Source organism: Bos indicus, chromosome 6, assembly GCF_029378745.1.
Source record: "Bos indicus isolate NIAB-ARS_2022 breed Sahiwal x Tharparkar chromosome 6, NIAB-ARS_B.indTharparkar_mat_pri_1.0, whole genome shotgun sequence".
NCBI classification, from domain to species: domain Eukaryota; kingdom Metazoa; phylum Chordata; class Mammalia; order Artiodactyla; family Bovidae; genus Bos; species Bos indicus.
The window spans coordinates 59,983,485-60,049,915 of record NC_091765.1 but is presented as its reverse complement, the minus strand read 5'-3'; the positions used below and the strand labels follow the sequence as shown (position 1 = coordinate 60,049,915).

The 66,431-nt window shown below is 43.0% G+C and overlaps 1 protein-coding gene and 1 long non-coding RNA gene across 2 annotated transcripts; one reads left to right on the top strand and one right to left on the bottom strand.

Annotated features, from left to right (window-relative positions):
• Nucleotides 1-5,742: 5,742 nt before the first annotated feature.
• Nucleotides 5,743-19,773, bottom strand: CHRNA9 (cholinergic receptor nicotinic alpha 9 subunit). The gene is made up of 5 exons (XM_019962130.2): nt 19,596-19,773; nt 19,131-19,276; nt 18,068-18,222; nt 10,456-10,988; nt 5,743-6,836 (listed from the first exon to the last, which is right to left on the bottom strand). The coding sequence occupies exons 1-5, from the start codon at nt 19,657-19,659 to the stop codon at nt 6,295-6,297; spliced, it is 1,440 nt and encodes a 479-aa protein (XP_019817689.1). The 5' UTR covers nt 19,660-19,773; the 3' UTR covers nt 5,743-6,294.
• Nucleotides 19,774-31,205: 11,432 nt separating this feature from the next.
• LOC139183619 (uncharacterized) lies at nt 31,206-34,734 on the top strand. Its single transcript, XR_011567164.1, has 2 exons — nt 31,206-31,563; nt 33,300-34,734. It is a non-coding gene; the product is annotated as an uncharacterized lncRNA (long non-coding RNA).
• Nucleotides 34,735-66,431: the final 31,697 nt, after the last annotated feature.

Sequence of the window (66,431 nt, the reverse complement as noted above, 5' to 3'; positions counted from 1 at the left end):
CCCCAGATGTCTTCCCTTTGTTCAGGTCCACGCTCTACCCTTCACCACTCTGCCGTCTGTCCCAGATATATGCTAACATCAATAAGTTTCCATGACTGTGTTGAGTTTGGCCAATGGTGAGCCTTGGGAGGAGATTGAAGGGAAAGAGAGTGAGGAGGAGATAAGTCCACCTCCCTGGACTCCCTGCTGCTGCTGCTGCTGCTAAGTTGCTTCAGTCGTGTCCAACTCTGTGCGACCCCATAGACGGCAGCCCACCAGGCTCCCCTGTCCCTGGGATTCTCCAGGCAAGAACATTGGAGTGGGTTGCCCATGGGGTCTGCTGCATTCACTCAACCAAAGTTCACAATGTTCTCCAGCTGGGTTCAGGTAACCACTTCTCCCGCCTCCTCTTGGGCCCCAGAGTGGAAATAGCTCTGCTTTGCTAGTCTTAGTGTTTCCTACCACCCTTTGTGTTTCTTTACATCCTGCCCACACCTTTGTAAATAGTCCTTTATTAAACCTTCCTTGAATTATCCAAATTTGAGAACGTCATTTGTGTCCTGGTGGAACCTTGAAAGATGCAAGAGGGCGGGGGACCTTGGCTGGGAAGAGTAGAGAGATAGATGTACACAAAGACAAGTGAGGTTTTGTTGCAGAGTTTATTTTTTTAGGTTAGAGAACCTTGGGTATACTGACAAGCTCATGGAGTTTTAACAGCCAGGTCCAATTTCAAAGGTGTAATCTGATAGGACGGAAGAAGTAGGCAGAGAGCTCTTTGCTTGCCTCTGGAGTTGATGACAAGTGGCCCCACCAGTGTTGCTCAAAATATTCTGGAACCTGCGCTTCCAGTTTGACCAAGACAGTCCATTTGCCAGGTTTGCTCATGGTTGTGTTGGCAAGTATTGGTCAGAGCAATGAACTGATGGGAAAGTAGACACAAACGCTGAAAAAGGAGAAAGAACAAAGGTTGGGACCTCAACAAACCCAGGCACCCCTCATTGCACCAAGAGTGTCAGACAGTAGAGCCGTTGGTGTTTCTGAACTTTGCCAGGCCCTGTGTGACCCAGCCTCGCTCACTTTGCTCACCTTGCAGTCTCCTCTTTTGCAGATCGCTGATTCCATCTCTGCCCCGAGGGCTCCTTTCTCTTTCTCAGATAATAATAAGCTCTGTTCTGCCCTTGAGCTTGAATTCTGACCTTTCCACTGCCTGCAACCTGGTACTCTCCCCAAGTCTTATCCTGGTTAACTCCCTCTTAGGATCAGAGCTCATCTTCAAAGTCACTTCCTCAGCAGGATGACCACCAGTCCCTTTGGTCCCCACCCCTCACCCATTTCAGGGAATCCTCTAGACTCCTCTTTCAAAGCAGTAATCATGTCTTATATTTTATGGAGGTGGAGAATTGTATTCAAAAAGTCAAGTAGGTTTTCTTACATGCCTTTTGCTTTTGTTTATTTTTACATCTATGTCTTGAATCATCTGGAATTTATTTTTGTTCATTGCATAGGATGGGGGCTCGTTAACAGTCTAAGCATTTTGGCACTTTGGGGAACCTTTTAAGTCTTCCTTTTACTCTCTCATTCTTTCAATAAGCGTTTAATGGCTAGTGACCTCATACTACACCCTTTATTGCCACAAAAAATAAAAAGAGAATATCCTTATCACAAAGGATACAAAGAGAATAATGACAGAGTTTCTGGGCCCTAGACCTGGAGAGGACCTCAGTGTGCTTGGAGAAGTAGATTTGTGAATGGAGCAATGACAGCACAGCAGGGAATTGCTTTAGTGATGCAGGGCAGTTATAAGCTTCTGGAACCCTGGCGAATAATGCATTTCTGTTCTTTTGAGTCTCTTACTGTTTGTAACATGTGTCTTACCCACCGAAATCATTTAATGAATACTTTAACAACTAACCTGAGTGAAGTTTTCACTTTTCTCCGAAGTTCTAAATGCATCTTCAGGTACTTCCTGAATTTCTCCACCAGGATGCCCCAAAAGCATTTCCAACTCAAGACATCCTAAATAGAATTCTTTCCTCCAAAGCCTGGTCCTCCTTTACTCTTCACCTCAGTTGTTTGAGATGGAAAGCTCGGATCATTCTCAATGTCACCCTCTCCCCAAACCCACATCCAACAGGTCACCAAGTCCTGTCCAGTCTAGGTCATAAATGCTTCGTGATTCATTCTCTTATTCCCACCGTCTAGGGTTAAGCCTTCACTATCAATTCCCTGAACTGGTTTTTAAAAAATTTCAGTAGATCTCTCTTTTCTCTACAATCTTCTGACTTCCACCCCAATCTCATTTCTGAAACACAAGTCTGACTCGATCACTCCGTGATTGCAATTCTTGCATGTTCTCAGATGTTTTTAGGATAAATGCTACATTTTTGGACACATGGTTCAATAGGGCTGCTTCAATCTGGCTATAGACGTATCTATCTAAGACAAATGATATAAAATACAGGAAAAGTTATACACATAAAATTGCTCATTGGGTACTGTACTAGTCTTCTATTGCTGTTATAATAAATTACTGCAAACTTAGAATTTTGTGCCTTAAAACAACACAAAGGGAAGATGGTTAGATCCCTGGACTTTGTAACTTTGGATTTATTTTTGTGTAGATAAATAACCTCTATCTGCTTAAGTCACGGTCCATTGGGTTTTCTATTATTTATTGCCAAATGCAGTTGTAACTTATAAAAGTATTTTATAGTTAAATAAAAAAAAAATCTGATTCTAAACTATATTTCCCCAAATCTTCCTAACCCCAACTCACTCCTTTCTCTGTTTAGCAAAATGCCTATGCAATCTTCAAAACCCAGCTCAAATGGTACACCCCTACAAAGTCTTTCCCAAGTTTTCCCTCAAACAGATTAATCTTCGTTGTTCCATGGCATATTGTCCACGCTGCTATGACAGTACTTTTACACTGCGTTGTATTTGTCTGCCTTCTTAACTATCCCCTCTACTGAACTATAAGCACCGTATGAGAAACCAAAGGGTTGAAATCACATTTTGTATTTGTTCGCTTCAAAGCTGACATAGCACTCAGTATACAGTAGGTACACAACAAATATTTTACAAATAAGTAAACACAAGATTAAGAAACAATGTATATGTTTACAATGGATTAAAGACAATCTCTTTAACAAGTGGTGCTGGGAAAACTGGTCAACCACTTGTAAAAGAATGAAACTAGAACACTTTCTAACACCATACACAAAAATAAACTCAAAATGGATTAAAGATCTCAACGTAAGACCAGAAACTATAAAACTCCTAGAGGAGAACATAGGCAAAACACTCTCCGACATACATCACAGCAGGATCCTCTATGACCCACCTCCCAGAATATTGGAAATAAAAGCAAAAATAAACAAATGGGACCTAATTAAACTTAAAAGCTTCTGCACAACAAAGGAAATTATAAGCAAGGTGAAAAGATAGCCTTCAGAATGGGAGAAAATAATAGCAAATGAAGCAACTGACAAACAACTAATCTCAAAAATATACAAGCAACTCCTACAGCTCAATTCCAGAAAAATAAATGACCCAATCAAAAAATGGGCCAAAGAACTAAATAGACATTTCTCCAAAGAAGACATACAGATGGCTAACAAACACATGAAAAGATGCTCATCAACATCACTCATTATCAGAGAAATGCAAATCAAAACCACTATGAGGTACCATTTCACGCCAGTCAGAATGGCTGCGATCCAAAAATCTACAAGCAATAAATGCTGGAGAGGGTGTGGAGAAAAGGGAACCCTCTTACACTGTTGGTGGGAATGCAAACTAGTACAGCCACTATGGAGAACAGTGTGGAGATTCCTTAAAAACCTGGAAATAGAACTGCCTTATGATCCAGCAATCCCACTGCTGGGCACACACACTGAGGAAACCAGAAGGGAAAGAGACACGTGTACCCCAATGTTCATCGCAGCACTGTTTATAATAGCCAGGACATGGAAGCAACCTAGATGTCCATCAGCAGATGAATGGATAAGAAAGCTATGGTACTTATACACAATGGAGTATTACTCAGCCATTAAAAAAGAATACATTTGAATCAGTTCTAATGAGGTGAATGAAACTGGAGCCTATTATACAGAGTGAAGTAAGCCAGAAAGAAAAACACCAATACAGTATACTAACGCATATATATGGAATTTAGAAAGATGGTAACAATAACCCTGTATACGAGACAGCAAAAGAGATCCTGATGTATAGAACAGTCTTTTGGACTCTGCGGGAGAGGGAGAGGGTGGGAAGATTTGGGACAATGGCATTGAAACATGTATAATATCATATATGAAACGAGTCACCAGTCCAGGTTCGATGCATGATACTGGATGCTTGGGGCTGGTGCACTGGGACGACCCAGAAGGATGGTATGGGGAGGGAGGAGGGTTCAGGATGGGGAACACATGTATACCTGTGGCGGATTCATTTTGATATATGGCAAAACCAATACAATATTGTAAAGTTAAAAAATAAAATTAAAAAAATAAATATTGAAAATTAAAAAAAAAAAAACAGTATATGTTTAAACCAAACACCATCCTTCTTTTCTAGCTTAACCCTTGTCTTCTCTCCATGTTGACTCATTTGTCTTTTATTGGTAAAAGAATAATTGAGGGGTTGGAAGTTAGGTCATGTGTATTAGCACTTGGATCATTTTAATCAAGATGCAAGTGAGGAAATTTGAAGACATATTTGACTCAAAGTAGGAAAAAACTGGAGAAGCACAGACAGTAATTTAGAGCAGAAATTCAAAATTAAGAACGAGAATCCCTCAAGGACTTCTCTGGTGCTCAGTGATTAAGACTTCGCCTTTTAATCCTGGGGATGTAGCTTTGATCCCTGGTGAGGGAGTTAAGATCCCACGTGCCTCACGGCCAGAAAACCAAATCATAAAACAGAAACAGTATTCTAACAAATTCAATAAAGACTTTAAAAATGATCCACATCAAAAAAATCTTAAAAAAAAAAAATCTCTCAATCACTACCATCCTAAATCATGATCTGTCTCAGCCAAAAAGCAGTGTGGCTTTAGCAGACCTGGCCTAGACTCGCAGGGCCAAGGGTTTATCTCCCAGCTCTACTTACCACCTAGGTGGATGCGGAAGCAGGTCACTTACACCCACCTTCCTCAGAGACAGCTTCTTACTCTGAGAAAGGTGATTAGAAACACCTGTCCACCTAGCTCACAGAATTGTGGCAAAGATTAGCAAGGATCAGACCTGTGCATGAGATTTGGTACAACATCCACTTCAAATGTGAATCATTTAGCTTTATTAGAGGTAGGAGAAAATAAATGTTTGGTGAATAGCTGAATGAATGACAAAATCAGCCCAGTTTGCAGGTGATCTTACTTAAACCCAAGGCTAAATGTAGGAATGACTTCATCTTTAAGGTTCGTATAAAACATAACCAACATATATGACATCATCAATACAAAGAAAGCTCTTGTCCCCCACTGAGTTGCCAATCCTTAGACTTTCTTTATGTGGTGCAAAATGTTTTTATTCCATCATTTGAAATACAGCTTGAAATGCACCAGAGAAATAAGAAAGGTAACATGGAGACTTAAATTAACACTAAGGAATATATGACGATTTTCCTTTTTTTAAAAGCATGTTCTAGTAGGGGCTAGGAGAAGGCAATGGCATCCCACTCCAGTACTCTTGCCTGGAAAATCCCATGGACCGAGGAGCCTGGTAGGCTGCAGTCCATGGGGTCGCTAGAGTCAGACCCGACTGAGTGACTTTACTTTCACTTTTCACTTTCATGCATTGGAGAAGGAAATGGCAACCCACTCCAGTGTTCTTGCCTGGAGAATCCCAGGGACGGCGGAGCCTGGTGGGCTGCTGTCTGTGGGGTCACACAGAGTCGGACACGACTGAAGTGACTTAGCAGCAGCAGCAGTAGGGGGTAAGGGGGAACTCAATTTCTTTGGCTTTGCTTTAAATTTTAAACAGAATGCAGTATGCTTTGTTAACTGCACTGCTGAAGGAGAGAATAATTGTGTGATCTAGAAGCCACCTACCACTCTGGTAGGATATAGCAGTGTCCCTTCTCTATTTCCTCCATTGTCTTGCCCTTGAAATTTTGAACCTCCTGCTTAATTTAAACTGACTGCTATAATACTGATCTGAAGTTAAAAATAAAAAGTAAAGACAGCATAACCCCTAATTTATATATATTTGTGTATCTGTGTGTAAATATGGATATAGATATTTCTGATTTGGAAGAGCATTAGAGTAGATCACAGGGACTTATATTGATTTATTCCCACATATCAAATGCTCACTAATCTGCTCTTGCTATGATCAAAATAGTCATCACAAAGACCATAATGAAAAAAATCCACATGAAAAATCGGTCTATGACTTTTGCAACCTTTTTCCATTCACTCCCCTTGGAATTGGTGGCCTTGTGGTCTTTGAGGCACTTGGCGATGTATTCAATATTTCTCGTCAACACTCTGTACCGTGCACAGTAGCTGTCACCATCCTCCAGGTTCTCACCCGGGTACCTCAAGTCATTCTTTAAGAGTTTGTTCACTTCCTTCTTTCTGGAAGGGTCTTTATTTCTGGATGTTTTCAGATTGGGCTCTGGAAGTTTGTCATAAACCTTCGTAAGACGGTCTCGCTCCCTGTCTTGGTGGGGGCTCAGGCAGCTCTCACCCACGTCGTAGACAAACAAGATCCTGGACATGTATTTCAGGATGACCACCCGGGCCCAGGGTGGCACTGGCCGGGCCTCAGCCCCGCAGAAGTGGATATTCATCACCATAATGGTCAAGGCAGTGGAGGCTGTGATCAAGGCCATCGTGGCTATGTAGTATTTGCCTGGGAAAATAACAGCAACCAAGTTAGCTTAAAACTGTCTTCAAGGGACTTCGCTGGTGGTTCAGCAGTTAAGAATCCATCTAGCAATGCACAGGACGTGGTTTTTATCCCCGGTTGGGGAACTAAGATCCCACATTTAGCGAAAAAGCTAAGCTCATGAACTTCAATTAGAAAATCCATGTGCTGCAATGAAATATCTCACGTGCCACAGCTAAGACTCGAAGCAGCCAAATAAATATATATATATTTAGGGGGGAAAACTGTCCTCATATTTGACTCACGAAGAAACAACTGGAAGTTGTACACATTAATAGTGGTTAATATAGACTTTTGAATAAAACTGAGTTCAAATCTCAGCTCTGTCATTCAGTAGACTTGTGACCTACAGGGAGTTATATAATTCTGGTAAGCCTCAGCTTTCTTCTCTATAGAATGACTATAATATTCATATCTAACTCACAAGACTAAGGTGAAGCTTAATTGAAAAAAGACAGGAAAAGTTTTCAGCACTGTCCTCTTCCTTGAGTTAAAAGATTTGTAAGTTTTTGCTATCACTATGTGAAAAACTTCGACATTCAGCAAAAAAAATAAACAATGAATGATCTTGGTCAGTTCCCAGAATTGTCATTAAACCTTGTTAATATGGAATCTCACTCTTACTGGCGAAGAAAGGGGATATTGTGTCTTTATTAGTCTTTAATATGTGATTGCAAAAAGCAAATAGTCATGAAAAAGGAAAATTAAGGAAGGAAACAATAAAGATAAATTAACAAATTTTCGAAATACAGAACAAAGAACCTAGAAAATGAACAAAAACAAGTTATTTGAAAAGAGCTATACAACTGATAAACATTTGATAAGGCCATTCATGGAATAGTGGTAGGAGAGAGAAAAAGGATGCAATAGAAAAAATAAGAGGATAGAAATTTAGAAAACAATAAAATAACATTACAAGTAGCTATATGATAATACATTCAAAAACCTAGATGAAATTTCTATAAATATATGTGTTAGTTGCTCAGTCGTGACTGACTCTTCGTGACCCCAGGGACTGTAGCCCTCCAGGCTCTTTCGTTCATGGGATTTTCCAGGCAAGAATACTAGAGTGGGTTGCCATTTCCTTCTCTAGGAGATCTTCCCAAACCAGGGATCAAACCTGGGTCTCCCACATTGCAGGCAGACTCTTTATCATCTAGAAGATGTCAAATTTAGTCTAAGAAGAAAGAATGCTTGAATAGAAATAGGAATTAAATACCTCTACCCACCCATCTTCCAAAAAGCTCTAGAACCAAAAGGTTTTACAGGTGAGTTTCACTGAATTTTTAAGGAACAGATAACTCATATCTTAATGCAAGTTGTTTCAAAAATAGAAAAGAGGGAATACTGCCTAACTGGTTCATTTCATGAAATAAATTTAGCCTTGACTCTAAAAGAAACAAGAAAGGAAATTTTAAGGCCATTTCATTTATAGATACATTTGAGAAACTCCTATAAAAATTACTGGCTAACTAAATCTATGGTGTCTTTAATTGATAACTCATCATGATAAAGAAGGATTTAGTTCAACAACAGAAAACTGTAATTTACAACACTAATACAGGAAAAGAAAAAACACACATGATTGTCTTTACAGATGAAAACAATACATTTGATAATATTCATCATCTGTTTATTATTTGTTAAAAGCTCTGAGTAAACTAAAAATAAAATATTTCTTAACATTGCAAAGGCTATGGGTCAAAAGCCTGGATCAAATGCTATACTTAATGCAGGAAATGTAAATACATTTCTTAAAACTGGAACTCTATTTCATAGGTGCTACAAATAACAAGTTGTGACTATTAAATACTCTCAAGAAAGATCTATGTGTACCCTTCCTAAAAAGATACATTTCATATTATCACAGGGAAAGTAATGCTTATAAAATTTATGAGTCATGTTCTGAGACACCTTGCTTCAGAAACTGAGCCAGCTTGCTGTTGACTTTAGCTGGTAAAGCAGAGAGCAGGATCTGCCTACTGATCCTGCCTCAAACAGGGTTATGATTGGATGTCATCACTGTCAATCATTTCTGCCTTAGGAGAAGTAATGAAAGAACCAACACACCGTTTCCTCTTTATTAGTGGTGATGAGAAAGGAGAGAACTTTCTGTGACTATTTCTCAAAAAGATGTGCATGAGTGCGAGTGCAAGTGCAAGTCTGTGTGTGTGTGTGTGTGGCTTGTGTGTGTGTGTGTGTGTGTGTGTGTGTGTGTGTGACTTGCCTGGAGAAACATAACAAGGAAGAAATCTCCAAACAGAGAAACCAACGTAATAACATCTGAATGTTATTCAGATGGCTAATACTACATTCAGGAGAGAAAAGGCAGTATAATATCTCTTTTATATTGGTCACTAAGTCTCTTGGTGTTCTGAAATTTCCCCCTACTGATTGCTTTACAGAACTAAAAATGAGATCTAGCTTCTGATTCTTGAAAGCATCTGTTACAACATGAGTCACTGAGGCAGAGGTGGTGGATCTGGGTGTTATCCTTGGTGGCAGGAAGTAGGTATTAAAGATATTAGGAGGGATCTCACAACAAGAGAGGGAAGGAAAAGAAAGGCAGTGATGGCAGCCACAGTACCCTTGGAGGAACATTTCATTATTGCAGATGTTTGAGAATGTGATCTACTTTAGAATCACCTCAGATTCCCAAATCTTGTCCAAGACTGCTTTTTAAAAACCTCTTTTGCTGTGAGAACCTGTATTTTTTTCTTTTTCTTTCCTTTGGCTGAGCCTCATGGCAGGTGGAACTTTCCTGCCCTGGGATCAAACCCGCACCCCTGCAGTAGAAGCACAGAGTCTTAACTACTGGACCACCAGTTACCTGCATTTTTAAGTCTCTCACACCTATTATACCTAATAAAGGTTGAGAATTATTCTATCAAGGGTAGATGGCAGGCTTAAAAATCTAGCTCATCATTTCCATCGTGTTTACCATTTTTTCCAAGAAGAAACCCCTTGTGATGTGATAAGATACTAACAGTCACTGTTGGTTCAGTCCTCACCATATGCCAGGCTCTGTGCTAAGCAATGCACAGTGAGGTAGCAATTACACAAATTCTGAAGATGATGAAGTAGAGACTCAAAGAGCAAGTAAATTGCTTAAGGTTGATCAAGGAAGGAATGGTGAAGTCAGAGTTCAAATGCAGATTTCTTTAACTTCAAAATCAAGGCCTTAGCCTAAAAGCCAGTGGTTTTTTGACTTTAACAAAAAGCTCATCAGAATCACCCAGAAAGCTTGTGAAAAGTTTGCAGGCTTTACCCCCACCCTAGTCAGCAGGTCTAGGGTGGGCCCTGACAATCTGTATATCCAAATTGAGGCTGATGCTGTGGGTCCAGGGACCATACTTCAAGGACCACTGCTCTAAACCACACAGCTCTCATTCCTCTTTTGGGTAAACCTGGAGACCTCAAGCCCGGCTTTGTCTTGAACAGCCACATTCAGAGATGCCAACTGAAGACACTAAATGAGCCTGTGCTGAGTTTGTAGTTGACTTAATTGCTATGAGTTTAAAGGCACAGATACAGCCTCAGTCACCAGAAAGCTGACTCAAAAGTGTAAGAGACTTGAACTCACCGATCAGAGGGACATTTTCTGAGGCTGGCATGATCTCTGCCACCATGAGCTGAAATACAGTCATGGCCAACAGTATGGTCACTCCCAGGGAGACCTTTTCCCCAGAGGCTGCTGGGAGATAGAAACTCAAGGGAGCCAGGAAAGATATGAGGACGCATGGGATGAGGAGGTTGACAATGTAGAAGGAGGATCTCCTCTTCAGAAGGAGAGTGAACGTCACATCCGGGTAAGGCTCAGAGCAGCAGCCGTAGGAGATGACGTTCTTCACAGCAGGCATGCCGTGCACCTCCCACTCCACGTCTTCAATGAAGTCGGAGAGGTCTCCACTGTCCAGGGCATTGAAGATATCCACCTGATTGCCATTGTAGGTCCAGGAGCCAAAGGTCAGGTTGCACTGCTGATTATCAAAGGGGAAGTAGGTGACGTCCACCACACAGGAGCTTTTGGTGATGGCTGGTGCATCCCAAGTGATCAGGCCGTCATACCGCAGGACCACATTGGTGTTCACGGGCTCAGAAGACTCATCGTCAGCCCTGGAGGTCAGAGGAGGAAAATGAGAGCTGCTTACCAGGACAACTCACCAAGTTCTTTAACCCAGACAGCTCACTGCCCTTTTCCCATCACTTCAGTGTCTTTGGCAATGGACCACCATTCTCGGTACACTGGCTTGCAAGTCCAAAATCAACTCTAATTTGCCCTTCTTCTCCACCTCCTGTAACTAGTCAGGGCCAAGTTCTCTTGGATTTTTCCTTTAAAGCACCTCTGCCAGACTTTCTTAGGGGTCCAGTGGTTAAGAATCCACCTGCCAATGCAGGGGACACGTGTTCAATCCCTGGACTGGGAAGATCCCACATGCTGCGAGGCAACTAAGCCCATGCCCCACAACTACTGGGCCTGTGCACACAGAACTCGTGATCCACAGCAGAAGAAGCCACCGCAGTGAGAAGCCAGTGCACCCCAATGAAGAGTCGACCCCGCTCACCGCAAGAAGAGAGCCCACGTGCAGCCCAGGGCAACCAAAATTAAACAAATAAGCATCTCTGCCTATTATCCCTTCCTCTCCATTCCCAATGCCATTCTCTTGGTCCAGGTATAATGATTCAAATACCCAGACAGAGAGGCTCTGCTTAAATGGTTTTGTTAACTTTGGGCACAAGAATATTAAAGTAGCTCTTTGTTGCTGTTGGAAGAATTTTACATGTTTATTGTAGAACATCTGAAAAACACAGAGGAAAAAATTATTCATCTATAATCTAAAAGATAATTTATTCTAGATATATCTTGTTTTTGCTTTATCAACACTTATGGCTGGCATTTTGGGGGTACAAAATTTCTATTTCGCTTTGGGGAATGACTTTCTCCACCACCATTGTAAGGCAGATGAAATGATCAAGGTACCCTAGGCTCCCCTGGCCAGGAGCTGGCTTGTGACCTGAGCTAGGTCCAACTGATTCACACTTCCTGGAGTTTAAATATTAAGCAGAGTGACCCAAAGACCAAAAAGAGTCAATCTGATGATGGATTCCTAGAAAAATCAATTACTTAAAATTTTTTTAAAAATTCAATAGCCCCTTGTCTTGAACTATGGAGTAGTCCTAGTCTGTTCTTTCCAAGGCCCTATCAATGATTTTTCTCCTTTAATTCAGTGAGCTGAGCATATCCTTCCTACAAATTCCTTTTTTGACAAAGTCAGTTTTCAATGCTTTCAGCCTTAACTGATACGTTTCTGTTAATATTTAATGCATATTTTTCTGATTGTTCCTTACAATTTTTTTCCCTATAAACTATATTATGGATAAATGTAATGTGATATGCTGGATTAGATCCTGAAACAGAAAATAGGACATTAGTGGAAAAGCTGGTGAAGTCCAAATAAAACCTGTAGTTTAATTGTGTGCTCAGTCGTTCTGACCTGCCCAACTCTTTGTGGCCTCATGGATTGTAATCCACCAGGCTCCTCTGCCCATGGAATTCTCCAGTCAAGAATACTGGAGTGGGTTGCCATTTCTTACAACAGGGGATCTTCCTGACCCAGAGATCAAACCTGCATCTCTTGTGTCTCCTGCATCAACAGGCAGATTCTTTACCAATAGCACCACTAATAGTATTATATCAGTTTTGGCATATGTATTATGGTTATGTAAGACATGACGTTAAGGAAAACTGTGTGAAAAGTATACAGGAACTCTGTACCATCTTTCCAACTTTTCTGTAAAATTATCTTGAAATAAAAAAGTTAGTTTACCAAAAACAAGACTGAGACAATTTTAAAATGTAGGTGGTCATCTGTCCATAATCTTCTGCAACATTATTTTCATGGTTAAATGATATTCAATTATACTCCTTTTTAGAGATGTGCCATAGTAATTTAACCAGCTCACTGATGTTCCGCATTATGGTTGTTTCTATTTTTCACATTTACAAACAATGCAACAGTGAACATCCCCGTGGTCAAACTGTTGCATTTATCCACTGACTCTTTCCTTAGGTTAAATTGCTAGAAGATGATGTATTAGATCTAAGAACTGACATGTTTTACAAGTTTTTTCCTACTTATTAACCTTTAGGTACCACAATGCAATGGTCTGATTGTGTCCACTCTAATCAAAGCACTGCAGCTGAATTGTGGTGCTCAATTTTTAATGCAGGTCTAAAGAGGGGATCTTTAATGTGGGTCTTGTGAAGACAACAAAATGGCATTTTTGAAAATGCCAGAACCTACCCTTTGTAAAAATAAAAAGTATATATAATTAGCTATCCAAGAATTGAGAACTGGAGCATCACTCACCTATCCTACGTTGGTACAAGAGATCTGGGAGTCAGAGAGAATATATTTGGAGCTAGAACGATTCTATTAGTCATGGTCCTTGCAGGAAATGGATGGCACATTCAAATTAGATAGCTTGAGGAGGATTTAATAAAAGGACTCTACTAAGATAAGTATAGGGCAACCACTTTAGGACTAGTAACAGCAGAGTTATTACCATTACTGGGCCTGAAGAAATGAAGGGAAGGTGCAATTACCAATACCTGGAGGGAAGAGTGGCAGAAGAGGGTCACCACGATAGGAGACATGCTGCTGCTGCTGCTGCTGCTGCTAAATCACGTCAGTCGTGTCCGACTCTGTGCGACCCCATAGACAGCAGCCCACCAGGCTCCTCTGTCCCTGGGATTCTCCAGGCAAGAACACTGGAGTGGGATGCCATCTCCTTCTCCCATAGAAGATATGCCTTCTGTCAAAGGATACAGCCAGCCAAAGATAATAACTCTAGGAAGGGAGCAAGGGAATACATGCCCCAACCTTACTCTCTTTTCTTCCTCCAACTGCTCACAATGTTTCTCATTGGGCCAACCCAACCAAAAGCCAGAGGGTAAAGGAGCCCACTGTCTGAAAACATCACCCCAGCTACTCAGGAGGAGTTTGAAGACATTACTATTAATTGCTTCATGACCAGTACTTTGTTTTATTTCCCTGGTTTCTCTGATCACATCATTTTACAGCTCAGCACGTGCAATGGTTTCCTATGGCCCACCAGTGCTTCCAGATCTCCTTCAGCAGTTCTATAAGGGCTTAAAGGGGTTTTGATAGCTCTATCCCTGACCTTCTTTCCAGGCTTTAAACTGGCCTTTGCAATCTCTTTGTTGACCATCTCCGTGCGAATGTTCCTTTGGTCTTCCAAACTGAACAGGTCTCACAATAAATCCATACATTTTTCTCCAAAACTTTTCCTCTTCTCCCTCCTTTACTACTAATCTCATCTTTTTTTTTCTTTTTAAAGAGTTTTATTGATTGGCATACAATAAACTGCATATATTTAAAGTGTAAAATTTGAACAAATTTGACATATGTATATCCAACCTCATCTGAAAGTTTTCCTACACTTTCTTTCATCTAAGCTACGTAAGCAGAACTTAAAGCTAAATTATAGACAAATCTTCTGATTTCAGCAGGGTACCTAATTTCTCATTAGGTCTAAAATCCAAGTGTTAAACCTGTTCGTTAAAATCCAACCATTAAAACTGTCTCATAATAAACACACATCTGAAATTTCTGCAATCCACTCTTTACCTAGTTTAAAAATGTCAGGAATCCTTGCAGTCTCTTACACCAACCATTATATTGGCCACAGACCTATACTAAACAACCCCACCAGAACTTCAAGCCTCAATTTATTTATTCCTTTACTGAACTGCTAATAGCCAATATCTGCTTGAATCATTATATTGTTATAGAGCTCACTACCTCTTAGGAAAACTCATTATTCAAATTATTAGTTTTTCTTTTAATTGAATTAAAATGCAATTTTTAAAACCCTTTAACTTCTACTCGTTGTTTTGGGTTTTGTCCTCTGGAGGAATTTCCTCTTTTCCCTCCACCTTATTTTCTCTCTGATTGCCTATGATAGCCATCAAGTCTTCCTAAGGACCTCTCTCTTTCTAACTAAGCATCAATCAATTCGACTGCTCCTCACACGAAATAGCTTCCAGGCACACCACCATCCTGCTCACTCACTCCCCAGATAATCTACCCCATGGACTCAGGCACCAATGGTGAATCTAGATGTTCAGCATCTTCCTGCCCAAACTATGTTTATCACACACGACTGCATCACCTGTCCTACACCCCTCTTTATTCTCCCTACCACCACTCAGGAAGCCCATTCCGGGGTCTACAAGGTTTGGTACTGGTTTCTGAGAGACTGATATTATATCTGAGATCAGAAGATTCTACAGGTCCAGGGATTCAGCTAGAAGGACCAGGGTCAGGGCAACAGCTATCACTGGAGATCCTCCTTTGCCTGATACTCTAACTCTCTTCCATTCTCATTTCAGCTGCTCAAAGGGATGCAAATGACATCCAGTCACAGCTACATTTAGGGTTTCCTCTAAATATTGATAGTAAAACTCTGATGTTACTGAGAAGGAGAATACACAGGAGAAAAGAGGATTCAAAACAGAACTGTCTATAAGAGCAGAGCAAAGAAGACTAAAGAGTTAACCCAGACGAACAGAAAAGAATTGATGAACCAGTATAGTGGGAAAGGTCTGTGTGGGGACCAGAACTCACACATCTCAAGGAGGCCAGTGATCTGGGCAGGGAGAGGAAGGATGGAGAATGGGGACAAAATTTACCAAAGCCACCACAGGTTTGTGTGAGCTCATTAGTGATTAACTGGCTTCTCTGATAAAGGAGGTCTGGGGCAGGCTTAACTTAGGTCACCATGCCAGCTCACAAAGAAGACTTTCAATAAGAGCTGGTCACTGCTTCAGTCAATCAAAGCAAGAGGAAAAGGAGAACCAGCATTCTGTTTTTTTCAGGGAGAATTCTGAACTTACAGAATGCTTTAAGTGTTCTATGTAAAGTATATCCTCTGATTCTTCTCCAGGAGGAGGTGATGGACATCCTGGCCCATTCTCTTGCCTTCTACATGTGTGTATTTGTGTGTGTGCTGGGGAGGAGAGGCGGGGGCAGGGTGTGAACCATGGTAATAAAGCACCAGTACTTGGAGAAGGAAATGGCAACCCACTCCCATATTCTTGCCTGGAGAATCCCATGGACAGAGGAACCTGGTGGGCTACAGCCCATGGGGTCGCAAAGAGTCAGACATGACTGAAAGAGACTTAGCACTTGGATGTTACCTTGCTTAGGAAGGCATACAGAAGATACCTCTGGCCACTCAGAATGGGGAATAGTCAGCAGGATCAGAGGTATGATTCACAAGGTTGTGACCCTTGGACAAGCTGAGTAGGGACTGAAACTAAAATCCAGGCTGCAACCAAGCAGTGTGGCATCCTGAAGGGAAACTCACGCCCAACAGAAGGCTGAGTCCCCGGGAGAGTCCCCCTGTCCAAGTTGCTCCTCATTCATCTCGCTCTGCTCAAAGAGGAATTTTCCTAACTCTGAGAGACTTGAGTTCCAGAATAAAAAGAGAGAGAGCCCGTTTGACAACAGGTGGAGCAGCTGAGCCTGAGTTGTGACAGAGTGATCTGGTTCATTCTCAAAGTGTGGTCCATGGGCCAGCAGCACTACCGTCTGGAGCTCAGAGAAATGCAGAACGACCAACTCTACCCCAGACCTACTGAATGAGAATCTGTATTTTAGCAGGCTCCTCAGGTGATTCATGCCCACTTTACAATTTTAGAAACTGAAGCCTTACCTGCCCACTCACTAAGACCCTTTGCTCTCAGACCAGGAAAAGGCCAACTGGTGATCTTATGGTCCAGTTCATCTTCCACTCTATACAAAGTCCAAAATCCATGGGCCAGCTTTTAGCTGGTCCATTCTGATTAAATCTTAATGTACTCAGTAGCTCAGTTGTGCCTAACAGTTTGTGACCCCATGGACTGTAGCCCGCCAGGCTCTTCTGTCCGTGGAATTTTCCAGGCAAGAATACTGGAGGGGGTTGCCATTTTCTACTCTAGGGGAACTTCCCAAGCCAGGAATTGAACCCCTGTCTCTTGCATCTCCCGCATTGGCAGGCAGATTTACCACTGCACTGCCTGGAAAGCCCCTTAATCTTAACAGTAACATGTATTTTCCATACATGATCATTGACAAGGAAGCACCACTGTCATGGGCTGAATTGCATCTGCAAAAATTTCATGTGTTGAATCCTACACCTGGCACTTCAGAATGTGACCTTATTTGGAACAGTCATTGCAGCTGTAATTAGTAGTTAAATGTATTTAAAAGAAGAGGTCATATTCTGTGGGATTATGAGTAATTTTTACTTCTGTCTTAGTGCCTTAATTTAGACAACTTTATCTTTTTTAAACAGTAAGTCTGTAATTTTTGTGTGTTAAGAAAAGCACAATAAAATTATCTTTAATTTTTTAAAAAAGACGAGGTCATATTGGTGTAGGGTGAGCATCTAATTCAACATGACTGGTGTCTTCAATGCAAGGGGAAATATGGACACAGGGAACAGGATGCCATGTGAAGAAGAAGGCAGAGATTGGGGTGATGCTTGTACAAGTCAAGAGACCAAAGATTGCCAGCAACCACCCAAGAATCTAGGGCAGAGACAGGGAACAGATTTTCCTCATCGCCTCAGAAGGAACTAACTTTGCCAATACCTTTATCTTATACTTCTAGCCTCCAGAACTGCGAGACAACAGTTCCTGTGGTTTAAGCCACCCAGCTTGTAGTACTTTGCTACAGTAGCCCTAGAAAACTAACAGGACTTCCAATACAGTTTCTCACCTGAAAGGGAGAATGTAGCTCTAAGATTTTTATGACCATTATTATTTTATTATCTGAGGTTTTCTAACTATCACTTCAGGATCTAGGAACATGAATTGACTTAACTTCATGCATGTTTCAAACTTTCCTCTTCCATTATGTTTGGTGGTTGGTGGTGGTTTACTTGCTAAAATCATGTCGGACTCTTTGTGACCCCAGGGACTGTAGCCTGCCAGGCTCCTCGGTCCATGGGATCTTCCAGGCAAGAATACTGGAGTGGATTGCCATTTCCTTCTCCAGGGGATTTTCCCTACCCAGGGATTAAACCTGGGTCTCCTGCATTACCAACTGAGCCAGCAGGGAGGCCACATTATGTTTACGTTCTGCCTAATCAAGTTCATTCCTGAGAAGCTACTGACTTGCACTTACTTGTTATATAGGACAATATCCGGTCTCCACACCAGGTCGCTGGGGATCCTGATGGAGTCCAGTCCATCATATTGGTCTCGATCCCATGTGAGATACGCATCATGCCAGATTTGGCGGATCCACAAATAGGCAGTCAGAATTTGGTTTCTCTCATCCTGCACAATTAACCCAGATATAACTGTCCAGTAGACACCTCAACCAAACACATTTTGTCTGTAAAACAGCTGTCTTCAAAACAGGAATTCCAAGAGCACTAATCTATTTCCAATAAGTAAGCGAGAGTTTTTTCAGATCAATCCCCTTGATTGTCTGCCAAGGTTATATTTTTCCTGCTTGATTAGTGTTTGGAACACCAAGTGGACAAATATTTAAATCATCATGCATGGGTCAACTGCTCAAATTTCTCTGAAAATTGATCAACTGATGAATTATTTTTTTATGAAAAAGTCAGCAAACATCAACAATGTACAGAAGAAAAGATTTTGAAGTTTCATAACTTTGTGTAACTAAACACATATGAGCATCAATGTATGTCATCTTAAAACATCTTTTAAAAATTAGGATAAAATTCATATTGCATGAAACTCACCACTTTAACTATTTAAAGTGTGCAATTCAGCGGTTTCCAGTTTATTCACAATGTCATGCAACCATCCCCATTCTCTGCTTCCAGAACATTTTGTCATTCCCAAAGAGAAATCATATGACAATCAAGCAGTAAATCACTATTTCCTCATCATTCTCACAGCTCCTGGCAACCTAACTCCTCTTTCTGTCTTTATGGTCTTGCTGACTTTACACATTTCATAGAAATGGAACATGTAATGCGTAACCAACTTTCTTGAGATGTTCTAAGACTGTTAATGTTCATGGAAAGACTCAGGTAATGTAGTGCAATTAATTTTGTAGAAAGTGTTCCTCCTCTGGAATTCCCTTCTCCCTCCAGCTTGCACACAGAGCTGTCTGTTCTCATTTTCTGTCAAATTCAGGTAAGACATTCCCTTTAGAAAGCACTGTTAGTTTCATTCGAACCATTCAGAAGAGTCAACACTATGTTACTCACCATATCCTTAATCTGAGAAAGTGTAATCTGGAGTGTGACGTTCAGGACTTTATCTGTATCCTCTACTGGACGAAGAGCATTAGAGTAGTCTTCAAAAAGGTCATTGAACAACTTCTGAGCATATTTTCCATCTGCTGGTTCTACAGCTGCTCAAAAAGCGGGATCTGGATCAAGCTTCAGTGTTATGAGTGTTTCAAGGCAAAGAGCAACAGACCAAGGACTAGCATTGGTTCTATCATCCCTGCCTACCATCCTAGCTATCTACCTACCTACCATCAGCTGGGGACAAGCTCTGGGTCAAGTGGAGTTATTTCTCTGGCAGGCCCTACAGGATCAGCATGAGACTGTAAGAAGCTGAAATACTTCCTCACAGTTAGAGCGTCTGTTCTTTTCCTGGCCCACCCAACATTCCACCAAAGAAGTGATCCCTGGGCTAAGAGAGTTGCACACCCACCAGCCTCTTACCTCTCAGTCTGGAGGCAGCAAAGTAAATCCAGCAAAAGGAGATGCAGGAATGGGGCCAGTTCATCTTTTTCCCTAAGTGTCTATAAGTCCCCAGCTAGGCACTGCAGTCTTCCACTTCTCCAGCAGTGGGAAGGGTCTGGGCACACAGCTGCCGCTCTGTTTCTGTCTCTGCACAGCAGATGGGGAGCTCAGGCTTGCCAGACACAAAGCAAGCTTGCCAGGTCCCCTCCCCATCAGTAATCTGAGACTAGCAGCTCCAGCAGGTAAGATGCCAGGAGCCCCAGGTGGGTTAGGTCAGGCAGTGCTGCCCTGGGGGACCTGCCCCAGTTGAGAATCCCCAGCTACCTTCACTAGGAATATCCAGACCAATCTTTCAAAGGAAGAGAGGTGGGAGCCCAACACACCTGAGATTCCACCTATCCAGACCAGGCATTTTCTACACCTGCAGTGAGTAGATTCAGTCTGAGTTCCGGGTCTAAGAAAAGCTGAACTGACCCATCCATGGGGTAGCCCATCCAGAAAGGCCCTATGCGCTTTGAGTGCCTTTTGAAGAGGGAAAGAGAAGCAGTTTCATGATCTTTGGGTTTCTTCTCTGCCTCTGCTTCTCATCATTCCTTCAGTTGTCCCACTGACCATGGACCTTGTACACTGTTGTGTGAGTCTGCATGTGCGCATGCGTGCGCGTAGGTGGGTGGGGGCACCAGTGGATGGGAACAGAGCATTAGCTTCCTTCGGAAGCTGCAGCAGCCCTGTGATTTGGACTAACAGTAGACGACCTAGGTTTGACTGCTAGTCCAAACCCTCCCTCATTATACACAGCTTTCCTGAACTAGAGACAGGGAGAATAATCCCTCTCTCCCAGAGTTACTGGGGTATTGTATGTAGAAACCGTTTGTAAATTGTAAAGCGCTAAGAGTTGGACACATCTGAGCGACTTTCGGAGAAGGCAATGGCACCCCACTCCAGTACTTTTGCCTAGAAAATCCCATGGACGGAAGAGCCTGGTAGGCTGCAGTCCATGGGGTCGCTAGAGTCGGACACGACTGAGCGACTTCACTTTCACTTTTCACTTTCATGCATTGGAGAAGGAAATGGCAACCCACTCCAGTGTTCTTGCCTGGAGAATCCCAGGGACGGGGAAGCCTGGTGGGCTGCCGTCTATGGGGTCGCACAGAGTCAGACACGACTGAAGCAACTTAGCAGCAGCAGCAGAGCGACTTTCACTTTCATGTAAATATTAGTAATTTTCACCTCTGATCAGCTTTGCAGATACAGAATTTCTGCATTTACCAAGTCATCCACGGTTTACTAGCACTTAAAAAAAAAAGTTCAAATGCTAAGAATGTATAAGAATGATTCATAACTAATGGTGCTTTGCATTTGAATGCTACTTTATATACTTTATGCTACTATATATACTTTATAATTTTGTGTGATCTAATTCTGCTCACACAAAAGAATGTCAGTTTCCAATTGTCATAGTCTGTCCCTTCTCTTGCCTGGGGAAACTGCCTTGGAAAACTAAATTAAGATCATTCGGTTGCCTGGAATCAGAGCAAGGAAATTGGATAGCTCTACTTCATCAGGTTACAGCCATCTGATGAGTCAGCCTGTCCCTCTTCAGGAATATAACCTCCGAATGGAACAGACACTCAAACCATCAGCTAAGTGTGTTTCTTAATTGCCTGTGCCCTTGTGTTGATCGTGAAGATGTAACTTTTCTGACGCCCTTAGTCTGACTCATTCATCAGATGACACAGTTCCTGGTGCCCACGCACAGCCCTTCCTCCTAGAAAAAACCATCCACTCTGGAATCTTAGAGGCTGAAGGTCCTTTTGAAATGGAGTCAAGTACCTCATTTTCACAGGAGGAAGCTGATGTCTAGAGATTCGAGTGGCTTGCCTCCAGCAGCACTTGGCCAGACACAGAATCCAGGCCACCCACTCCGGCTCAATGTGCTCCCCATGCTAACGTGGCCTCTTCTTCTCATGGGGAGAGATGCTCTATCTTCTGTCTTTGATGCCCCATCACTGGGAACAGCCCCTGGGAATAAGTGATCAGTGAACACACACATGGCGTTAGCTACTGCTCCAGCTGCTTGAAAGCCGCCTCAAAAGCAATCATCTTTGGTAGTCTGATTGCTTTCCGTTAACTCAGTTCATTCAGTTGGTCACTTGGAATTCGTTTAAAAAATGGTAAGAGCCCTGAAATCAGTCCTGAATATTCATTGGAAGGACTATTGTTGAAGCTGAAACTCCAATACTTTGGGCACCTGATGCGAACAGCTGACTCATTTGAAAAGACCCTGATGCTGGGAATGATTGAAGGTGGGCGAAGGGGACGACAGAAGATGAGATGATTGGATGGCATCACCAACTCTATGGATATGAGTTTGAGTAAACTCCGGGAGTTGGTGATGGACAGGGAGGCCTGGAATGCTGCAGTCCATGGGGTTGCAAAGAGTTGGACACGACTGAGCTACTGAACTGACTGAGGCTCATCTGTCAATGTTAACACAAACCAAATTAACCCAATACTTTTGAGGGGGCAATTCTGCCTTTTAGGGCAAAGATGTTAATAACTAGAAAGCAAACTCCTCTTCAGTTCAGTTGCTCAGTCGTGTCCGACTCTTTGCGACCCCATGAATTGCAGCACGCCAGGCCTCCCTGTCCATCATCGTCTACTGGAGTTCACTCAAATTCATGTCCATCGAGTCGGTGATGCCATCCAGCCATCTCATCCTCTGTCATCCCCTTTTCCTCCTGCCCTCAATCCCTCCCAGCATCAGAGTCTTTTCCAATGAGTCAACTCTTCGCATGAGGTGGCCAAAGTACTGGAGTTTCAGCTTTAGCATCATTCCTTCCAAAGAAATCCCAGGGCTGATCTCCTTCAGAATGGACTGGTTGGATCTCCTTGCAGTCCAAGGGACTCTCAAGAGTCTTCTCCAACACCACAGTTCAAAAGAATCAATTCTTCGGTGCTCAGCCTTCTTCACAGTCCAACTGTCACATCCATACATGACCACAGGAAAAACCATAGCCTTGACTAGACGGACCTTTGTTGCCAGAGTAACGTCTCTAATTTTGAATATGCTATCTAGGTTGGTCATAACTTTTCTTCCAAGGAGTAAGCGTCTTTTAATTTCATGGCTGCAGTCACCATCTGCAGTGATTTTGGAGCCCAGAAAAATAAAGTCTGACATTGTTTCCACTGTTTTCCCATCTATTTGCCATGAAGTGATGGGACCAGATGCCATGATCTTCGTTTTCTGAATGTTGAGCTTTAAGCCAACTTTTTCACTCTCCTCTTTCACTCTCATCAAGAGGCTTTTGAGTTCCTCTTCACTTTCTGCCATAAGGGTGGTGTCATCTGCATATCTGAGGTTATTGCTATTTCTCCCGGCAATCTTGATTCCAGCTTGTGCTTCTTCCAGCCCAGCGTTTCTCGTGATGTACTCTTAAATTCATTCTAAAAATAACCACTACAACGAGAAGCCCGTGTACTACAAGGAAGAGTCGTCCTGCTCACCACAAGTACAAAAAGCCCACGCAAAGTAAAGAAGACCCAGTTCAGTCAAAAATAAAGAAAGAAAGAAAATTTTAAATGAAAGAAAACAACCACTAGGTGTTCTCCTGGGGACCCACACGCGTTTACCCAATCACTGAGCTCCCATTAGTTCCAAATTACAGAGAGAGACGAGACGTCTTTAACATAGTGGTCCTATAACTTGTAAGAAACTAGTGGAAGAAGTAATCCATTAAGTTCACCATTTAGAGTTCAATAAGGCTAAAAAGCAAGCAGACATAATTTAGACTGACTTTCTAAATCATACTCTCAGGCAATGAAGATTATCTAAATAAACCACAGCCATCCAGAAATCTGGAACCTCCAGGGTACATCCCATTTCCTTAGAGTCCATTAACTTTGGAATGGTCACATCTGTTAGCATATTAACTCAGGTTCACAGAGCACAAAACTATTTAAGTTGGGAAGTTCATGATACTCAGGCCAGCAGTTACCTTTCCTGGATCATGGGTAGAAATTCCAAACAGCATTTCACCATAGTTTGTGTGATATCACCATCTGAGGGAGTATATTCTGGCCCTGCCCAGGGACCTACAATTCAGAAAATTTCTACAGAGCACAAATCCTTTCAATATCTGTATCTTTTGAGAAGCAGCTTGTTGTTATTCATTAGTAAAGTCACGTCTGACTCTTTGTGATCCCATGAACTGCAGCACACCAGGCTTTCCTATCCTTCACTATCTCCCTGAGTTTGCTTAAACTTATATCCATTGAGTTAGTGATGCCATCCAACCATCTCATCCTCTGCTGCCCTCTTCTCTTACCCTCAGTCTTTCTCAGCATCAGGGTCTTTTCCAATGAGTTGGCTCTTTGCATCAGGTGGCCAAGGTATTGAGAAGCAGCATTCCTTGCCAAAATAAAGTATTTCAGCCATTTCAGAGTTTAGATCAGATCAGATCAGATCAGTCGCTCAGTCGTGTCCGACTCTTTGCAACCCCATGAATCGCAGCATGCCAGGCCTCCCTGTCCATCATCAACTCCCAGAGTTCACCCAGCCCCACGTCCATCGAGTCAGTGATGCCATCCAGCCATCTCATCCTCTGTCGTTCCCTTCTCCTCTTGCCCCCAATCCCTCCCAGCTTCAGAGTCTTTTCCAATGAGTCAACTCATGAGATGGCCAAAGTACTGGAGTTTCAGCTTTAGCATCATTCCTTCCAAAGAAATCCCAGGGCTGATCTCCTTCAGAATGGACTGGTTGGATCTCCTTGCAGTCCAAGGGACTCTCAAGAGTCTTCTCCAACACCACAGTTCAAAAGCATCAATTCTTCGGTGCTCAGCTTTCTTCACAGTCCAACTCTCACATCCATACATGACCACAGGAAAAACCATAGCCTTGACTAGACGAACCTTTGTTGGCAAAGTAATGTCTCTGCTTTTGAATATGCTATCTAGGTTGGTCATAACTTTCCTTCCAAGGAGTAAGCGTCTTTTAATTTCATGGCTGCAATCACCATCTGCAGTGATTTTGGAGCCCAGAAAAATAAAGTCTGATACTGTTTCCACTGTTTCCCCATCTATTTGCCATGAAGTGATGGGACCAGATGCCATGATCTTCGTTTTCTGAATGTTGAGCTTTAAGCCAACTTTTTCACTCTCCTCTTTCACTCTCATCAAGAGGCTTTTGAGTTCCTCTTCACTTTCTGCCATAAGGGTGGTGTCATCTGCATATCTGAAGTTATTGATATTTCTCCCGGCAATCTTGATTCCAGCTTGTGTTTCTTCCAGTCCAGCGTTTCTCATGATGTACTCTGTATATAAGTTAAATAAACAGGGTGACAATATACAGCCTTGATGTACTCCTTTTCCTATTTGGAACCAGTCTGTTGTTCCATGTCCAGTTCTAACTGTTGCTTCCTGACCCGCATACAAATTTCTCAAGAGGCAGATCAGGTGGTCTGGTATTCCCATCTCTTTCAGAATTTTCCACAGTTTCTTGTGATCCACACAGTCAAAGGCTTTGGCATAGTCAACAAAGCAGAAATAGATGTTTTTCTGGAACTCTCTTGCTTTTTCCATGATCCAGCGGATGTTGGCAATTTGATCTCTGGTTCCTCTGCCTTTTCTAAAACCAGCTTGAACATCAGGAAGTTCACGGTTCACATATTGCTGAAGTCTGGTTTGGAGAATTTTGAGCATGACTTTACTAGCGTGTGAGATGAGTGCAATTGTGTGGTAGTTTGAGCATTCTTTGGCATTGCCTTTCTTTGGGATTGGAATGAAAACTGACCTTTTCCAGTCCTGTGGCCACTGCTGAGTTTTCCAAATTTGCTGGCATATTGAGTGCAGCACTTTCACAGCATCATCTTTCAGGATTTGGAATAGCTCAACTGGAATTCCATCACCTCCACTAGCTTTGTTCGTAGTGATGCTTTCTAAGGCCCACTTGACTTCACATTCCAGGATGTCTAGCTCTGGGTCAGTGATCACACCATCCTGATTATCTGGGTCGTGAAGATCTTTTTTGTACAGTTCTTCTGTGTATTCTTGCCATCTCTTCTTAATATCTTCTGCTTCTGTTAGGTCCATACCATTTCTGTCCTTTATCGAGCCCATCTTTGCATGAAATGTTCCTTTGGTATCTCTCATTTTCTTGAAGAGATCTCTAGTCTTTCCCATTCTGTTGTTTTCCTCTATTTCTTTGCATTGATCGCTGAAGACGGCTTTCTTATCTCTTCTTGCTATTCTTTGGAACTCTGCATTCAGATGTTTATATCTTTCCTTTTCTCCTTTGCTTTTCGCTTCTCTTCTTTTCACAGCTATTTGTAAGGCCTCCCCAGACAGCCATTTTGCTTTTTTGCATTTCTTTTCCATGGGGATGGTCTTGATCCCTGTCTCCTGTACAATGTCATGAACCTCATTCCATAGTTCATCAGGCACTCTATCTATCAGATCTAGGCCCTTAAATCTATTTCTCACTTCCACTGTATAATCATAAGGGATTTGATTTAGGTCATACCTGAATGGTCTAGTGGTTTTCCCTACTTTCTTCAATTTAAGTCTGAATTTGGCAATAAGGAGCTCATGGTCTGAGCCACAGTCAGCTCCTGGTCTTGTTTTTGCTGACTGTATAGAGCTTCTCCATCTTTGGCTGCAAAGAATATAATCAATCTGATTTCGGTGTTTACCATCTGGTGATGTCCATGTATAGAGTCTTCTCTTGTGTTCTTGGAAGAGGGTGTTTGTTATGACCAGTGCATTTTCTTGGCAAAACTCTATTAGTCTTTGCCCTGCTTCATTCCGTATTCCAAGGCCAAATTTGCCTGTTACTCCAGGTGTTTCTTGACTTCCTACTTACTGGAGAAGGGAATGGCAAACCACTTTAGTATTCTTGCCTTGAGAACCCCATGAACAGTATGAAAAGGCAAAATGATAGGATACTGAAAGAGAAACTCCCCAGGTCAGTAGGTGCCCAATATGCTATTGGAGATCAGTGGAGAAATAACTCCAGAAAGAATGAAGGGATGGAGCCAAAGCAAAAAGAATACCCAGCTGTGGATGTGACTGGTGATAGAAGTAGGGTCCGATGCTATAAAGAGCAATATTGCATAGGAACCTGGAATGTCAGGTCCATGAATCAAGGGAAATTGGAAGTGGTCAACAAGAGATGGCAAGAATGAATGTCGACATTCTAGGAATCAGCAAACTGAAATGGACTGGAATGGGTGAATTTAACTCAGATGACCATTACATCTACTACTGCGGGCAGGAATCCCTCAGAAGAAATGGAGTAACCATCATGGTCAACAAAAGAGTCCGAAATGCAGTACTTGGATGCAATCTCAAAAACGACAGAATGATCTCTGTTCGTTTCCAAGGCAAACCATTCAATATCACAGTAATCCAAGTCTATGCCCCAACCAGTAACGCTGAAGAAGCTGAAGTTGAACGGTTCTATGAAGACCTACAAGACCTTTTAGAGCTAACACCCAAAAAAGATGTCCTTTTCATTTCAGAGTTACTATGAGCCAAATCCTCTTCTATGGACAAATTTCAGGGGACTTGTCTGTTCCCAAAATATAGTGTTAGGATATTAGCCCTAAATAAAAATCAAGGGTCTCCAGTTCTTCCTCAAGGGCTAAAGATAATATCCTGAGCCGTATCCTTGAGTTGTTTTGTAGGTACTAAGACCACCACCAGGTAGAAGACATTAACTGCATGCTGACCACCATCACAGAGATCCCAGATGTGAGACAGAAGGCTGATATTGTTGACTTCTGAACTACTGTTCTATTAGCTCACCATCAGCCAATCAGAAGAATGTGCTCAAGCACCCCAGAACTCTCACCTCTAATGATGTTTTTAAAAGTCCTTCCCTGAAAGCCACTGGGGAATTTAGGTCTTTGTGCATTATCCACCCATTCTCCTTGTTTGACACTTTGAAATGAATGCTGCCCTTTTCTTCAGCACAACCTGGTGTCAGAAGATTGGCTCTGCTTTGAGTCGGGTGAGAGGACCCAAATTTGACTTGGTAACACCCTGATAACAGTGCTTAACTATAAAAAGTACTAAACAAGTGACGATGAAAGGGGAAAAATGCAACCCCAGCATTTTTTAAAAACTGAACATATAAACTATAGCCACAATTTACCTATCATCTACTCATTTCTCTCCCCTCTCCCTGCCCCCTGCCCTTCTTCCTCTTTCTCTCTCTTCCAGGTTCTTGACAGCCCTGATTAGAGAATTATTATTTTATCTGCACTATGAGTGGGAGAATGTGAGTGCTCCCATTGTCTTCTTTCCTCCTTTTTCATTGCAGTATTAGTACTATTGTCAATCCACTGTGGATTTCATTATTTACATATTTTTGTAACACTCTTTTTAACTCTTTTTAAGGATTTATTTATTCATTCATTGTTATTTATTTTATTTTTGGTTGCACGGGGTCTTTGCTGCTGTGCACGAGCTCTCTCTAGTCTCAGTAAGCAGGGGCTGCTCTTCATTGAGGTTCTTGGGCTTCTCCTTGCAGGGGTTTCCTCTTGTTGTCGCTTCCAGGCTCTAGAGCGCTGGCTCAGTAGTTGTGGCACATCGGGTTCGTTGTCCCAAGGCGTGCGGTATCTTCCTGGACCAGGAATAGAATCTATGTCCCCTGCATTAGCAGGCAGATTCTTTACCACTGAGCCACCAGGGAAGCCCTTACTCTTCTTTTCTGCTCTGTGAGAGTTAGCAGATCTAAATCTATCACTGAGGTTGGCAGTCTCTTTAGATAAAGGGCCAGATAGTAAATATTTTCAGCTTTGCAGGCCATATGGTCTCTCTAGCAACGACTCCTCTCTGCTATTATGTTGTAAAAGCAGCCAAAGGCAATATGTGAATGAATGGGCATGGCTTTGTTCCAATAAAACTTTATTTACAAAAATAGGTGGCTGGTCAGAGTTTGCTGGCTCTTAATATATCTCATCAAACCCTTAAATCCACTTAACCAGGCTCAGACAAACTGCAGTAGGGATCAGCATTCCAGATGAAGATGGATCATAGCCTGAAGGGAAAAGAGAGTCACAAGGCACAAGCATGATTGTAGGCAGACACCTGGTGAGTCTGGAGCTGACACTGAGTTCAGCTCAGCCAGTTCCATTAGATCCCACCTGTCTTCCAGTGCAGGCTCCCAGGGGTCCTGTACCAGATTCCGAGAGAGAGGGAGCTCTCCACGTAAAAGGAGACTTTCCACTGAACAGAAACACATGGAAACTGGAGAGCCCACATCCGTCCTGTTTGATGTCTGGAGGCTTGACAGTTGTCCTCACTCCCACATAGTGACCACAGAAGTACTCTGGCAGGGAATCAGAGTCCCCAGATATGGGTGACATACACAGTGGTGACAGAACCTGTGGCAACAGCCAGGCTAGGAGCTGAGAGCAGTGAGCAGCAGAGGAAAGTTTCAGAAGTACACGTGAGACCCTCTCGGGTCCCCAGGAAGGAGACAGAGAGACCCTGGAGGCAGGACTCCAGCAGCATCACTGAGTAGCAACCCAGATCCCTACTCTATTTCTAGGATGGTGACCCCACCGCCCCTCAATTGTGCCCACATCCATTTGGCTTGGGGAAATGCAGGTGAAATCAGAACAAAAGGGATTCCAGAGGGAAGAAAAGAGGACCTCCAAGAACACAGGCAGAGGGGGCTGCTTATGTCCACATGGTGCTGACACCCCACGCCAGTGAGCATTGTAAAGTGTCCATCTGACCATGCCACCCCTCCACTCAGCTCTCCCCAGTAGATTCTCGTTTTGCTCAGAGTAAAAGCCCAAATCCTTACTAGCAACTACAAGGCCCTGACTTTCTACTTCTAACACTCTCCCTTCACTGACTGCACTCCAGCCAGGCTGGTCTTGGCCGTCCCACAAACAGGCTTTTTCCTCCTGTTCCTTCTGCCTGCAAGACCCTTGGTGATATCTTCTTGGCTCCCTCTCTCTCTTCCCTCTTGGTTCAGTTAGAATGCCACCTTATTAGAAGGCCCTTCCCAGATGACCTTACCTAAAGCGACACTCCACTCACGTCTGCCCATCTTCCCTGCTTCAGTTTCATCCCGCTTATGCCTAGCTGAAGTATGTGCCTGTCTCTGTGTGCTTGCTTGCTTATTGTCTGTCTTCCTACAGGAAATTAAGTTCCCTGAGAGTAGGGACTTGGCCTTGTTCTGTGCTGTACTCTTAGACCCAGAGAAGATATCTATTGATTGAATAAATGAGTAATATCTAGGCTGAGAAAAGAAATCCAAGGAATTAGAAAGCAGGGAAAAGGCCAGCTTTCAGACAAAGGACACTGGATATATTTCCTATGATTCATAAGCTTGCCAGAATCTCGTTAGCACTCAAGGTTGGAGTGTTATTTATGGCCTTATATTGCTAGTCTACAGCTGCATTATATTTTAACCTGTGTCAAAGCAAACTCCTTGATAACATGGATCATAATTTCCACTTCTTTATATGTAGACTGTGCCTTGTATATAGTCCCAGATCGAAGGGAACAACCACAAACATCATTAGCAGTGTCTGCCATGGATGCAGGAGGAGGGTGGGGAGCCGTCTCCCCATGTTTCTGCTGACCTAATGCAACAGAAAGAACATAAAGACAGAGTAGGAGTCCTGTGGCCCAGGTTCAAATCCTGGAACCATCATTTACTACTTACGTGAGCATGAGCATGTCATATAATTTCTTTGTGTCTCAGAGATCTGAGTTCGATCCCTGGGTTGGGAAGATCCCCTGGAGAAGGGAAAGGCTACCCACTCCAGTATTCTGGCCTAGAGAATTCCATGGATTGTATAGTCCATGGGGTCGCAAAGAGTCAGACACGACTGAGCGACTTTCACTTCACTCACTCTGTCATTTTGTAAAAATGATAATTATAAGATTTACTTAAAAGGCTTATTGTGATGATTAAAGAGAAAACAGATAAAGCGCCAAACATAGACTTAGTGTATAGCAGGCTGTGGATAAATGTCAGTACGTTCCCCTGCTGACCACATGGGCTCCAGCAGTCAGCAAAGCCTCTACTGGTAAAAAGAGACCCATTATATTGCCGAGAGAGGAGCCAGGTTCATGAAGAGCCACAAGCAGGTGATAAGGGATGTGCAGTTTTCTGGGTCAGGAGAACAGCTGATACGTGATCTAGGGTATCCGATGTGTCCCGGTGAGTGATCTGGGGACTGGGGCCGGCTCTGATGTCTGTGCTTTGTCAGAGGGCTCATGAGCTTCTTCCTGAAATCCCCAGGGGTATTATACTGGAAAGCCATAATGCCTTACACAGTTGTATAGCGTGAGTACCTCTTGGCTTCCTCTTATTTGTGGCGTTTGTCTTTACTATGTGTTGAGCAGCCCCATCCATGAGACTCTTTGGGCCTCCTTGTCAAGGTCACTTGCTTCTCAGGGCTTTTTTGAAATTCTTCTTTGTTCTTGAGTTTCTGATCCTTTTTCACCCCAGTAAGTTCTCAACCCACCGGCTTTACTTCCTCTTTTCACAGCGGCTTCTGTGGTTCCAATTGCACAATCTTTTCCTGCTATTTGCAGTCACCATCAGTCTGATTACCAGGCAGAGTTAGGTGAAAGGCAGATGAGGAGAATGCAGGAGGGGAACCCTCTCCTCTTGTGAACCCAGCAGGCTACTTCCGTATTGCCAGTTCTCGCGAAGAGGAATGAGGAAACGTGGGAACTGAACTCCCACCCTTCCAGGCCACTTGAGATAGACTAGCTTCCACGTCTCCCACAGACACGCACCCCAAAGAACCAGCACGGCCTGAGGTCCCAGACTCTCACCTCTCCCTCCCCCACGCCCTGCCCTGGTCCTGGCCACAGGAGAACAAAGCGAGCGTGTTAAAGCAGAAAAGAAGCAAGAAGGGACTTTCTCACTGGAACAATGCCCTCCTCTACCTCAGGCCCACTCAGCAGACAGCAGGTAGGTGTGAATGAGTGACTCAGGCCCTGTTCCTGAGAAGCAGGTTTGGGAAGAACATGGAGGAAGGAGGGTGCTGTAAAGGAAAGCAGGAGAAATGGAAGATTCCATTCCCTATTTTTCCCCCAGGGCCACCTTTAAGTTTTCTGTTCTCTATTTTTTCTTCTTCTCGTTCACTGCCCTTGACCTAGGCTCCTTACCCTTGACCAGAATGAGAGGACATGGGAAGAGACACAGGAGGGACAAGGAAACCATGGGTGGAGGTGGGGTGGTTGCCATGCATTCCCTGAACATGCGTGGACCCGGTGAGGGGCTAGGCCATCGAGTTTGTTGGGTTTTCAGTGCCTTTGGAGCCATATTGGAACCTGAGATAAAAAAGGGAAAATCAGTAATAATGATTCCTGTATTTAAAATTGTACTATTTTTATTTATAATGAATTTTTTGCATTAATTTTGACTTTTTAAATTAATTGCATTAGAATGTGATCTATATTCATTACTGATGTTTTTTGCACCTCCTTAAATTTGCATTTGCCTCGGCCTAGTCTTGGTTTTCCTAGCCTAGCTATGGTGCTAGCCAATCCACCTGATTGATGGTTTCTTTAGGAAAGAAAGGCTGAAGGATATAAAAATAATCTAAAAGAATAAAAGCCTATTTTTTAAACATGTAACTGCAATTCTTCAAAAAAGAACTGGAATGAAGAATTCTCTATCAAAAACCAAATTTTAGACACAATTCAAATCCTTTCTTTTCTAACAAAGCCGGGGTACTTTACCTTATCAGCCACCAGGTGTCGCTGTCAACTCCCTGCACGTCCCCACACAGAGTATTAAAGATAACGTCACAAGTGAAATCTGGTTTTCAGCCAACTTTAAAGAGATGGCGGGCGCGCGCGCGCACACACACACACACACACACACACACACACACACACACAGCTTGAAATGCAACAGTATCAGATACAAAAGCTACAGAGATCCATCGGTTTATCTAGGATTTCTGGCTAATAGCTAAATGCTTATGATAATACAATCTACCAACAGATTTAAGCTATGAAATAGATTATTACTAGAGTTAGTGTGTCCTAATCAACATACTTTCTAGAATGTTCCTGGGTTATTCTGTCCTCATTCCTTACCCAGATTAATTTCTAACAGAGCACTCTCAGGTCTCAGGGAAACTGACTCTTCATCGGATTTGTAGGACTAGATCTCTCATTTCTTTGGGGCAGGAAATTTTGAAAACAGTATTCAAGGTCAGGGTCCAGATTACAAAGTGGTGGGAAAGTTGTGCCATTCTGCACAAGTCAGTGTACTTAGATGTGTTATCATCTTCTTCCTTTACACCACTTATCCTGCCCTCAAAAAGAAATGTAAACACACCGGTGAACAGACTATTTCCTCTGACCTTAAATTTTTTCCTGAGTTTATTCTACAAATCAGCTCTTCTTCACTCAATACCCTGGAGGGATCATAAATCCTTTCTCAAAGGGTCCAGGAATATTACTCTTATGAGAAATCTCTGTACTGATGCTTCTGGGGTTTCCCTAGCTTGTTCAACACAGCATCTGTTCTTCATTTTTTAATTACTACTATTAATAATTACAGGAACAACGGCTGATGTTTCTGGAGGACTTACTATGTGCTCATCAGTGTGACAGGAGAACCTGACTAGAGAGCCTTGAACGGCCTCTGCTTTGGGTTTCCATGACTGTCACACTCTCCTGTTTTTTTCCTAGATTTCTGGACAACTCGACCTCATCTACTCCTTCCAGTACTGAATTCCTCGGATTCAGTCCCAGGCCTGCTTCTCTTGGCCAATGTAGCAGAAAATCTTGGCAGTTAAAATGAAAGCTCAAACTAAGAAAAGAGGGGGAGCGATAGTGGCTGCCAAGAGGATAAATGAATTGCATGACCAGAAGAGGAGTGCCAGCTGCAGATGACCCGTCATCTCCAAGCAGATGAGTTCTTTATATTAGTGCTTCTCAGTGTTAAAGTGCAATCAAATCATAGGGTAGATTGGTATCTTATTATAATGCAGGTTGTGAGTCTGCTGGTCTGAAGTGAGATTCTTTGTCCACATGATGCTGATGCTGCTGGTCCGTGGACCACACTTTGAGTAGTGAGGTTCTAGATGACACTACCATTATAATGAGGTATTAATAAAGCACATGCAAGTTGCCAATTAGTAACAGATCAGATCAATATATTATGATGGTTGAATTGTGGGACATTTTTTTAAATTTATTTTTAATTGGAGGATAATTGCTTTATGTTGGCTTCTGCCTTACAGGAATGTGAGTCAGCCATAAGTATACATATGCCCATCCCATCACCCACCCCATCCCACCCCTCTGAGTTGTCATAGCACACCAGGTTGCACTCCCTGTTATACAGGAACTTCCCATTAGCTATTTTACATATGGCAACATATATGTTTCAACGCTACTCTTTCAGTTCATCCCATCCTCTCCTTCCCCCACTGTGTACCAGACTGTGAACATTTTAAAGAACCCATGCTTCTTTTGGTTTTCAAAACCCAAAATCTATTAGAACTTAAAAGGGACGTTAAAGTTCTGTGGCATCAAAAATGAGACTTGATTGTTTTTAAATGTTTCAACCTAAAGACTAATTGTGCAGGTTTGAATTGCTAGGTATGGTTTCCTCACTAAGAACCAACTATTTGATAATTCAAAATCTGCAACTTTGGCTGGACTTTAATTTTTTGGCATGGTGGGGGTGATGTGTATGATTATTGTTGCTATAAACTAATAAAGAAATAGAAATTCCAGGAAGGTATAAAATTAAAATTAAAATATGGCTAACAAGGGATAGGATGAACAACCAACTTAAATCCATGAGAGTAGCAATTTAAAAATACATTTTGCATGATAATTTCTGTAACCACTACAATTTTAGTGTGCATCTTGTCAGTTTTTTAAGATTTCTGATGCATTTATGAAAATCCAGTGTGCTCACATTGTGGTTTTAATTAAATGGATGAAAGAATTGATTAATTTAGGCTCACAATCAGCATTCAAATGTTTGAGGGAAATTATTTTCTTAAAATCATGAGTTTTGCTTTATTAGTCATATACATCCTATAGAGAGAGAAATGCTGACTGTTGAAGACTTAATAGAATGCTAATTGCTAAATAAATTTACAAGACGGTCTCCTGTTGATTCTTTTAGTGTTTCAGCCACTCCGAGTTCCCTCCCAAAGCAAGACTTCTGCAGTTCCTCTTTCCTAGAATGAGTTTTCCCCGTTTAACACATCTGTTTGTGTCTTAGTGCCCTTAATGACTCTTACCCTGGATCATGAAGTCTGTATCACTTTCTGTAACCCTCATGACTCTATGCAGTTAATTAATACCATCCCATGAACACATGAGGAAGCAGGCTTAAAGAGTTTTAAGTAATACCGCCAGGCAGAGTCAGGATGGAACCAAAGTCTCCCTGACTCAGGAGCCCATGATCATTATAATTGTTGTTGTTATTTAGTCATTCAGTCATGCTGGACTCTTTGCAACCCCATGGACTATAGCCTGCCAGGCTCCTCTGTCCATGGGGTTTCCCAGGCAAAGAATACTGGAGTGGGTTGGCATTCCCTTCTCCAGGGGATCTTCCCGACCCAGGGATCGAACTCAGGTCTCCTGTATCTCCTGCATCAGCAGGCAGATTCTTTACAACGGAGTCATCTGGAAAGCCCTCAGTAAGATTACACTGAATTTAACAGGTCTCTTACTGAATGGTTAATGCTGCTCAGGGAGCCTGCTATGGTCTGCAAATACAAAGTCACACAATTATAGGAACTCCCATAGCTTTTCGTGGAAAGAAGATCTGGAACAAATTGTTGAACACTGCTTCCTTGAAGGATCAATTATGGGAGAACACAGTGAAAATGTCCACCTGTGATTTAGGCCTTAATGTAAATTAGGTGATTTTCCCTTTACCAAATCCATGCAGTGATAAACTGAAAGCTCAAAGTGATGTTTCCTTTATTTTTACTTTTTTACATGGAAAGGCAGCATAACACAGTAGTTAAGCGCCTCTTTTTAAAAGGATTCTGGGGCTTCCCAGGTGGCACTACTTGGGCCAGACTGTCTGGATTCAAATATTGGAAATGCCACTTTTTAGCTGAGTGGCCTTGGATAAATCACTTAAACTCTCTGTGTTCAGTTTACTAGTTTCCAAAGGAAGCTTAATAAAGGACATACTGTGAGGTTTTTCTGAAGTTTGAAGGAGCTTAAAACTGTGACTGTATCTCTACAAGTAGTTATCAAACCTCTATTGCACATCTGATAATCTATTACAGACACCTAACCAATTAGTTGAGGAATCAATATTTGAACCCACAATATTAGACTCTAAACTCTGGCATCAAGTCAGACCCCTACCTTTCCACTGTGGCTGGACTTTGCTACCATTTGTACCCTGTAAACAAGATGTCTCTGCCCCGCTTCCTCGCTTCCACTGCTGCATTTCTTTTCACTGTGCAATTGAAAACCCCAACTGCAGAAGAAGGTCTATTTATAGCTGGAAAAAATTAGTGTTATTTAGCCTGAGCGTTTCTGCAACCATCAGTCCATTACTGTAAGAGCATCCACATTTACATTGCAACATCATTCTATTTTCCCAGTGCCCTGTAATCATTAATTAGCTTCTCAAAACAATGTTTATTGAATGTCTGCAGAAACAGAAGTCCAATCCAGCCTCTACCATCAGAAACCAGCCTCTTCCAGGAGCTTGGATTCCCAAACACCAACCACTTACTAGGCAGCTCTGCTTGGAGTTCCCACATGCAATTTAGATGTGGTCAAAATGTAACTCACCCACTGCCCTGACCTTCTTCCCTGACCTCCACCATGTGTTCCTGATTTTGGTGAAAGGGGCCACCATTCCCATCTCCCCATGCCAAGACTGGGCATGTCCTAGACTCCCCCCACAAACCACCACAGCCCATCTGTCACTAGCCAGGCTTCCTCAGTCCCATCAGCTAAGGCCACAGTGCCCCTCTTATCTCTCCTGACACAGACAGGGTGGTGTGGCCTGGCCGCCTGTGATCACTGGTCCCTCTACTTCAGGCTCTGCCTCCTCTAGCCCCACCGTCACGTGGCCATTGAAAGTGAACGTGTTAGAGGCCAAGTCCTGTCCCACTCTTCACAACCCTGAGGACCGTAGCCCACCTTGCTCCTCTGTCCATGGAATTCTCCAGGCAAGAATACTGGAGTGGGTTGCCGTTCCCTTCTCCAGAGGGCTCTTCCCAACCCAGGGGTTGAACCCAGGTCTTCCGCATGGCAGGCAGATTCCTTACTGTCTGAGCCACCAGGGAAACCCTCATTGTCATTACATAGATATTTTGAAATCTATGTTACAGCTCCTCCCCATTTGAAATCCTTCCACATTCTCCCATCATCCAGAGCATGGAGACCCAACTTAAGTCGAAGAGGACCTTCATATTCTCATCTTGGGTCATCCCACCCAGTGTTAGTAACGAGGCACCTTCCCTACATCCCTTCTCGCCTCTATGCTGCTGTGCGTGCTGTTCCTCAGCCTGGAGCCCTCAGCCTGCCTCAACCAAACAAAACAACTTCTCCTTCAAGACATTTTGAGAATCACCTAATTAGTGAAGGTTTTCCCAGCCTCCTGGGGCAGATTTCTGTACTATTCCCTCTGTATTCTTGAGGTTTCTCACACTTCTTTCTCTCTCTTTTTTTCTTTTCTTTTTTTTTTTTTACAGTTCCACTATATATTACAATCATTTTTTAAGTAGATAAATTAAGATTCTTAGTTGGAGTTTCAAAATCAAACTCTCAAAAAGTAATGAATATACAGAAAAGTAGAAGGATATGATAGACCTGAAGAGCATCATGAACCAATTCAACATAACTAAGATTTATACAACTTTCACACAACGGTAGGATACAAATTCTATTCAAGTTTCCATAGACTATAAGCTAGGAGACACCAGAACATATCCAGGGACATAAAACAGGGTGCAAAAATTATGATCTAAAGGTTATGATCTAAAGGTATTGAAATTTCACAGAGTCTGCTGTCTTATCACTGTCTCACACACACTTCTAACGTGTATCCAATTGTATGTTTACAATGGATACGTGTTAGACTAGCACCTCTCAAATGCCCTTTTGTCACTGTATCCCCACTGTCTGGCAAACAAGAAGTGTCCAATAAATGTTCATGAAATATATGATTGGAGAGGCCAGAGCCTGTCAGGATGCCAGCTGACACCCTCCCACACCACACTTGCCCCGGGTGGTCTTGGCCTGCTTCCCCTGAGGACTGGTGCTGTCTGATGTCCACTGTGGGAGGATGTTGGGGGCTGAGCGCTTTGGATCTTAACCTGACTATGTGTGTACCTGTGCCAGGCTTGGCTCCCTGGAGGGCAGCCGTAAGAGGAAGGCAAAACAAATCTGGATATAAATGCATCTAGCCGGGAAGCCAGCGACTTGTTCCCGGGTCCACCCTCGTCGCAGCTTGTTGGAGCAGAATCCTATATCTGGCCTGGGAACCAACAGATTCCAGTTAGAATGCAAGAGGTGAATTTGAATTTAGATTTCACCTTTGACCCAAATCCAGTGTTGGAACAGCCCAGCTACACGTGTGCTCAAGATGCTAAGTTCCTAGAAAAAGAGACCTGGATTTCACTTATCTTAGGTAGTTAACCCCTCAGTGTGTGTGTGTGGGGGGGGGGGGGGGCAGTAAAAAAGTCATTTAATTAGATGTTTTTGATGAGAATGTTTTCAGATAAAAATTAAAATTGTTTGCTGGTTTCCTAGTACCAATGAGCCCTGGGAAGTTATGTTTTGACCAGAATTCTGCTGCTAAAATCATTCTTCCTGCAGATATTTACTGAATGCTGGGCACAGTTTAGTGAAAAATGAATAAATTACTCCTTCCTTCAAGATGCTTATGGACTTCTTGGAGAAAAAGACAAACCTCTAGGGAAAGCTGAATAATAGTAACAGAGTTAAAGAAGTGATATAAGAAGAATATGCCTTGAAGGGGTGACTCGCTGTTAGATGAGAAGTTCAGACAAGGAGGAAGATGTGGGCCTCCAGGCTGGACTGACTCAGAGGACAGAGACAGTGGGGTTTCCACCTGACAGCTTGGACCAGCCAGAGGGCATGAGGTGGCAGGAGGGGGCATCATGGTAGAAAGGAAAGAACAGATCCTTTGGAACCTGTAGTTTGAGTTCCTATTCTGCCATTTATGAGCTACATAGCTTGGGCATTTTTGAACTTCTCTGCACTTGGAGAAGGCAATGGCACCCCACTCCAGTACTCTTGCCTGGAGAATCCCATGGATGGAGGAGCCTGGTAGGCTGCAGTCCATGGGGTCACTAAGAGTCGGACACGACTGAGCAACTTCACTTTCATTTTCACTTTCATGCATTGGAGAAGGAAATGACAACCCACTCCAGTGTTCTTGCCTGGAGAATCCCAGGGACGGGGGAGCCTGGTGGGCTGCTGTCTATGGGGTCGCACAGAGTCGGACACGACTGATGCAACTTAGCAGCAGCAGCACTTCAGTTTCTGGAAAAACAGGGGTAATGTTATCTACCTCATGGGTTCCATACATCACTCAAGACTACAAACATTTTGCACAAACACAGGTGCTAAGTCCTGGAGTACAAAGATGGAAAGAGAAGGGTCTTGCCCTTAAAGCCTATCACACGAGGTGTGTGGTTATATGCTCAGCCGTGTCCGATTCTTTGCGACTGACTCCTCTGTCCATGGGACTCTCCTGGCAAGAGCTGCAGCAGGTTGCCATGCCCTCCTCCAGCAGGTCTTCCAGACCCAGGGATGGAACCCACATCTCTAGCGGCTCCTGCATTGGCAGGCAGATTCTCTATCACTGAGCATCTCTTGTGTCTCCTGCATTGCAGGTGGATTCTTTACCACTAGCACCACCTGGGAAGCCCACGTGAGGAAGGGTAGAAAAATATTAGTCCCCCTTTTCCTTTACCCTCTAGGCATCTGCCACTTTAAAGGACAGGTGGCCAGATCCAGTGGCCCATGACTAGGGGGAATTCAGGACATGAGTTCACAAGTTTGGAGACAGAATAGGCTCTTTACTTCACATCCTCTGTGGAGGATTCCTGCCCTCCGGTTCCACCTTCTATTAGGAATTGGATCTGTAGCTCCTGAGGCCAGATCTCCTGATCTGAAGCTTCCCCCTTGAGCTCTGATGAGGTCTAGAGGGAGCCAAGGTCAGAGGCAGTAATCCTTAGTCAACTGCTATCATTGCTCCAAATGCTTTTTGTGCTGTGTGCTCAGTCGTGTCTGATTCCTTGAGACCCCATGGACTGTAGCCCTCCAGGCTCCTCTAGGGAAATCCTAGGATTTCCCAGAAAAGAATACTAGAGTGGGTTGCCATTTCCTTTTCCAAGGGATCTTTCCCACCCAGGGATGGAACCTGTGTCTCCTGTGTATCCTGCATGGTCAGGGAGATTCTGTATCATTGAACCACCTGGGAAGCCCTGCCTGCTGTTTACTTCCTTACTTAATTTTTGTAATTACAAAAGACTACCACCAGGGGGTGTAGGAGCAAGTAGCTGAGGTCTGACCCCATTTACCAAGCAGAATGCTTTTTGTTTTCTTGCTGAAAAAATGTAGTTGAGATCCACAAGCATACCTTGTGGGTTGAGAACACCACCTTCTGCACCTTGTACAAACCCTTTGTAAAGAACACGGCTCCCCTGAGGCTCAAAATCATTTTTGACTCAGCCCATCCTCCACAGCCCATCAGGCTGGGCCAAGGGTTTCTAGGCTCCGATTCCAGTTTTCAGTGTTTCTTCCTGATTAAAAGCCCTTTGGCTCAGCAGGATTGTCTATAATGATAGTAAATGGCTCACATGATGATGAGGCAGGCTTGTCACATCTTGAGCTGCAATCTGTCTTGTAAAGACTCACCACTATCTGAATCCACAGCCCTGGATTCTCAGGAAAGCCATCTACCTGGGTTATTGGTTTTGGCCCCTGGTCCCTTCCCCCACCCCAATTTCCCACCACTTGCAGAGACTCGAATAGCTGTCCTACTCTACCTCCCTATGGCGATCCTCATTAAAATCAAGCACTCATTGGCCAGGAAAAAAAAAAAAAATACCACAGGGTCCCTGTGTGTCTCTGGGGTCACAGAAACTCAAGCCTCCGTGACAAAGCTTGTTTTTTCCTCACAGGAGTCTGCTTTCGCAAGGGTTCATCTTTGAGGTCCATTTTCTTAGAGACACTCACGCACACTCCAGCAACAATGGAAAGGAACATGATTTCCCAAACAGGTTGCCTAGAAACCACTCCTGTTTTTCTGAAACTAATTTAAACATAAAAATTCAGCTCCTGACTCACGCCAAGAATGCATGTAATGGTTTTCTCAGTATTTTACTTTCCTTTTCTCTCACATTACAAAATAATGCCTACTCATTGCACAAAAAATTGAAAAGAATGTGAAAATACAAAGGTCCAGAAAGAAAAAAATCCCCCATAATCTTACTATCAGAGGCAACCACTACTGTCATTTGGGAATGTTTTCTTCTAGGCTATTTTTCTCCCGATGCATTTTTTACCTCATTGATATTAATATTGATTTCACATGGAGCTTGCTTTTTCCATTGGTAGAGTGTCAGCATTTCCCCATCTGGCTAAAATTTTCAGAAAATTGATTCTGTAGATGACTGCATTATCAGTTGAGTTCAGTCACTTAGTCGTGTCCGACTCTTTGCGACCCCATGAACTGCAGCATTCCAGGCCTCCCTGTCCATCACTAACTCCCAGAGTTTACTCAAACTCATATCCATTAAGTCGGTGATGCCATCCAACCATCTCATCTTCTATCATCCCCTTCTCCTCCTGCCTTCAATCTTTCCCAGCATCAGGGTCTTTACCAATGAGTCAGTTCTTCGCATCAGGTGGCCAAAGTATTGGAGTTTCAGCTTCAGCATCAGTCCTTTCAATGAATATTCAGGACTGATTTCCTTTAGGATGGACTGGTTGGATCTCCTTGCAGTCCAAGGGACTCTCAAGAGTCTTAGTCCTTTTTCCATTATTTACTTAACCATTCTCTTCATGCTAGACATTTAGGTTATTTCCAGTTTTATAGCATAATAATAAATGCTGTCATGATCATGTTGGTACAAACATTTACTATATATTTTCTCAGGATAAAAATTCATAAAAAGGATTTCAAAGTCCTGATCATTTAAAAATCTTTTTTTTTTTAAATATTGAACTATTTATGATTTGGGGGAGGCGGGGTGTGTTGTACAGCTTGTGGGGCCTCAGCCCCCTGGACCAGAGATTGAACCCAGGCCCTCAGCCATGAAAGCACCAAGTCCCAGCCACTTGACTGCCAGGCAATTCCCTGTTCATGTAATATTTAAACAGGACATTAAAAAGTAAATTTCCCTCTCTTGTCTATCTAGTACCACTTCCTAGAGTAACCACTGCTATCAGAAATTTTCTATGAATATAGAAGTATATGTATATATTAGTTTATTTGACATTATACATTGTTCTATGACTTGTTTTACTTACTGTATCTTAGACATCTTTCTACATCAACCTAAATTGATCTATTCTTTGTAGAAGTTGCATAATATTCCATTTGGTGACATACCATCACTTATTTGCATGGACAGAACTTCTTAGTGCACTCGCAGCATATTGAGTGAGCTGGGCTCCCAGCAGTGGGTCTGAATCTACACTGCTCCACTCATACCGCACTGTCACTGGGAGAGGGGACAGTTGGTGACAGAAAGCACCAGCTTTACCCCTGGAATTAGTATCATGGTCTATGGAAGTCTCCGGGCTTCTCCTCTCCTGTTTTCTTTTTGTTTTAAACCTAAGGTCGATACTTCTACTAGTCCCTCCCCTATTTCCCTACTCCACAGCGCCTGGCCACCGCAATTCGAGCCTCTGTTTCTGAACTCAACTTTATTTATTTGATTCCATATATAAATGATACCACGTGGTATGTGTCTTTGTCTGGCTTATTTCACTTAGCATAATACCTTCCAGATTCATCCACATGAATCTGAAATAGCAAGATTTTCTTCTTTTCAAAGGTTGAATAATATAATAATCCATACATACACATGCATACATACATACACACAGGACTTCCTAGGTTGTTCAGTGGTAAAGAATCCACCTGCCTGCCAATGCAGGAGACACAGGAGATGCAGGTTCAATCCCTGGGTCAGGAAGATGCCCTGGAGGAGGAAATGGTGATCCACTCCAGTGTTCTTGCCTGGAAAATTCCATGGACAGAAGAGCCTGGGGGCTGCAGTCCATGGGGTTGCAAAGGGTCAGATATGACTGTGCACACACCTGATATATATACATATATATCACATTTTCTTTATCCACTCATCCATCAATGGACACTTGGTTGTCTCCATAATTTGGCTATTGCTAATTAAAAGACAGTTACTTCTTGGTAGGAAAGTTATGACCAACCTAGATAGCATATTCAAAAGCAGAGACATTATTTTGCCAACAAAGGTCCATCTAGTCAAGGCTATGGTTTTTCCGATGGTCAGGTATGGATGTGAAAGTTGGACTGTGAAGAAAGCTGAACGCCGAAGAATTGATTCTTTTGAACTGTGGTGTTGGAGAAGACTCTGGAGAGTTCCTTGGACTGCAAAGAGATCCAACCAGTCCATTCTGAAGGAAATCAGCCCTGGGATTTCTTTGGAAGGAATGATGCTAAAGCTGAAACTCCAGTACTTTGCCCACCTCATGTGAAGAGTTGACTCATTGGAAAAGACTCTGATGCTGGGAGGGATTGGGGGCACGAAGAGAAGGGGACGACAGAGGATGAGATGGCTGGATGGCATCACCGACTCGATGGACATGAGTTTGGGTGAACTCCGGGAGTTGGTGATGTACAGGGAGGCCTGGCGTGCTGCGATTCATGGGGTCGAAAAGAGTCGGACACGACTGAGCGACTGAACTGAACTGAACTGAATAATACTGCAATGAACATGGGAGTTCAGCTATCTCTTTGGGGTTATGATGTCATTTCCTTTGGATATATACCCAGAAGTAGGATTGCTAAATCATACATAGTCGTATTTTGAATTTTTTGAGGAACCTCCATGCTGTTTTCCATAGTGACTGCACCAGTTTATATTCCCACCAACAAGGCAAAAGGATTCCCTTTTCTCCATATCCACTCCAGTATTTATCTATTGTCTTTTTGAAATAACATTCTGACAGGTGTGTAATGATATCGCGCTGTGGGCTTTGATTTGCATTTCCCTGATATGTGATGCTGAGCACATTTTCATGTAGCTGCTGGCCATTTGTAAGTCTTCTTTAGAAAAATGTCTATTCAGGTCTTTTGTCCATTTTTAAATTGGATTGTTTCTTTGCTGTTGAGTTGTATGAGTTTTTGGTATATTTTGTATGTTAACCCATTATCAGATATGTGGTTCCTATTCTATAATTTTAATTTTGTTAATGATTTCCTTCACTGTACAGAAGTTTCTAAGTTTTATGCAGCCTCATCTCCAAACTTTTCTGATTTATACTCCTGTTGATTAAAATTTTGAACATATACCCCTGTCATTTATGAATTTTTATTTATTTATAGCTATGCTTTTGAACTGTGGTGTTGGAGAAGACTCTTGAGAGTCCCTTGGACTGCAAGGAGATCCAACCAGTCCATTCTGAAGGAGATCAGCCCTGGGATTTCTTTGGAAGAAATGATGCTAAAGTTGAAACTCCAGTACTTTGGCCACCTCATGTGAAGAGTTGACTCATTGGAAAAGACTCTGATGCTGGGAGGGATTGGGGGCAGGAGGAGAAGGGGATGACAGAGGGTGAGATGGCTGGATGGCATCACCGTCTCGATGGACGTGAGTCTGAGTGAACTCCGGGAGTTGGTGATGGACAGGGAGGCCTGGCGTGCTGCGATTCATGGGGTTGCAAAGAGTCGGACACAACTGAGCGACTGAACTGAACTGATATACATACATACTTTATTAATACATTATTATTTACATGATAGAACATACAGTCACATGGACTTCTAATGCGGGTAAGTTAAACTTATTTATTTCTATAATGTTAAAATTATATATTGTTTTTCAGTTATTAAGTCATGTCCAACTCTTTGCAACCACAGGCTCCTCTGGACTATAGCACCCAAGGCTCCTCTGTCCTCCACTATCTCCCAGAGTTTGCTCAAATTCATGCCCATTGAATTGGTGATGCTATCCAATCATTTCATCCTCTGCCATACCCTTCTCCTTTTGCCTTCAATCCTTCCCAGCATTAGTCTTTTTCCAATGAGTCAACTCTTCGAATCAGGTGGCCAAAGTATCAGAGCTCCAGCTTCAGCAACAGTCCTTCCAATGAATATTCAGGGTTGATTTCCTTTAGGATTGACTGGTTGGATCTCCTTGCTGTCCAAGGGACTCTCAAGAGTCTTCTCCAGCACCACAGTTCAAAACCATCAATTCTTTGGTGCTCAGCTTTTTTCATGGTCCAACTCTCACATCTGTACCAGACTACTGGAAAAGCCATAGCTTTGACTGGGCAGACCTTTGTTGGCAAAGTGATCGTTTTCACTCTTCCGATAAGAGCAGTCTGATTGACTATGCTTCATTATATTAAAAAAATATTAGTTTAACATCTTCTATTACAATTTTTCTGGGGTTCAGCTTATTTCAGTGGTTGCTTTAAAGGGCTGTCATTGCAAGAAGAGACCCCCCCCACCACCACCACCACCAAGCTATGTAGATCCAAATGGAAGAAGCGTGTTTCCGGCCCCACTTAGAGTCCTTCCAACCCAAAATGCAAGGTTGCCTCCCTGACTCTGAGGAGTTATTGTAGTCAAAAGGAAAATACTATTCCAGATGCCACACATGGGAGTTCCCATCTTCCTCGTGAGGCCTGCCAGTCTCTGGGGAGTGTCTCTCCAGTCAGGAGCAAGACTTGCTGCGACTGAGAGCCTGACAGGCCTGTGGACCGGAGACTCATTTTCTGGTTGGATGTCCAGTTTTGTTCTCTTTCTGTTACCATCCTTGGCTCATCCGCTATGTCACCCAGAGCTAGAAAAGTAGTTATCTCATAGCCCTGATGACTAACGAATGAACAGGTCCACTCTCTGTCCCCAAGAAGCAGACAAGGTGGTGTTTTTGTTTGCAGATTAGCCACGTATTAAGGCACAGATGCTGGTGTTGGTTGATTATTTGTAAGGGAGTTAAGCAATGACAGCTTTCGTTTTTCTCCCTCTAGGTGGGGGAGGAGGTGTTTTTTCAAACATAGTGTGTCTTAGCAACTGAAAGGAACCCTAAAAGGGCCCCTTTCTGGTCTGTGGCTAATCCAGGTGCCTTGGGATCCCCATTTCCTCGAGATTAGCATGCTCACAGCACAGCACTGTACCCTCTTTATCAATTGGCTGCAAATACTTCCTGTCCCAGCGGTTTGAGATGGGCGATTGCAGCCGCTACTACCGGATATAAACAGAAACTTTACAACCGTGAGGTTCCTTCTTGGTCACTTTAGCCCTCTTGCTTCCAAATCTCAATGGGAAAATAAAGTGGGCCTCCTGGCCACCAACTGCATTTCTAGCCAGTTCCAGCAGGAAGGAGTCCTGTGGTAGGCTGGCAAGGTTAAAAGGATACCTGGGGGCCAGGGACTGGTAATCTATGCTTAATTACCCGCGGCATTTAATGGCCACAGAGAGAAGGAAAAAGCATATTTATTTTCTATTTAACTGCTTGATCTTACAGACGCCAAGACAGTTACATAAAGTCATAATGTTAGAGCAGGAAGGGACCCTGGAGATCAAATTATGTAACCTTATTTTAGAAACACTGAGGTCCTGGAATGTTACACTTCTCTCTCAAGGCAGTGACACTGGCTAGCGGCAAAGCTGGAACTAGACCCTGAGCATCCTGGCTGTGATCTAAAGCCTTATCCCAGCACAAGCAGCGTTTTCACAATGGCAGAAAAAAGTATGAGAGCCTGATTTTAGTCCTGGATTCCTACTTGCATCTGAACATTTCTCACAATCCCAGGAATAGGCTTGTGGAAGAGAAGTAATTGCCTCCAAAACCCATTCTCCCATTCTTCAGTAATAAAATATCAAATGTTAGCAGGGCACAGGCTACTCAGGGGGGAAAAATGTCACATTTCCTAGTATGCTTTACAATGAATTCACTTCCAAGTCCTGGCCAGAAGATTTAAAGGAAGGTGGTGAGTGCTTTAAAGGACTAGAGGGTACCCTTCTTGGGACCTGACTTCCTGACCAGTAACTGGAATGCTGACCCAAGGTCTGGAGCTGGAGCAGCCGTCTTGAGCCACAAGGTGGAAGCCAAACATTGAAGAAAGTGAAAAAACAAGATAGAAGGAAACTATACCAGTCCTGTCATGAGAGAGAAATATTTTTAAATCTTTTGTTGTTGTTGTTGTTCAATTGCTCAGTCAAGTCCAACTCTTTGTGACCCCATGGACTGCAGCACGCTAGGCTTCCCTGTCTCCTTCACTGTCTCCCAGACCTTGCCTAAACTCATGTCCATTGAGTCAGTGATGCCATCAAAAATCTTTTTTAAGCCATTGCTATTTTGGGTTTTTAATCTCAAGCAAAATATTGTAATTCTAACACCAGCAGTAAAACTATTTTGAAAGTTTGTGGCACAATTTCCTGGAAAGAAATAAAAAGATTTTACTTCTTGGATCTAGATGCCTACTTAAAGAGAAGGTATGTTTCATAAAGAAAGGTGAGAGCCAAAGAAAGATCCCCATCATGGTGATACAGCCACTGTACTTCCTGCCAATTTGACTTTATTTGGGAAGGCAATGGCACCCCACTCCAGTACTCTTGCTGTGAAAATCCCATGGACGGAGGAGCCTGGTAGGCTGCAGTCCATGGGGTCGCTGAGGGTCGGACACGACTGAGCGACTTCACTTTCACTTTTCACTTTCCTGCATTGGAGAAGGAAATGGCAACCCACTCCAGTGTTCTTGCCTGGAGAATCCCAGGGACTGGGGAGCCTGGTGGGCTGCCGTCTATGGGGTCACACAGAGTGGGACACGACTAAAGTGACTTAGCAGCAGCAGTTCCTCTTTTAAAACGAATGTCCCCTAGGAAAGGTAAGCCACCCTTGGTGGTGCACCCCTGAGAATCAGATGTCCTCCGATGATTTATAAGGAATCTTGGGAAGGGCAGTTGTTGTGAGTAGGTTGGAGGAGTAAGTGACGCCTTGGGAAGGGTGGGCCTGGGCCGGGTGGGACTGATGGGGGTTGGGGAGTTCCAGAGGCAGGGTGAGGAGAGGTGAGAAATGGGGCAGAAAGGGAGGTGTGGGGGTGCTGGGTGTCCTCTTTGACTTGTATTCAGGACTCTGGGGCCAGCCCTTACCATGGGAGGGCAGCAGCAGGAGGCAACATTCCAGGGACTCCACAGCTCAGGTCCTCCACAACTCCAGGACCCCAGTGTAACTCAGCTTTCCTGTCCAGCCTGAGTCTTCCAGCTTTTCTTTGTCCAAAGATGCCTTCCTTAACCAAGACTAGTGGGAGAGGAGTCGCTTCCTGAAGGGAGGAGGCTGGACCAGCAGCTTGCATACTGGCTCAGAGTTCCCTCCCTACATACTTTTTGCGATGTCTATATCACACATTCAACCTTGTATCAAAAGAGATTTTAAATTGGATTGTTAAAACAAAAAAATAAAAATAAAAAAAATTAATTGGATTGTTTTATTTTTAATAGAAATAGACTTTAAATTGGATTTTTTTTTTTAGCCTTGCCCTAGGTAATATAACCTATGAAATGACAGGTTAGCATGCTAGTTATCTATATGTGGCTTAATTGTTACATTAAAAAATGTATCATCAGAAAACCATATAAATATTTTCCTTGGAGAAACATTGCATTATTTCATTCAGTTCCCCCAATGATCTAACAAAAAAGATACTAATATTAGTCCATTTTATAGACAAGAAAACTGAGGTTAAATAGCTTTCACACGAGTTTTCACCAGAGGTGAGATTTGATCTGTTAAGAAACAAAATTCAACTGAGTAAATTTGAATTTCAAAATGTCTTTACCCAGCCACTCCAGTACTCTTGCCTGGAAAATCCCATGGACGGAGGAGCCTGGTAGGCTGCAATCCACAGGGTCGCTAAGAGCCGGACACGACTGAGTGACTTTACTTTCACTTTTCACTTTCATGCATTGGAGGAGGAAATGGCAACCCACTCCAGTGTTCTTGCCTGGAGAATCCCAGGGACCGCAGGGGTCGCACAGAGTCGGACACGACTGAAGTGACTTAGCAGCAGCAGCAGCAGCAATTCATGAATCAGACAGCACCACATCTAGCATATAAAAGGACCTCCAAGGAGCTGTACAGAATGGAAGACTTTTGCAGGCAAGATGGGGAAGGGATAAGAGAAGAGCAATTGCCTTATCTTCCTCTGGGGGATGAAAAAGGATCTACGTGGTAGATTCCTTCATTGGTGCTCACCAGAAATTTTCAAACAGGAATTAAGATGACATTCCTGGTGGATATAAAAACTACAATTAGGTTAGTTTTAAGTTTTGATTTGGTGACATGGGCTTGGCACAAGTGACTTCATTTGAGGCCCATTGTCTCTTTTTTCACAGAACGATCTATTTGACTTAAAAGTTGGTGGTGCTTCCTCTCTCCCAGGTGAAGGAAGGCAGAGAACCCTAAAGTTAAAGAGGAGGAGCAAGAAGAAGAGCCAATACTCCTGATCCTACATGAACATTCTCCCTTTGACTCTCCCCCACTTCCTCCCTTTTCTTCGTCTTCCATTTCTAAGAATGTCTCCTCCTCACCAAACCAGAACATTCCACAATGCATTCCTTATGAAAAAAGGCTACCAACTCCATGTCAGTAATAAAATTCTCTTTGGGAATTTTTATCACTTCTAAAGTTATCATTATGGAATTCACTTGCCCTTTGTTCTGGATGCATGGGGAGAGGAAGAACTGAATTTCTGGGGAGCCTCACAACACACCCGTGGGAAGCAGAGTAACAGCTGCTTATCACATGGAGCCCAGAGGGCTGCTGGGAATAGAAACCTTCACGTGTATCTGAAGCGACTGTTACTACGTGAGAGTCACGGTGATCAGTGTGGTAGAAAGAGAAAACCCCAGACTCCGCCACTTACCGGCTGAGTGACTGAGGGCAAGCCACATAACCCTCTCTAAGCTGCAATTTCCCCATCCACAGGAGAGGAGAACAATCCCTGTCTCAGAGGGTTATCATAGCATTAAACAAGGCACCTATAACTCAGGGCTCTTCCATTATTATTATTTTAAATTACTGCCAGAGTAAAGAGGGCCTTAATGTTCAGAACCCAATCGGTGTAAATTGTAGCACTTGGCAAAAATTGCCTTTTCTACTTGAAACTTCACTTTAAAAATAAAAGAAAGAAAAGGTAAGGTGAAAAAGCAAAAGGAAATGGTTATATTTTGAATGATCCCTGACCCCAAAGTCCTGCTTTAGACACTGTTTCCTCTTTCCTAATATTCTAGCTCAACATGCAAAACCCTTTGCTTTTACGCCAGGGCCCCCACAGGAAGAATGGACAGGACAGACAGGACATGTCTTTGCCCAAATTAATTTCATTTCCTCCCCACTAGGCCAGGGTCACAGCGATGGAGAACTATTGTCCATGGCGCTGAAAGCTGCATTTCCGTTTTTATCAGTTCGAGGCCGGCAAGAGAATTAAGTCAAAGAGCTTGGTGAGTCAACGTACTTTCCAGTTCCTAACTACAGACAGTCCTGGACTCACAATGGTTCAGGTTATGATTTTTCAACTTAATAATGTTGCAAAGTGATATACATCCAGCAGAAACTGTAATTTTTGATATTTTCCAGGCTAGCAATATGCAGCATCACCGACACGATGGTCATGAGTTTGAGTAGGCTCCAGGAGTTGGTGATGGATAGGGAAGCCTGGCGTGCTGCAATCCATGGGGTCACAAGGAATCGGACCGGACTGAGCGACTGAACTGAACTGATCATGCGATTCAACCCTCCCTCAGGATGCTGGGCTTGGGCAGTGAGCCTCAGCTCCCATCAGCCCCTCAATTTCTAGGATAAACAACTGACGCACTTACAACCATTCTGTAACCAGGCAACCATCCCATTTTTCACCTTCAGTACAGTATTCAGTCAATTACATGAGATATTCAATACTTTATTATAAAATAGGCTTTGTGTTACACGAGTTTTCCCCAACTGCAGGCTTATCTAAGTGTTCTGAACACGTTTAGGGCAGGCTAGGCTAAGATAAGATGTTTGGTAGTTTTGTGTGTGCACGTGTGTGCTCAGTCACGTCCAGCTCTTTTTCAACCCTTTGGACGGTAGCTTGCCAGACTCCTCTGTCACGAGATTTTTCAGGCAAGAATACTGGATCGGGTTGTCAAATTTCATCCTCCAGGGATCCAGGGATCCAGGGATCGAACCTGTGTCTCCCGAGTCTCCCTGCATTGCAGGCGGATTCTTTCCCTGCTGAGCCATGGGGGAAGCTGGTTTGTTAGGTTAAGAGTATTAAATGCATTTTTCATCTTAATGTTTCAATTTTATATCCTTCCCTGCTCCTGTCTGGAGAATGGTATTCAGTCACCTGAGACTCATTCTGTAAAAAGAGCTTGATTGACCCAGGTTAGAGGACATCATCAGAGAAGGCAATGGCATCCCACTCCAGTACTCTTGCCTGGAAAATCCCATGGACAGAGGAGCCTGGTAGGCTGCAGTTCATGGGGTCATGAAGAGTCGGACATTACTGAGCGACTTCACTTTTACTTTCCACATGCATTGGAGAAGGAAATGGCAACCCACTCCAGTGTTCTTGCCTGGAGAATCCCAGGAACAGGGGAGCCTTTTGGGCTTCCGTCTGTGGGGTCGCACAGAGTCGGACACGACTGAAGCGACTTAGCAGCAGCAGCAGCAGAGGACATCATTCTCCTTATAGCCTGAATGTAGACATCGGTGACCCTAGCTTGTCTCCCCACCATCCCTGAAATGTAAATAGCTACATCTTAAAGGCAGTGTCTCCACTTCTGAGAATTTTATCCATCTAACTAATTGACTTAATGTTTAGGGAGCTTGGAACCATCAGATACCCATCAGTGGCTGAGAGATAAAGAAATATATTAGATCTGTTAGAGTTACTTTGTGCCAGACAGAACTGGCATGTGTTTTATGTCTAAAAAACTGGTTGTTGACTTTGAATGGAGTTTTGCTGATGTGGTTAGAAAATACTTTATCACGAAGTGAAAATAAAGATGAACTGTTTCTCTGAAGAGGCAGAAGGTAAGAGATGATTAAAGAAGGAAAAAAATGATGCAATTTTGTTTGATGTTTGATAGCTTTACTTGTCCCAGAATATTGCTTTGGGAATTATTTTCCCTTTTGGTCTTGAGGAAGAGTGTGAATGGACATAGAAGCATCTATATAAAAGAAGAAGGGGGATACATATGTCAATCAAAAGAATTTGCCAGGAATGGGAAAAGCACATAATTAAATAAGCAGAAACTGACTGGCTAACTATTACGTTGTAATTCCTTCTCTACATACCAACCAATTATTCAGCAAGATCCTTCAATATAAGGAGCATAGAAAATGTTCTTTTTCAGGTTTTTCTCCTCTTGCTTCCAGGTAATCCATCACCACATGTTTCTTCCCGCTTCCTCTTCAGAACCCCTTCTCCTTTGGGGAGCAGACAGTTGCACTCATCTTGGTCTTGTGTACTGTGGGGACCTTAGGATGGTCTGATGCAGGTATACAGTCTCTCCAACTTGTCTCTCTCTTGCTTTCTTTTCTTGTTTGCATGCCTCCATTCCAGGCTACACTCCTCACCCAGATACTTCCATCCCCATCAGTTTTGTCTGTGATCACGCTTGACTCTTCCTCCTGATCAGGCCAGCCTCAGAGCATCCATGAGGCTACATGATATGGAATGAACATAGGTCAAAAAATGTCAAAATTCTGATTGTTTTATGTCCTGACTATATGATCTTTGACAAGTTACCTTTTCTTAGCATTTCTGCTTTGAAGAAACAAAATAGTTATACTACCCCATAGGATTTATGAGAATTAAATGAGAAAATGTATGTAATATTCATGGCACATTAAGTTTTTTCTTCCCGTCTTTGTTGCCCAAAATAATCCCAGTCTGGACACTTATGGGCAATCTAAGTAGCTCAGACAGTAAATAATCTGCTTGCAATGCAGGACACCCAGGTTCAATCCCTGGGTCATGAAGATCCCCAGGAGAAGGGAATGACTAACCACTCCAGTATTCTTGCTTGGAGAATTCCATGGATAGAGGAGCCTGGTGGGCTACAGTCCTTGGAGGTCACAAAGAGTCAGACACAACTGATTGATTAACAACAAACTAAGTTGTTCAGCATTATTATTATCCAAAGTTCACTCAATAATTTCATTCATTATTCTAAAGAACACATGTCATTTTTGGCTCCTGCCTCTGGGGAGGCAGTAAGTTCTTTTTTTTTTTGGTCATAGATCATTTTTATCACTAGTCCTTTACCCTCACGTAATACAGCAGGGTCTGCTCAAATCGAAACTGTGAGAATCCTCAATGGTTTTGTGTTTAGCACTAGGAAGCCTCTCTTGGACCCCTGAGAGCCAGAATAGTACCAACCAAGACATTTCTACTCTCTTCCACTCAAGAGCTGTGCCGAGAAAAGGTGGGAGGGCTGCTTGCTCAAGTGTGGCCTTCAAAGACAAGGTAGAGATGAAGAAGAGATGAGAATGTAGCCTGTGGACCTAAGATGTGTAGCTGTGGATATAAAAGCCCCTGAGGAGCCATGTGGACAAATCATTCACAGCCAGAAAGTGGCACCACCAGCAAACAGAGCCTGTGAGACGTGGCCAGGGTTTTCCAATATTGATTTAACCATAAAGCAATGTTATGCCTCATCTCAGCCTTCAGTGCAACCTGATGCTGGCCACATAGGTCCCATTTATAAGGAAAAACAATCTGCCAACTCATACATTTTCTTTTCTTTTAGACCTCAATTCCAATTATGCCACAGACTCAATTGCAAACACAGTTGTGTTAATTAAGATACAGATGATGCTGCTGTGAAAAAGGGGATACAAAACGGAAGTTAATTTTTCTGATATAACAGTCTGAGCATAAGTTTTCCAGAGCCGATATGTAACTCCTTGATGTTGGAGACCCAGTTTCTTCCTATTTCCTGTTAATCCTCAATACACGTAGCTTCCATCTTGTGATATGAGATGGTTGCTCCAGCTCCCACCATCACATTCACTTTGCAGCTTGTAAGAAAAAGAAGAGACTTTTCTGTAAAAAGCAGTCTGGAAGTTTCAAATGTCAATTCCATTTTCATACTACTGGCCAGAACTTAGTCACATGACCACACCTAGCTGCAAGGGATACTGGGAAGTGTAGTCCTAGATGGGCAGTCATGCCTGCAGCTATAACTTCACTATAGAAGAAGGGGAGACTGTAATTTTGAGGCAAAGTTAGCACTCTCTGCACAAAAGGATCGGATATGACTATAAATCAGTGAAGCCTGCTGGGTATAAGGGCATATGCATATTTTATGTGAGTAGTAGGTCTTGAAGCAAACAAGTTCAGTTCAGTTACTCAGTTGTGTCCAACTCTTTGTGACCCCATGGACTGCACCATTCCAGGCTTCCCTGTCCATCACCAACTTCCAGAGTTTACTCAAACTCATGTCCATTGAGTTGGTGATGCCGTCCAACCATCTCATCCTCTGTCATCCCCTTCTCCTCCCCGCTTCAATCTTTCCCAGCATCAGGGTCTTTTCCAATGAGTCAGTTCTTCACATCAGGTGGCCAAAATATTGGAGCTTCAGCTTCAGCATCAGTCCTTCCAATGAATATTCAGGACTAATTTCCTTTAGGATTGACTGGTTGGATCTCCTTGCAGTCCAAGGGACTCTCAAGAGTCTTTTCCAACACCAAACTTCAAAAGCATCAATTCTTTGGCGCTCAGCTCTCTTTATAGTCCAACTCTCACATCCATACATACTACTGGGAAAACCGTAGCCTTGACTAGACAGACCTTTGTTGGCAAAGTAACATCTCTGCTTTTTAATAGCAAACAAGAGAGCCCCACTTTAGCAGCAGCTACTTTCATCCTAGATACTACTGTCATGCACAAATGTAGACTCAGTGTTCCAGATCTGTGGTTTTCAAGAGAAGCCTGCTAACAACATTAAAAAAAAATGTTATCTCCCGCTTTTAAAATGTTGACCCCAAAATTTTTTTTAAACACTGTATGAGCCAAATACAGTGTTTAAATACTGACATTTGAGACCCTTTATTAGATGCAATTTGCGTGAAGGTGTCAACTATGTTTCACTCTCTGCCTGAAATGCAAAACTTTTGAAATCCAAAATTAGAGCTATAAGACAAAAGGTTAATAAAGAGCTGTGATCATGATAAATGCTTTAAAGTAAATAATGTGTTTGGTTTGTTAGCTGAGCGCTGAGACAAGAAAATCATTAGTCGAATATTATATTTCAATTTTTGGACTTCCCTTGTGGCTCAGAGGGTAAAGTGTCTGCCTACAATGCAGGATTGACCTGGGTTCAATCCCTGGGTTGGGAAGATTCCCTGGAGAAGGAAATGGCAACTCACTCCAGTACTCTTGCCTGGAAAATCCCATGGATGGAGGAGCCTGGTAGGCTACAGTCCATGGGGGTGGTAAAGAGACATGAATGAGTGACTTCACTTCACTTCATATTTTAATTTTAGGTGTAAAATAATCTTAATCTCTCTGTTGGTTGCAATGACCTGGTGTTAGTTAACCAGATAAATGAATTAGAGAAAATGCTCAGGCCCCCTTTTTATGAGTAAGATGAAGATGATCTGCATGACAGTCACAAAAAGTGCTGCTCAGGTCTCCTGCTGGGGTCGGGGGAGGGAGCAGCAGGGAACATACTGACCCAGATGCTGCTATGGTCACATGAAGACCATACTTCCATGAGTTGTTGTTACTGTTGTTCAGTCACTAAATCATGTCTGACTCTTTGTGGCCCCATGGACTGTAGCACACCAAGTTCTTCTATCTTCCACTAATCTCCCAGAGTTTGCTCAAATTCATGTCTATTGAGTTGGTAGTGTTATCTAACCATCTCATCCTCTGCCACCCCCTTCTCCTTTTACCTTCAATCCTTCCCAGCATCAGAGTCTTTTCCAATGAGTCAGCTCTTTGCATCAGGTGGCCAAAATATCAGAGTTTCAGCTTGAGCAGCAGTCCTTCCAATGAATATTCAGGGTTGATTTCGTTTAGGGTTGACTGGTTTGATCTCCTTGCTGTCCAAGGGAGTCTCCAGCACCACAATTTGAAACCATTAATTCTTCGGTGCTCAGCCTTCTTTATGGTCCAACTCTCACATCTGTACTCAATTACTGGAAAAGCCCATAGCTTTGACTATATGGCCCTTTGTTGGCAAAATGATATCTCTACTTTTTAATATGCTGTCTAAGTTTGTCATAGTTTTCCCTCCAAGGCACAAGCATCTTTTAACTTCATGGCTGCAGTCACTGACCATAGTGATTTTTGCAGCCCAAAAGAATAATATCTGTCACTGCTTCCACCTTTCCCCCTTGTATTTGCCATGAAGTCATGGGACTAGATGCCATGATCTTAGTATTTTTAATATTGTGTTTCAAGCTTTTTAACTCTCCTCTTTCACCCTCTTCAAGAGGCTCTTTAGTTCCTCTTCACTTCTTGCCATTACAATGATATTATCTGCATATCTGAGGTTGTTGATAGTTCTCCCGGCAATCTTGATTCCAGCTTATAATTAATCCAGCCTGGCATTTCACATGATGTACTCTGCATATAAGTCCTGTGAGATGCTCCCAACCAATGACTGAGCACAGAAGGGAGACTTCTCCAGGAGTCAACTTTGACTCCAGAACTCATCATCCACCTGGCCAAACCTTTCTCGTAACTGCACTGAAGTCTGAGACTCCTTCAGCCCATGCCACGTACTTTTCACAAAACTTCTGTCTTCACTTCCTCCTGCTCCTATCTCCCTCATCCTGCACAGGCCTTCCCCCCTATAAATCCCTTACACACCTAATCCCATATGGACCCCTGCTTCGAAGCAGACACAAACTAACACATGATGCTAATGATAAAAACAGCAATGATGGGAACAGTTACACTTTTCTGTGTGCTATGTGCCAGGCACTGCTTACACAAGCATAGTTTCCTGGCAATAATAATAATAATGGCTGACTTTCTTGAGTATGTTCCAGGACCATGCATTTCATACACTGTCTTCACAAAACCTAAAGTGAGTAATAAACTGCCATTCTCATGATTTTGCAAATTAATTGGTCATACGTCAGATACTTGTGTACTCCCCAATTTCTAGCACATCCAAACACCACCACAAACTATCCTCATGACTTACACTATTTATGAATAGCACCTGTACAATTATTTACTTATCATTTTTCTTTAACTGATTTTTAAAACTTGAATATACTTATTTTTAAAAGAAACATAATATCCCTAAAATAAATGGTAAATTGCTATCCATTGCCATAAATTAAAGACAACCTTAAAAAATTAAAAATATAATACTAGAAATAATCACAGCAAAATTATTAAATTATTATCAAATTTTATCTAGACAATATTATAGTAGATATTATAATACATCTAATTAAAGACTCTAAATCTGAGGTCTGTACTCATTTTGTGTATATGTGTTTTTAAAGGGAGATGAACAAGTGTTAGATGTTAAAGAAATTCAAGCTTCAAGTGAAAAATTTTTTCCTGACAAAATTAGGAAGATTGAAAAAAAATAAATAGAAAGGGACTAAGTTTCTCAGTCTGTGACTCAATGCTCTTTTATGCTGCATCCATGTATCCCAAATCCCTAAATTCCTCTTGGTGTGCCTTGGGAAATACCAACCAACAGGAAAGTGGAGAATGTTCATTTAGATGGAAAAACAGTTTTGTACAATTGTCCCTTGGCCCCCGAAGAAAAGAAAAGCAATTTCATTGCTTTTCAGCCTCCAAAGGTTCTCAGTGCACACAATGGTTTATCTGGAGGGTGCAATCTTTCAAAAGTAAAACAAACCAGAGCCTGAAGCATGAGGGAACGCTGCTTTTGGGGCAGGTGTATCCGGTAGAGAAACAAAACACCTCTCTCTGTGGTTAGGCCGCCTAGTGTTCTAGAGTTCAGCACATTCACAAATCAGCCTGCCAAGGAGGGGGCTGTGCCACACTCATCGACAGCCTGGGGCCGGTGTAAGAACCTCCTAGCCTCTCTGGGTTGGGTAGGCCACAATAATAGGGAGCTGAGCAACAATGATGGGAGAGGGAGGCCCACACCACCCTCCAGGCTCTGCATTGGGCCCTTTCCAGCCAGAGCCTCCAAGTTACTCATATAGACAGCAGAAGAAATCCTACTGCAACAGATTACAGCTTTCCTGCAGTTTAAACACATTTTAGAAAATCATACCCCTACTCTTCAGACTTTAACCCAAAGAGAAGAGACCAGAATCTGACCACTTGGGAATGGAAAGTGCTTGAAACGCAGAAAGGAGGTGGAGAGGGTTTGTCCCCAGCCCTCCTTTCTGATCCTGAGCTCCTGAATCAATTTCCATTATGCATAATTTGCATTTGGTTTAGTACCTGGTTTGCAAACTTAATTCGATCTGGAAATAGAGATGGCTTGGAATGCCATAGTGGAGAAACCTGGGAGGCCTCCATTTATCATCACAAAGTCTCAGTATTCTGCCCACTTTGCAGATGGAACATAGAGTCACAACTGAAATTTCAGAACTGAAATGAGGTCTGATAGTGGTCAAAGGCTGATTCCTTATTCTGTACTTCCGGAGACCTCTGGATCTTTAGCATACTATGCTTTTGAATAAGTTACCATCCAAGTAGAGGTAAATAATAGAGGAGGAGGAGGAATAATTAACATTTTTGAGTGCTAAACACCTTATATACCTCATCCCATTTAATGCTAAAACCTCTGTGAGATGAATACATATATATATTTATATTTTTTATATATATTTATATTTTTCATCCCCTATCTGCCAACAAGAAAATTGAAACACAAAGAGATTAATGGTCAAGATCACCCAAAATGAGGTTTCAAGCCCAAGCATTAGGGCTCTGAGCCCAGTGGTCACACTCACAACCACTATACTGCCTTTTGAGTCAGACATAACTGAGTTCAAATTCAGGCTCTATCTGATAGTAGCTGTGCAGATTTGGGGAAGTCACTCAACTGTTCTGACCAATGTTTTCTTTTCTGTAAAGTGAGGATTAAAATAGTGCCTATCACTTAAAGTTGATGAGAAGAGTAGTTAAATGAGGTAATGCAGGCACCATGCATGGTGCCCAGAACACAGGAAGAGCTCAATAAATGCTCAGTATTATTAGCAACGAAATCGTGGTCCAAAAAAGGGTTGATCCACTTCCTATTTACTTCTCTGATGGCTGCCCTCCTTACAGTTGCTACCTGCTGCTGACTTAAGCAGAGCCTTCCATTTTACCTCAGTCACCCCATGCAGCTTTCTGGGGAGGGAAAGTCCACCAGAGAGAGGAACACTCGTCCAGCCTCCGCAGACAGCCTTTCCCCTTTGAAGCCGTGTGCAGAGAATCATGGTGGACCCCAGAACGCACTTTCAGAACCATCAAGGGTTTTTAAAGGCAGTGACGAAAACCAGGAGATAGATGGCATCATAGAGCTGTTTGTCCTAAAAGGTAATACACCTAGTATGGGGGCCTCTGAGAATAGGTGGATGTGTGCTAAAGCTCTGTGTGTGCCCCAGGATGTTCAGAGAATGAGCCCACTGTAAGAGGCAACAGAGGAATGATCGTTCTCTGATGAAAACCATAAAGTTTGCAGAGTTACTACATATGATGGTTTTAGAAGATACAGATGTAGAAAATGGACTTGTGAACACAGTCGGGGAAGGAGAGGACAAGAGAATGAAGAAAGTAGCATCAACATATATACATCATGAGGTGTAAGGTGGATGGCCGGTGAGAAGTTCCTGTATAGCACAGGGAGCCCAGTCTGGTGCTCTGTGATGACCTGGAGGGATGGGATGGGGGAGGGGAGGGAGGCAAGGGAGGGAGGGAGGGAATGTGTGTATAATTATGGCTGATTCGCATTGTTGTATGGCAGAAACCAACGCAACATTGTGAAAGTTAAAAAAAAATTCTTTAAAATGAAAAAAAAAAAATGTTTGTGTATTCTTTGGCACTCCTCACATAAAGAGTTAGAATCTAATTACCGTACCCTCGAATATGGGCTGTACTTAAGGACACTGTGTGATTTCTGAGGCTAGTTTATAAGAGGTGTTTTAGCTTGGTTCTCTCTCTTGAGGTGCTTCCTCTTCAAGCTCAGTGCCATGTTTTGAGGCAGCCCAGGTGGCAATGGAGAGGCCAAGAATAGACCTTCCCTTCCTCAGCTTCAGTTGAAGCCCTAGACAACAGACAGCCTTTGAGATGCCTCCAACCCCAGTCACCATCCAACTTCAAGTTCACGAGAGGCCTCAGGTGAAAACCAGCTCCTAAGCCCAGTATACTGAATTAAATAATGGAAACGCTACAGTATAGTTCAGAAAACTTTAACTGAGGGTCATGGTTAGCTACCACGAGCTTTACTTCTTCTTTCTTAGAAACTATTAGTTTAGCACTTACTCTCATAACGCATAATAATTAATTTTTGTTGGATATTTATCGAGTATTTTTATGACCCACAGTAATTATTTTTATCAATTTTTTAAAATCTAATAAGAACTGGATACATTAGTCACATCATGTAAGTTCTCCTGAGAGAAGTGCAGCTAGGTAGGCATTCCTCAGAATAAACCTGAGGACTATTCTTTAGCTCCCTATGCCATCAAAAATGGGGAAGCTTTAGGGTTAACTGACCCTTGAAGCCCTCTTTGAAGCAGAACTGAAGCCAGCTGATGAGCAGAAACTTGATCCTTTGACAGCCCCAGCATGTCAGGGTGTGAAATAACGATGCAGAAGCTGTCTGCAAACCATCAGCCAACTGCCAAGTGTTTTCTAGGAGCTAACTTGGTCTTAACTCTTGTGCACGTAAAACTTCCAGCTCTCAGAATCTACCAAAAAAAAAAAAGATATCTCTATAAATGTTAATACACACAACGCTTTTTTTTTACACACAGTGTTTTAAACCCCACCTACACAAGGTACTGAGGGAATAAAGAAACAATACCTGTTTTCAAGAATATATTGCCTAATAGGGAAAGTATTAGCTGTTCTAATACTAGAATAGATACTCATGCAGGCTTCAGTGGGAACACAGGCAAAGCACATTAGCCCACCCTGCGATTTAGATCAGCTTCTTGGAAGTGGAGTTTCTTGAGCTAAAGCTTGAGGAAAGTCTTAGTTAACTCAGGATACTATAACAAAATACCAGATTTGGGGTGACTTCAACAGCAGACTTGTATGTCTTATAGTTCTGTAAACTGCAAAGTCCGAGATGAAGGTGCCTGCAGATTCAACGTCTGGTGAAAGCCCCACTTCCTGGCTCGCACAAGGCTGCCTTCTCAGGGTGTCTTCACACGGTGCAGGGTGGGAGGCGCTCTCCTCTGTCCCTTCTTATAAGAGCGCTATTCCCAGCACAGGGCTCCATCTTCTGGAGTTCCTAAAGCCTAATTGCTTCCCAAAGGCCCCACTTCACTGAATACCATCACACTGGAGAGTATGGCTTCAACGTATGATTTTAGGGCGAACACAAACATTCTGTCCATAGCAAGGGAAGTGTGCGTCCAGGCAGAGCAAGATGGGCATTCCGAGGGGCAGGAGCAGCATAAACAAAGAAGCAGAAGTGTGAAATGACATGCAGGATGCAGTCAACTCTGAGCAGTTTGGTGTTATCAAACGCGCCAAACCCTCCCTCCCCCACCACACACAGAATCCTTTCTTCAAACAAAAAAATTGCATGTGGGAACCCAGCAGATAAAACAGATACAATCAGGGGCTGTAGGGGATACCTCCCCAGAGGGGGCTGATAGGGCACGTCTCACAGGGCCTAAGACTCCACAGGCAGGCGAAGGGGGGTGGGCGGTGGTGGTGGAGGCAGGCGCTGGAGTAGATCTAGAGATCTGTAGCACAGCGGCCAGGGCTTGGATGGCCTAACATACTCAGCCTTGTGGGAATGCGGTGGGGCACCACTGAGGAGGTTTTTCTAAGGAGTGTATGCTCAGATTTGTGCTTGGGAAAAGGGAGTGGCAGCATAAGGAAGAAGTGCCTTAATCTAGAGAAAACGTCATTAAGGCTTGAACTAGGGCAGAGGCCGTGCCAAGAGGGTAGGTCACTGGAGTACTTCACTGATCCTACTTCTCAGAAGACAATTTTCCACTAGTAGGATTTTTTTTTAAAATATTCATTTATTTGGCTGTGTTGGTCATAGTTGTGGCATGCGGGATCTTCGTTGCACATGCAGGGTCTTTCACTGTGGTGTACGGACTCTCTAGTTGTGGCACACAGACTCCAGAGTGTGTGGGCTCAGTAGTTGTAGTATGCGGGCTTAGCTGCTCCACAGCATGTGGGATCTTAGTTTTCTGACTAGGGATCAAATCTTTGTCCCCAGTATTGTGAGGCAGATTCTCAATCACTGGACTACCAGGGAAGTCCCTTCAGTAGTAGGTTTTATAGAGGGAGGCCTGGCTGCCTAAGGAGGATGTCAGCCTCTAGAGCCATGCCATAGCCCTTCATTCCTACCAACGTCTCTCCAGCTGCCACTTACCCATGCAATCCCCATAGTCCAACTGAATTGATGCCTATTTTACAGGTAAAGGTTGTGGCTGGTGTGGTGAATTTTATGTGTCAAGGTGGCCAGGCTATCTAGTGGTACCTAGAAATTTGGTCAAGCACTAGTTTGGATGTTGCTATGAAGATATTTTTAGGGTAGATTAACATTTAAATCAGTCTTGGTAGGAGTTCCCTGGTGGCTCAGACAGTAAAGCGTCTGTCTACAATGCAGGAGACCTGGGTTCGATCCTTGGGTTGGGAAGATCCCCTGGAGAAGGAAATGGCAGTCCACTCCAGGACTATTGCCTGGAAAATCCCATGAACAGAGGAGCATTTACATCAATGCACTTGAGTAAAGCAGATTGCTCTTCATAAGGTGATGGGCCTCATGCAATCAATTGAAGACCTTAGCAAAAAAGAAAAAGAATCAATCCCCAGACGAAGCAGGAATCCTCCTTGCAGTCTGCCCCTCTTCCTTTGGTCTCCAGCCTGCCAACCTGTGCTCCATTTCCATTTTCCATTATATGTATACTGCTGCTGTGTCTGACTCTGTGCGACCCCATAGACAGCAGCCCATCAGGCTCCCCCATCCCTGGGATTCTCCAGGCAAGAACACTGGAGTGGATTGCCATTTCCTTCTCCAATGCATGAAAGTGAAAAGTAAAAGTGAAGTCACTCAGTCGTATCTGACTCTTAGCGACTCCATGGACTGCAGGCTACCAGGCTCTTCCGTCCATGGGATTTTCCAGGCAAGAGTACTGGAGTGGGGTGCCATTGCCTTCTCCGTATGTATACTACTATTACTATTATTGGTATACATACTATTGGTTTCTCAGAAGAACCCTGACAATTACAATGGCTTATCCCATCGTCCAATTATCCCATTGTCCAGATAGAGGCTGGAATAAAATGCTGATTTGTAACAACTCATTAATTCAAGGTCATCACAGTTTCTCCCATGAAAGTAAGTTCAAAAGGTGGAGAGGTCCTGCCCTTAACTGGCATTCCTGATAACATCAGCAACCTGCTCAAAATCTTCAGCTATTCTCTGTAGTTTTCCAATAAAGCCCCAATTACATGGTCTAACGTTAGGAGTCTCCATGTCCAGAATTCAGTCTCCATTCCCAATCCTACCTCTCATGACCTGATAAATTGATTATTATGCATTATATCCACCCCCACAAAAATAACACTGTCCATCCACACCCTTTGCCTTATAATTTGTAGTCCCCCCTGTGGGGAGAGTGAGAGATTCCTGATCCACTGATCTGGCGCTTGTCCACATGACTTGCTTTGCCCAGTGAAATGTAATCAGACATGACATACCCATCCTAGCAAAAACTTGAAATGCTTGTGTGGTTTGGCAGAATGGAGGGCAGATGGTCTCTAGGAAGGTGGGGATGGAGAGTATAAAATTCTCTCACAAAGATCATTTTACTTTTCAAGTAACAAAAGTAACAGCTGCCTTTCATGCAACTTTTTCTTGGAAGTCCAGATTTTCTGCTCTGTTGCAGTGTGAAATTGTATCATTTTAAGCAGTAAGCAGCCTCTTTTTCCTGAGGGTTTATTCAGTCACTTAGTATTTGGGATGTTTACCTAACAGGCGAATGGATTTTTTTGGATCTTAACTCAGTTTTTTGGGGAGGATGGGGGAGGGGGATGTCTTTAAATGATGCCTTGTTTTATTTTTACCATGTACCAGGGTAGGAAAAAAATATCTTAACAGCTGGCACCAACTCCCAATTTGCTTTGCATATAAAATACCTTTGCTTAGGACAATAGCTTTATAGGTCCTTTGGGATGGAAAATGAATCTCCCTCAGTCGTGGGAGAACAGGTGAGTGGAAATAAGAGATGGCTAAAATATTCTGCTTTAAAAACAAATAAGAATGAGGGCAGAGGAGGGAGGCAGAGGCAGACAGCTGAAATTAAAGGAAAATGGAAAGAAAGAAAGAAGGGAAAGTTTAAGCAAAGGGCAAGAGGCTTGGTCGAAGCAGAGACCTCCAGTTATCTTCAAAACCCAGTTCCTCCTTTCTGGTATAGTAACAGAATCCCAGCTGGGCTCATGACCACCCTGAGACTACATCTCCCAGGTTCCATTGCAGCCAGTGTGATCACGTGACTACATTCTAACCAATGAAATGAGAATGGAAGTGATGTGAGCATCTACTTGGCTCTGGAGGAAATCCTTGGCCTCCGTTCCCTCCTCTTCTGTCTCCCATGGGCTGTTTGTAGCTGTGGTCTGACCTGGCTTTGTCTATACAGAAGAGGATAGAGTCACTCCCAGGGGATGCCAAAGCAACAAGACAGAAGGGACTGTGGTTAGAAGTTCCTTCTTCCAACCACAGTGGGAAGCAAAGCAGACACAGCCTAGACTTGGAGGGAGAGAGAAAGCGGAGTGTTTTTTGGCGGGAGAGTCAGCAGGGCTTGTGGGGGAAGGATCTCGTTTCAGCAGCTTAGCCTAAGTCTTAACTAATACGATGGCAAAATCACTAGGGGACTTTCGAAAAATGGAGCTAGCTATTATTCAGTTTCTTTAAATCTGCATTTTTATGTGCTACAAAACCTCCATGTTTTGACCTTTGGCAAAATATGTTACAATGTGTAAGAGGCTTGGGAGAAATAAGGGAAAGTATCTGGGTCCGTAGTTGGGCTGACAGAATGCGGACAAGGAAGAGAACACATGCACGATGGCCCAGGGACCAGAAGAATTCCACAGAAGCAGGAGCTCCAAGCCAGATTGCCATGACAGTGCAAGCCCACCTGAATTCCCAGCATCTCGGGGAGGGCCTGGACATCACACAGGGTATGGAATGGAGAGATGATTCAATTCAATCTGGGACCTAGGGGTCAGGATAACTCCTACAAACACCTGGACTGAAACAATAATTAATCCCTAAAACAGGAATGTGTAGTGATTAACAGTATAGATTCTAGAATCAGACTGAATGAGCTTCAATTTCTCTTCTACCAACTACAACTATGTGACTTTGGGGAAGTAACTTAAAATACTAGCGTCAGTTTCCTTATCTGTAATTTGAGTATAATAAAAACAATCTTTTCATAGGGTTATTATAGAGAATTAAAAGGAATAATGTACATAAAACACTCAACAGAGTGTGCAAGATATGATGAAGGAAATATTGACTGGCCTTTATTAATGTTAATTTCATCACGATATTCATATAAGATCCTAGCTATTAATCAAGGCTTAGAGAACAATCGCTAACTTTGAGACTTCTCTGGCAAAGTCATAAGCTCAAATGTTTCTGACATAACCCAAGGACAGTGGGTGGAGCAGGGCATCACTCTAGCCTGTAAGGTGTCTCAGGACCAAGTGTTTCCCATTGTTCCGCTGAGAAAACAAACAAGTTGAGGAGTGCCTGAGGTAGCAAGTCACTGGCAGAACTAAGACTGAAACTGGGGTCTCACACTATCATTTTCGGTCTAAGGCATTTCAGCAAAGCCAGGCTGAACAAAGTAAGAACACTGTTACCTGCAGCGCTCTGGGACCTGTCCCCACACCTTGCTCCTCCTTACCACGGTGTCCCCACCTCAGTGAGCCACCACCAGCACTCAGGAACTCAGGCAGGAAAGCCACAGTGGTTCTATACTTCCTGTTTTCCCTCACCCCCTACTTCTAATCAGCCCTCGGGTGGTGTCTACTTCTGCTCTGAAGTCACTCTCAAATCCATTCACTTTCTCTACCTTCACTTCCAGTGTACCTCAAACCACCTACAGTAGCCTCTTAATTGGCATCTGCCCTTGCTTTCTTCATTTTCCTCTCCTCTTGGAAGTCATAGGGATTTTTTTTTTAACCCAAATATCATTATTCTTGTCCTGCCTAATTCCCTCTGTCAGCCTCCCATTGCCCCGGGGTGAGGTTCAGCCAGCCTACCTTGTCAGTGTCAGTTTAAAACACCCCACCCCCCGCCCTGCTCTCAAAGCCCAAACCACACCAGACAGTTTTTCTGTTTCTAGAACAGAGTACAGAGCCCCCAGCCCTTGAATGCTATTTCCTCTGCTTAGGACACCGTTTCCTTCTCTACTTCCTTTCATCTACTAACTCATTCACTCA

Coding starts and splice junctions, on each gene's coding strand:
- CHRNA9 (XM_019962130.2), bottom strand. CDS start 19,659: ATGAACTGGCCCCATTCCTGCATCTCCTTTTGCTGGATTTACTTTGCT. Junction 19,277..19,595: donor TGCTGCCTCCAGACTGAGAG/GTAAGAGGCTGG, acceptor CTTTTTGAGCAG/CTGTAGAACCAGCAGATGGA. Junction 6,837..10,455: donor AGAAAATGTCCCTCTGATCG/GTGAGTTCAAGT, acceptor TTATTTTCCCAG/GCAAATACTACATAGCCACG.